Raw genomic sequence first — 70289 nt, forward strand, 5'->3', positions numbered from 1 at the left:
TCCTCTCAAAAGTGCATCTTGTCTTTACACAAAACAAAACGAGAGAAAAAAAATTACACACTTTGAAAAACAGAAAACGGCTACATAAGAAACATTTCATAATGATATGAACAAAATAGCAAAGATTGCAATGAAAACAAAAAATGGACATAAAAAAAAATTAAAAAAATTGAGTCCTGATTTAATGCAAAAACTGCACGTCGATCGAATTATAAATTTATGATTTTGGAAATCTATAAATCAACATATTAATAGGTTCGTATTTATTGTTAAAATGGTGTTCCTCAGACAAAAAATAAACACTCCATCCGTTCGCGAATAAGAGTTCCATTTTTTTCCAGCAAGGATTTTAAGAACTATTAAAAAAAGTTGATGGAAAAAAGTTAGGGGTATATGAGTTTCACTTGTATTTATTAGTATAGATGAACCGGGACTTCTATTTATAAACCGAGACTCCTATTTCGACCAGAACTGTCATGCTCTCAAAAATGGAACTAATATGAATTGTCGGGCAGATTAATGAAATTTTATGATGACATAAGTCCAAGGTCATCGGACCCTACCTCCATCCGTGACTGTTACAAACATATTACCAAATGACAAATTTAGTGGTTGAACTTGAAATGACGATGTGTTTGTGTTCATCGCTAGATAACCGGCAAGTTTGATTGCTAGTAATTTCAATAAATTTTTATTAAACACCAATTAACACACATAAATAAATAAAATGGCTGCGGCCAACACTAATTAATACTCTCCTTAAATTTTGTCACAGTTTAACCGTCATGGATTTTAAGAAATACTCCCTTCGTTCCACAGTAATAGAAGTATTTCATTTTGCGCACTCATTTTGAAAAAATAATTATAAATAGTTAAAGTGGAGAAAAAGTAAAGTAAGAGAGAGAATATTGTAGATAAAACTCTTCTCTACATTATTTCCTCTCATACTTTAACTATTTAATAGTATTATTTTTTCAAAACGAGTGCAAAAAATTAAATGTCTCTGATCTGTTACTGTGGAACGGAGGGAGTATAATAGAAAGTAAGTTGAAAAAGTTAGTGAAGAGTAGGTTCTACTTTTATATGTTAATTTTATAATAAAATAGGAGTTTTAATGAGTTAGTAGAATATGAGGTCCACTAAAAAATGGTAAAAAGTGAAATGTTACAAATGTTATGAAACGGATAAAAATAAAAAGAAAATGTTACAAAATTTAAGGGACCGAGCGGAGTACTAATATTGTAAATTGTACCAAAATCAATTTCAATTAACTTTTAAATGTAGGCTAAACATGTTGAATTGCTACATACATTTTCAGACTCACTAAATATAAAGATCCGGGAACACTTGTACATCTGATTCGAAGGTAGCGCATATTTTAAAACTAAATAAATAAAGTTCATCTTCTTTTTCTTGAAGACAATTCCCAATTCCATCAAACCCCATTTTTAGCCAGAGTCACAAGAATGTAAAAAACTTGAGGTACTGTATTTGATTTCATCATTTGCCAAATAAGGAAGAATAACAATCTTTAAACCATTATCACCATGGAAACCTTTTAATTTAATCACATCATCAACTCATTAATTTGTATTCTTAATATCTTTAATTTTTAAATAAAAATTAAGTACCAACAATTAATACCGACTGTCGTCGTATTCTTAATCTTAACCATTTCAAATTTAAATATACGTATTTTAAATAATAAATACACTATGTATTATAATGAGTAAATATCTGTCGATAAATATGTCTACAAGACTCCGTTTTCTTAGTGCAAAATTATTACGTTAATAAAATGGATTTGGAATTCTTGTTCAAAACAACCACCATAAAATTCAATAATTAATCAATACAGTATGATTGATATCATGTACTACAACTATGAAAAGACTCTTAAAGCCCAAACACAATGAATTCATATACCACACTACTTTGCTTTAAACTCATAAATGCTTAATTTTGTTCTTAAATCCGAAAATAGAAAAAGGTCAATTTCCCATCACTTGAAACTAAGGCAGCTTAGCCAAAAAGAACACAATTCTAGCAAATACGTAAACCATCAAGCTTTCCGAAAGGTCTTCCTCCATTCACCAATTTTGTTCATGCTTCATCGGCAGGCTAACCAACATTGCATTTTCACTTTAACATATTCTAATTTTCGCATTTATTTCGTCACATGTTATTAGCATTCCCTAATGAAATTTGTCGAATTTGGTGTATTTTTAAAATGGTTTAGGTGCAATCCAGCTTTCGAATACCCTAAATGAAAGGAGAAGATTTTGGGTAATTTGAAAGCGATTCCAACATTGAAGAACATGGTTTCTGTTGTACAAACCAGACACCATTTTCACACTAGTGGTTTGCATTCAAGTGAAATAATCCAAACAAGAATTACCAAGTGCATTCAATTTCATTTGTGCTTATATCTGTCACGCATACATATTTATACTGAAATAACACTAATAAAAATACGAAATTAAAAGGTGAAGATTCGATTTGGAGTAGGTGGTTTTTTACATTCTTGTGAGCAGTAATTTTATTTATTTTATTGAAAAATTAATTTCCACCAATATATATATATTGACCTAATTGACCTCAAATAAAGAAGCAGCATAAATATAAGGAAAGAAGAAGAGTGAGTGAGAGAGAGAGAGAGAGGGGATGATTTCGAACGAGAAAGAGCTGGGGCGGCAAGAAGCGACGGGGGCGTGCCCCCATTGCGGCGGAAAGGTGGCGGCGGTGGACGTGGAGCGGCGGTGGAAGCTCTGCTTTCTGCCTATAGGTTTTGTAGTGAAGAGGAAATATGTCTGCACAAAGTGCTCAAGGCGATTGGTCTTGTATTCATAGTCTAGACAAATTCATCTCTCTTTTTATTTTATTTTTGGTTTTGCACTTTTATTTTCCGGAGATTGCAGCTTTATATATATTTATATTTAATAATTACATCACTTGAACCAAAATCAGGCATAACTTATAAGTTTAATTAATCAACTGATTACTCAATATTTCTGTATTTCTTTCTGGATTTCCTTGGTTTTTGTGGTTTTTGGAGATTGATTATGACAAAAAGGATGAGTTAACTTTTCTGTAGATTTTGGTACAGTTTCTTGTTTTAATATTTGGGTTGCATGATCAGTCTGAAATTTGATTATACAGTATTTATTATGTAGATGAATACATATCACGTGAACTGAATTTTGGTTTATTTTATTATATTAATTCATTAATAGATCAAGGTACAATTGTCATCGTCTCATCGACATCAATCTCATTTAGGTATTTCATAACCACTGCATTTACTTATGAGAAAGTGGTAGTTGTGTATGCTCGCCACTTTATTTAATACTAGTATGTTGTTACTTTTTCGGCCATCTAAAGTTGAACACTAAAAAAAGGTATATGTGTGTCACTCTATTTGATCTAGCTAGAATTCAATTTAGATTGGAAGCATGAAATGTTCGGTTGATCAAATATATGTTGGTGATTGCTACATTGCATATCGTGTAGAACACCATCTTGGAGCTAATAATTTAGAACCAAATCGGATCACTTATTAACCATAAAAATATGAACATATATACTATATATAATTGCTTGCATGGTGAAATTGATCCTCTTTAAATAGGAAAAGTTAATAATATTGAGTACTACATAGATATTCTATAATAAGGTCATGAGTGTACTAGCTAATCTCCCTTCTCGTGTACCATATTAGTATATTTACTTGAATAAAAGTGTAATTAGATTAGCAAACTAAACTTTATAAACAATAACTGTATATAGCAAAGTGTATGCAAGTAAGTAAATATTACTCCATCGCGTTTGATTTGAGTGAGATCACAAAATAATCCAATTTAATAAAATATTTGGTTTGCATTCTAATAATCTAATTTATCACTTCAAAATTAGTAAAGATTTTATCATCCTTCAATTTTGTAAATTATGTCAATTTTATCTATAACAACAAAATCAAACACAACCCAACTTACAAGTGCATGCACACCATTTTGTAGGACTTTAGTAGGTACACGTGGTCATGGAAAAAAACACAAAATGCAGAAAAATGGACATGTTTTAGTGAGTTCAATAAATACGATTAAGATACTAGTATAATATATACAGATTTGACGTCAAAGAAACATAGAATTTGATGCAATATTTGAAATGGGCCACTAATTATCTTTGAAAGGTTAGGTGAGAAGTTATTAACGTTTCTCTAATTGAAGTTGTGCTTCTGCACCCTATTATCAGACTTGGTAATCTAAACTCTTGAAGGGGTCCCATGCATGATCAGAAGCTCAAAGTGGATTCCTTGATATCTCTTTGGACCATATTAATTACTCCGTATGTGTTAAGTAGATAAAAAAAAGAATTGAAAATATAATGAATCAAAAGATAGTTTATCTATTACAGTTGCAATATTCCATTTATTGCGAGATAAAATTCAAATGAATTACTCTCATATTGGAGTATCATTTAATGTACTCATATATATTTACACAGAAAAATGAATTTTTTTGCTCTAAAAATTGCACAGAAAGTGAGGTTGTCTAGGTACTTACTTGAGTTAATTATAATGTCCAAGTCAGTTTTTTTAGACTTGTCATAACTTGTAGTAGTATAAAATATGCAACTTTATCTCTAATATTTTCAAATATTACTTACTCCATTAATTAAATCTACCATAGATCACTTTGGTGCTATGTGGTTATATATATTACTCCCCTCTGTCCCATTAAAAATGAAACGTTTTCCTTTTTTATTTGTTCCATTAAAAATGAAACGTTTCCTAAAATGGAAACAACTCTATCTCTACTTTTTCATCTCTCTTACTTTACTCTCTTCTCATCAACTCACAAAACAACACTACATAAAATCACGTGCCGATTCCCAAATGTTTCATTTTAAGCGGGACGGAGGGAGTATATCGAAAGCTCTTAAGTAACAAAAATAACAAACTACATTTGGTAGGTAATGTGAATGAAGATGGAAAAGTAAGAAAATATTGTTCATATTCGGACCACATGCAGAATTATACATGCCAGCTGTAGTAGAGTACGAGGCATGGACCACATTTCTATTGTTACCTCAGTCAATACACAATGGATCAAAGTCTTCAATTCATTCAAAATGCACAAACAAACTCAATAGTTAAAATAAGAGTTAAAAAGTTATACTCATAGTTACTCCCTCCGGTAGGAAATAGGAATTCTCTTTTTATCATTTTAGTTCGTTTACGAATAAGAGTCTTATTATTACTAAAATAAATGGTAGTAGTAAATGATTCAGAGTCTCGGTATTACTACGATAAATGATAGTAATAAATGATAAAAAAATCTCATATTTTAGTCATGTATCATTTAAAACTAATATATAATTCAGTAATAAATGATAAAAAAGTCTCATATTTTCATTTTAGTCATGTATCATTTAAAACTAATATATAATTCAGTCCCGTATCATTTAAAACTAATATATACAAATAAGACTCATATTCCACTCATTTTCTTCCATTCACTTATTCTTAAAGTTTCTTAAAAATAATGAGACTCCTATTGGAGAAAGTATTAACTTACTATACTCAGCAATGGAGATGCTTATGCTTCTATTTTATTTTATGAATTAGAATTGTTCCGATGTGATGATCCACAATATCAAATGGTAAAGCTTATTTTAGCCACATAACATATGTAGTACGTATATGGTTGCTCTTGTGCTTTAATGAGACGTGGCAGTAATTCAATGCCGGCGTATTATGTTTCAATGAAACAGTGTATGTCATAAATCTGCTCTGCAGAATTTAGAAATACTAGTGCAACACAAACATATACTCCTTCATAATTAATGAGCAGTAGTTAATGATTACTGTATATGAAAAAGCGATATTACAAGGGGAAAAAGTAAAGATTTATTGGAGCGAAGAATCAGTTTGATGAACAGCTCTTGAATATGCTAAAACATCTTCGGCTTTCTGTGTATTCTTCTTCTTCTTATCATCGCAGTTTTTGTCTTTGCTGATTACAGCATCTCGAATCACCTCTCTAGCTTTACCCATCTCATCATTTTGCTGCTTCTTCTCCGACTCCTCTTTTCTAGCCTCCATCATTTTTGCAACTCTTCCAATCCATTATGAGATTGATTATCATTTATATAGATCAATATATGCATTATATATAATCTTATTTGGTGGGTCAAGTTATAGGATGATTCAGTGAAACGTGTCTTCACCACCACAAAACATGCATATCAACTCTGCTCTAACTTACACGTTGCGTTAAATTGATACAACAGGAAATAATAAAATTATTATTCAGTCTCTATTTCTAATGTACACTATCTCTATTTGCATAATTCCAATAGATTAATGTAGATAACTAATTTTAAATGATGGGCATTGTTTTCTTGGGGAGAAATGATGAATAATTCGTGTCACTGCGTTGGCGCGTATGCGGCACTATTCATGCTTCCACAGCAGACGACGTTCCTCTTGCGCATTTTGTCGAACACTTTGTGAGCACTCACGAAACTTTGAGTAAATATTGCTCACCCTGCTCCTCTCCTCAAATTCGATTCCGCCATTTTTGCATTTGCAGACAAAAACTAAAATGGAAGAGAAGGAGAAGAGGAGTATTTCCTTTCTCAATTTTTATGCTTCAATTTTTTCTGCAAGTGTGGGCTGCTAACCTTATTTTAATAGGATGTACCAGAGGTGAAGCGCGCCGTACAATAGTCAATGCATTGCTAAACCCTAACGTGCATTTAAATCATTATTTATATAATATAAATAGAAAGAGGAAGAAAAACCCTTCTCCGTCGACTGGGAAGTTTCCTCATTGCATTCAAACCAGCACCGGAACCTTTCCACTTCCACACCAATGGCCCAGTTGAACCCCGAAGACGACTCTATATTGATCTTCTCTGTCGCGCTCTGGCTCCAAAACAAGGGCTTTTCCAAAGTCCTCAAACGATTCTGCACCGCAGCTCAAATTGAGGTATGCATATGCTGCGTTGTCGATTAAAGAAAGAAAGATTAATTTGGTGTCTTTAAGTTAAATTCATTCTTGGTGGATAATTTGTTTGTTGATTTTGGAATTGTTTGCTTCACTGTGATACTCGAAAGTGTGCCTATAGTTGACCCTTGTTCATTTTTTTGGTGGAAGGGTGAGGATTGGAAGGCCAAGGCACTTAATTTGAATGAGATTTTCACTAAATATCAGGAGATTAGGTAAGAGAATTCATTATGTTAACATTCAGGGTCTTTTATATACTTCAATACAAACCAAAACTTCATCTTGATTGGCCTCCCACGTGGTTTCTTTTCCTCTCTGCTTGTAATGTTATGTTTGTTCCTTCTCTAAAGAATTTGTATTCATGCTGCTATCATTGTCTTTCTGTGCAGCACTAGTGCCTGCAATGACTTGAAATTTCAGGTGAAGCAAGGTATTCTTTATGGATGACTTCATGTTTGTTCCACATATTGTCATTCTGATTATTGGATGATTGAATTTTGAATGGCATAGCTAATAAAAGCTGTTCTCTCTTTATGTCCAGAAGAACCGGTGGCTGATGTGGCAGAAAAAACAGCAAATGGTTCAACTGCTGGGGAAATTAAAGGCAAGAAGAAGAACAAAAAGAGCAAGAGTGACACTAAAGTCAATGAAAGTGAAGAAACACTTGAAGATACAGCCGTGGCCGAAAAGTTAAATAAATCACATGAGAATGGCAACGAGGATGAAAGTGGTAAGGCATCAAACAAATCCAATGATGTTAAAATGCCTGAATTAGCAGAGGATCAATCAACTAAGAAACCAAAAGAAAAGAAGAAGAAAAGCAAGTTGGCATCACAGTCGCTGGATGCTGATGTGCCTGAAGTGAAACAAGAAGCTGTATCATCTGAAAATGCTGAGGCTACAGAAGATGGGACTGATGAATCTAAAAAGGCTTCCAAGAAAAGAAAAAGAATGCTTCCTGATGAAACCGAAAAGAAGTCTGGTGAGGAAGTAGCAATTGAAGAATCAAAATCTAAAAAATCAAAATGTCTTGAAGAAAGCAAAGATGTCCCTGAAGCCAATGGCCATGCTTTTGAACAAGCAAACACTGATGCTTTTGAAGGGGATTTGATGACTGTTTCTGCTAACAGTAATGAAATGGGTAAATCAAGTCAGAAAAAATCTGCAAGCAAACAACCCAAAAGTTCTGAGGTATGTCCATGTCTGTGTTTCTACGTAATGTAGTAGTAATAATTAGGACATTTATGTGTCATTGTGCAGTGAATGTAAATATGGATGTCACAAAATCATTTAAGCTAGTAGTATATATGTAAGCAAAGATTATATTTTGAACCATGAAGGTGCATCTCTTGTACTAATAGTAGTATAACTGTAAAGATATTGTATCTCCCTATGCCACACTTTTAATACCTTTCAAAATTCAAATTAAAGTAATTAGGAAGATGTGGTTGTTATTTATCCTAGAATTTCATTCATACAAGGTTTGTGTCAATTTACTTGTTCAGATGTTTGTGCTTGATGGCTCATGCACATTCAAAATGTGAGTTACAAACTTTCACGTTGTTCTCTTGTCTTCTAGATCTGGTGGTATCTTATGCATTTTCTTTTGTATTTTCTTGGATGCTCATGTACTGTTTGAGCAGCTCAAAATGTGTGTGTATGATTCAAGTTTTGCTTGTTGTCCATGTTGAGAAAGTTTGATGCTGTTCTTAAAGAACAAATGGGTTATATTCTCAAAATAAGTTTGATTTTCATTGCAGCCAACAACAGCGAAAGCATTCCAAAGAGTGAAGATTGATGAGGTAGAATTTGTTGATGACAGACTTCAAGACAATTCTTATTGGGCAAAGGTTTGTGCTTCCTTGCTTCATTGGCTGATTATATGTTGTGCATGTCTTTGTGTGCTTGTTTTTGCTAGAGTAACTATATCTTCTTGTGATATAAATGCCATGTGTTCATATTGTCATGTTTATCCAACAAAAATGTCTTCAAAAGGTTTGATTGATTGTGGTGATAAAATTACGGAATAGCATGAGGGTTTCATTCCTACTTATGGTTTTGGTATGTTGGGTCTAGAAATCCTCAATTGACTGCCCAATTAGTATTAACTATCTTCCCCTTCTTTAATCAGATTGACACATTTCAATTGTCCTCAATCAAGTACATTGTCATTGCCATTAGGAATTTTTACCAGGCACCTCCTTCATTTGTCCATTAATTAGCTCTTTGGATCTCAAAGTTGAAATATTGACATGAAGTCGTGGAAGCATTTCAGTCATAATTATACAATCAGCTACCTTATCATTATTGGAATTTTATACTATATAAATAGAAACCAACATATATATGTATTAAAATTTTATGGTTTGTCTGGATTCTTGCTTAATCCATTTCTCTGTGAGTTAATGGTGCACTACATGGTATTTTTTCCTTTTTCAAAACATACAAACTTTTTGCTGAAGCTCTGTTTTCATTTAGCTTTTGTTTGTAATTTTGAAAAAGTTAGGTGATTGCAGAAGAAAGTGGCACATAATTGTACAAATCTGTAGTTGAAGCTCTAGGTTCATTTACCTTTGTTTATAAATTTCAACCAAGCTAGATGATTGCAAAAGAAAGCGGCACAAAATTCTATTTTTGTTGACTTCTGTGGTAAGAATCAAATGTGATTATCTTTTGTCGTTGATATGTATTTCATATGTTATTCATTGCAGGATGGTGCAGAAACTGGTTATGGTGCTAAAGCACAAGAAGTCCTGGGACAAGTCAAGGGAAGGTGTGGTTTTGTTTCTATTGAACATTTATCAACTAGAGTTTCCTGAGATAACAGATGATGTAGTGTTTTCTTGGGGTTTTATTTTTTCTTTTCTTTAGCTGGGTTTGGGAGAGGTGAATAATGAATAATTTTTTTAATCTTTAGAAATTAACTAAATTGCAAAGCAAATGGAAACACATTTGGTGAATGAACATCATACAGAGCACTCAAAAAATATAATTTGGTAAATGAAATCAATGTAGTGCTCACGCTTCATCTCAGGTAGTCCTATGTTCCTGTGTCTAGATAGCAGTCAAGGTTAAAGATAAAAGCAGAATTTGGATATGTTTTGGTGTGGATTTGAGGATGTTTTCTATGAGAAAAGTATAGATTTGAGGATGTGTTCTATGAGAAAAGTATAGATTTGAGGATTTTTCAATGAGAGAAGTACAGATTTGGGGATGTGTTTAATGAGATAATTGGAATTTGGATGTGTAGATTTGAGGATGTGTTTGATGAGAAAAGTATAGATTTGGGGATGTGTTTGATTAGAAAAGTTAATGGGATTTATTGGAAGTATCCGGAAACAAAGCTGCTCCCCACGCATCAATTTTCATGTCTTTGGCTGCCCAAAATCTCACCATGGTTGTTGTTATCATTGAATAGTATTCTCTTTGGTTCTTTGTAGGAGTGCATACTTTTCCCTGCTTAATTTGAGTTCTGGAAATCTTGCTTTTGATTTGATTCTGATCCTACATAAGGTTCACGTACTGTATAATGGAGTATTGGAGTAAATGATATCATGTCCCTCTTGCTCTGTCGTGTGTAGGGGCTTTCGTCACGAGAAAACTAAGAAGAAGCGTGGTAGCTACAGAGGAGGACAAATCGACCTGCAATCACACTCCGTGAAGTTCAATTATTCTGATGAAGAATGAAACATGCATGTGAGGCTTTGAACTCATTGTCCATTTTTGATCCCATAATTGGGAAGTCAGTTTTGAGGGCTCCTTTTTTATCCCATAATTGGGAAGTCAGTTTTGGTGTTGTCCTATATTACGATTCAATGTGTAATGGCACCATTCTTAGCAGATATTTGGTTATGATTTTATTCTCCCCTTTATTTATTTTTTCTTATCTTCTGTGGTCAACTAAAACTATGGAAGGTATATATTCTAGTACACTATAAACAGTGTTTAAAGTTTATTCTTCCTCATTTGATTATGGAATGTGACCAACTCTAGGTAGGTTTCTCCACTCAAATGCTCAAATGTTAATTGTAGCGTGGTGTCTTCCATCCTTGTTCACCTTTTCTATTTTATTTTATTTTATTTTATTTTTAGAGGAAACTAAAATGATGTTGATTTTGGCTTTTGATCATGAAAAAAATGGCGTGGGTGGTGCATAGCTTTAAAGTAAATCGTACTCGATTGGAGGGGTCTGTTTCAACTTTCGCCAGAAAAAAGTTTGTAAGAACGCTATAACATTTTACTTGGATGCCCAAATTGGTACGAATTGGAGATGACACGAAATATGTAGTTGGTAAAGTATAAGAGAAAAAGGGAAATCATGTCTGTTTCTATGGGCTGGACATAATATACATAATTGTTATAATTTGCATGAAAAAATTTATTTGTTAAAGTTAAGAAAAAAAACAAACTAAGCTTGAATTGGTTCATATTTGTAAAAATTGATTATGTTAATAACAATAAAAAGTAGTAGTACTAGTACATAAGATTTTTAAAAATGATGTAAATTATTTTTAGAAAAAGGGTTAGGTTAACATGTACTAATGTTAATATTTTGCCTTTTAATGAAAGCGTCATCAAGTATAATTCTAAATTTGATGCCCGGATTATTAACTTTTTAATAATATTGTCCCTATTTATATAAAATTCATTCTTTACAAAGTTCAAACACATGTGACAAATTTAATATTTTTAAAAAAATACCAAAAAAAAAAAATGAAATTAACATACCGATATATTTTTATAAAGACGGATAAGAACATTGAGTGTGAACATTGGGTGTTAATTAATGTTCATGCTAGCCACTACGGAGTCTTAATAGTAGTTTCCAAATTTCATATAATGAGCTTTAGTTGAGTTGGCAACCGGCGTTTAGGCCTGCAATTATTATTTTGAAATTTGTTTTGATTTTACTAGTCAATGTGCATTACTTTGCAGGTCAATCTCATATGTAAAGTATCTCAAACACTTAGAGAGAAAATCGTACTATCAAATATTTATATAAGAATAAATCTGACATGTGAAAATATTTGTGAGATATAAAATCCTTATAATTTGGTTATAGTGTTTTTTCATTTGATTTGTCCAAATTTCCCAGTGACTCAGTGAGCATGTGACAATAATCATCCGAATATTCCGTATTATATTTCGGTACTACAATCACTAATGCCACAGCACAATATAGTCCACACGAAAATTATGCGGCAATGGATCCAGTTAATTAAGAAAAATTGTTTTCAGTAAATGCAATATTCACCAATTACACAACCGTAATTGGATTGAATTAGAAAATAATTTAAAAATTTTTGTTTTATAAAATGAAGTAACCAAGTCTTAATTCATTCCAATTCATTGCCTTCAATTTTATGTACCAAAGTGAATCTACCCTAAACCCTAAATTCTAAATCTTTTATTAAATTAACATGTATACTAGTATTAGGTCAATACAAATATGAAAAAAAAAAGAAAAAAGAAATAGACAAGATACAATAACATAAAATATTAAAAATACACGTATAAAAAAAAATATATGCAATGACAGGAGAAAAAAAAACAAGTAGCAATATGAGTACATTCCACAAGGCAGTAGCACAACAGAACTAAGTCACATAAAGTCAAAAACAAATACCTAATTAACTTGCATAAGCTCAAATGGTTAGAAATCGAATGAACCAGGGAACATGCTAGTATATATGGTGTCGTGGATAACTAAACGAGAGTTGTAAAGTGCGTGAATCGACAATTTTTAATAAATTAAATGCGTCATATGTTGCGCTAGATGACAACTATTAGAAGATGGTATAGCTAATTTAATAAAGCGGGTTATTATCATACCTGAGGATGCATTTTTGCGAGGCAACACAAGGTTTTGATATCATTATTGTGGTATCGCCTTGTCGTCAAGTGACCTTGATCTTTTGTCGAGCTCCTCTATGCACATTTTCACAACGAGGTAAATATATAGACTAAATACGAATAAGAAAGATAATGTCACAAAGGCAAAAAAACAAATAAGTAACTGGCGACCACAAAGCATGAAATAGAATCATGACTAAAGAAGGCCAATCGCACTTTATTTCCATTTTCGGTTCTGTATTATTATGTGCAATTTTCAAAAGAGATATTTGTGGCCAAACCAAAGTACTGCAATTTGAAATTAAATTTTCTAAGCCCCATAAATTTAACATCGGACATAAAGCAAAATCTAAATATATATTTGTAACTGCAAAATTATTGAATATAAGTCTGAATTTACATAAAGAAAATTTATTGTTACCCAAACATACTTATATGTAACTATTTTAAGAGGTTTACTCACCTATGCTGTCGACAAAAGCTCTGAAAAAGGCTAAAGGAAATAAAGATGAAATTTCATTGTATCAACCATTTTCTGTAAAATAAGTACCTAAATATTTGTGTCATACCCTTTTCGTTTAATAGAGGGGTAAAAAAAATAAAGGTGGTAAAACACAATAATTTGTTGGGAAAAATATTATCGACACTTTTGCTTCTTTCGAAAATAAGATGGGTTGTGAGTCGAAAATTGGGGAATGTGATTGGATTAATCATTTTTTCGCCATTTAAGTTGATGACTCTTTAGAGCATCTCCAAGGGAGGGGGTAAATGGAAAGATAAAGGAAAATAACTATCATATTTATCTTTTCTTTAAAAAAATTCATGCTCCAATGGAAAGAGTATATGGGGAGATATTATACCTTCTTTCATTTTGGGAATGTATCTTTACCTCTTCTTGGTAGAAGGGGTAAAATGTTAATAATTTTTAGTTGTCTTTTTAATTTACCTTGTTTCCTTGGAATACATTACTTTTTAAGAAGGTATAATTATCATTTTGAGAAGGTAAATGAGAAATATACCTTCTCAATTTACCTTTCTCCCTTGGAGATGCTCTTACTAAAGAATTTTTTCGTTTCACTACTAAAGAAACTTGAAATTTTTTGTATCATTGACAAATTGTGCATATTTCATATGAATGGGATATGAGTAAATCTTTCACCGTATCATTTTGCATCACCTCGCCTGGCTATCTATACCTTTCTTGTAAACCAAATATTTGATGAGTGAAAAGTTAAAAGAGGGTAAAAGCCATTGACCAATCAATAATTACTTTACAAAAATGGTAGAGTTGCTTTGTTTAAAGTTGGTGAAAGCGACCAAGAATATTTTCCTTTTTCATCTCTTAAATCATTATGCTTTTCCGTTTTTTTTTTTCCTTTTTTTTTTTTGTTGTATTTTTCATGAGAATTATTAAGTTGCTAATTAATGTGTTTGAACTTTTAATGTAAAGCTATGGAGACAATTATAAATTCGTGAGAGAAAATGGAATAGAGATGAAATCGTATGTATTGAAAATACAAATCGCACTAATGTAATTTTTGTAAGAAGAGATTATTGGTTATAAGATTATGAAAATTAATAAGAATCGTGGAACTTATATTTGGGGAGCTTACAAGTTGTAAGAGTTAATTTTTTCAATTTATTATAAGTTGTTTAAGAGCTTATTTTTCCAAACAATTTATAAGAGCTTGTATAAAAAGCTTCAAATAAAATAAATAAAATTCACATTAAGTATACCTCATCTTTACCTTTTTAATATAAAACGATGTTCTATCTAATCTAATGTGGAAATATATTCTTTTGAATAGACTAAACAACATCTTTCATAAAGAGGAGTGAAAGCATAACGTTGTGAAGAAATTTCGAAATATTCATACAAGTTTAACAAAAACTAGGAAGAATTAAGTTATTAGAAAATAAAATACTTTATAATTTACCATGAATAAATAAATATCGATAACACTATTACTTTATTGAAATAATAATTTAATGATATTAGTAGTATACTACTATTAGAGAAAATACAAAAAATTACTAAAATAAAATATTGTACTATAAAAACATTCTCCTATCAATATACAACTGTACAAGGCACCTAAAAAAATGTTTTGCCTAAATAGGTTAGTACATTTATTCCATTTTATTCCCTCTCTCACAGACACAGACACACACACACATACACTTAATGCAATTTCGCCATATGCTCACGACTTAAATCTCTCGTGTTAATTAGTCAATTAGTCCAACTCATGCGACAAATTACACCTGAGATTTATACATTAAAAAATCGCTGTCTAGATTCCTCAATTCAACGCAATTTGTGATTTCGTGTAAAATGAATTTGTCTAATTATTTAATCTGACGTTCTTAATATCCCAAGAAATGCGAACTTAATTATTTCTACATTGGCAGATTAGATATTAAAATGGTGGTACAATGTTTATTTACCATAAATTATTTGCGTCTACCTTAGAAAAGGGAAAAGGAACCACCGTCCACGACGATTGCTTGTTGGGTAATGCTTATTGGCAAACTTCATGCCATAAACCTAACCCTTTCAGAAAAAAAAATAGATAGTACTACTATAAAATATAGTAATTTCATAAATACTACACCATATTAATAGTATAACAATTTTGGAAACATCGTCAATAACACGTTGATTATCAACTACTCCTACGTTATAGCCAAAAGTAAAAGGCATGAGACCTAATTTTTTTTATCATTGAGTCTTGTAGTTACTAATATTGATAGGTTCTAAACGTCGTGTGTTAATTTGTTAGTCTCAAAATGTAATCGCTTGATGAAATACGAGCTGTCTAGGAGGACTACTACTATAATGATGCAAAAATTGCACAACATCTAATGTTATTGAAAAATTAAGCCAAAGTAAAAGGCCAGAATTTTAACACAAAAGTAAAAATGTCGGAATTTGGAATTGGGTCCCACCTTGGAACGTACAAAAATGACAAAATGACTCCACTATTGTGAAACGGAGGGAGTATTATCTATATTCCGTTTGCACGTGACAAATCATGGCGCATCGAATTACCAGAATAAAGAGAGAATAGAGTGAAAAAAAGTAAAGTATACTGTTGCTGCAACAGATGGAATTTATCCTTTTGCTTACCCAGAGAACCAATAGCATGCTTCCTTTCTTGGTTGGACGCTCCTTTCTGCAAGTTTGACAGAAAGTTGTGGATCTCCTTATTCTACGTGATATCATGGTCGATTTGGTTTATTTGGAATAAAATGATTTTCCAAGATTTTGAACCAAATTGGGATTTCGAGAAGAAAATGTTAATTATACGCCTTCACTCGTGGATTAGAAGTTGGTGCCCAAGGTTTGCACTATCACTCGATTCATCAACAGAAGATTTGAGAAATATCAGAGGTTGGTTTGGAGATGAAAGGTCGCAGGTATGTTGCTTGGTAAAGCTCGGGGTTGGACTTTTCTTTTTCTTCTCATGTGGTTGGCTGCGTCTAGGGAATGTGGATGCTTGGTTGCTCGGTGTTGGTCTGTGATTTGTAGGCTTTATTAGTTGTTTTTCTGCTATTTTTGCTAGCTTTTATTTCCCCCTTTTTTTGTTGGACCTTTGCTCACCTTCTATGGTTTGAGCCTTTCTTAAATAAATAAATAAAAAGTATGAGAAAATAAATGGAAATATCAAATTACCAGAATAAATGGATAAAATTGGGAAAGATTATACATTTAATATTAATTATTTCTAAACTACACCCCCGTCCCGTCTCAACATATATACATTGAATAACCACTATAGGGTATCGTATAAACTTCATTTTTCCGAAAAAAAATTATGCTCTGGAATATTTAAAGAAAATTACCAGAATAATTTTACAGAAAATACTACTCTGTTTAATCACTGATAAAAAAAAAGGTGCGATAAATCTTTATTTTCTTTCTGGTGGGAATCATTAACCACGTAACACTTATACAGTCTTATACTCTTATTGGATTGATATAGTTTAATTAATTATACACTTATACATTTCTTATAATTTAATTAAAATGTTTACCGACAAAAAGTAGCCACATATACAACAAATTCATGACATACTAAACGTATTTCTAACTTGGTTTGAAAGTTTAATAAATTTAGTTGAGTATAATAATCTCTACACAAAATGTTAGGTTTACTCAATTTTCAAACTTTACGTTTTCATTTTCTAAAAAAATTAAAATACTACTTTGTACAATTGTACTACATATTATAAAAGAAAAAAGGGAAAATATATACTAACTGATCTTATTTTTCTGAATCCTCACAAAATAATGTGCTGGGCAACGTGCTTATGACGCCTATTCATTTCCCTATTAAATGTGCATTTGTAATTCAAATTTCAATTTGAACAAAATTGTTTAGTAGCATTCGTTTATTAAAAATATTTGAAGGAGATTTGGTGAAGTTGGATTAGGTGAACATTTTAAGAAATTTAGACACATAAGAACGTAATACGATAAACAAATCATTTCAAACGGCAATATTTTTTTCAAAACCTTGTAGACTCGATTTCAAATGTCTCAAAATATATTCCAAGATTCAATGTCTCAAACCTAATTGGATTTGAAATGTCTCAAAATATATTCCAAAATTGAATGCCTACGCACGCTTATTGTTACCATTTAAGCATGAAATAAATATTCATAAGTTCCAAATTCGGAATCAAATTATATTTGCACAATAGTAAAAAGAAATACTAATTCACTTTCCACCGAGAAAGTAAATTAAAGTTATTCCCGATTCAAAAATAGGAACAAATACTTATTCCAAGCTTTTAATTTTTCTTCACGCAATCGAATATTTGATTCGTCCCCTCACGAGAAGCCCCGTGCACCTGCCCACACATGATTTGAATTTTGAATAATAGTAGTGCTGCTATTAATGAGAAATTTCCAGGTAATTTCACACACCTTTCAACACGGGATATCTGTGTGGATGCCCCACTCTCGTTAACGGCGGTGGTTTCGAATTTCCCGGCGCGGTTGTTCCGTCTTTCGTGCTGTATACACGATTTTTTTATATCATCTGCGCGACTAAAATCTCAGTTGTTTCAAGTGTTGGTGTAACTGTCGACATTGGCTGAATCTCAGCTCTCCGGCGGTGTGCTCGGGAAGATTCGAAGGTGTCATCTCTCCTGCGACTGAGGAACGGAATTAGGTATGACTGAAGAAATCAACTACAAAAAGAAAGGATTAGACCTCGAGGCGGGGAGTAGCCATCGTGATTATCCGGAGGATGAAGACGATGGCGCTGGACCGTTCGACATTGTTCGGACGAAGAGAGCACCAGTGCACCGGCTGCGTAGGTGGAGGGTAAGTCGGCCGCATTGGTTCATTTCTCATCTTATTTCGTTTGTTGGCGATCGCTTTATTATTAAGTTTTTTCGGCCATTTTCATTTCGTGTAATGTTTGCTTCAGTTGATTTATTTGTATTACCAGTTCATAGCTCATAATGGAGGATGTGGTTTTGTACCTTCAGTAGTCATTCTAGTTTTCGTTGATGGAGTGATTTGGTGAGATTCAGGCGTTCTTTTCACGCCTTATAAGGTATTTGAAATGCGTGTTGATAACTGAACTCGTGATAATAGGTTAGAAAGAAATCCGATAATGGCAGCTGTTTTTTGCAACGATGCCTTCATAAGTGGATATAGCATTCTCAATTCTTCTTGTACCTTTTACCGCTCTTGTTCACCTCCGAAATTATGAGATTGCGTTTGCCACGTAATGCTTTGCCACTGAGCATTGTGCATACCATGATATCATTGTAAACACATCATATTTCCTGAACCAGTGTAAGATTAGAGTGATACTTGTGGAATTCAACTAGACAAATTGATTAGAGTGATACTTGTGGAATTCAACTAGACAAATTTTCAAGTTTAATTTATTTTCCTTCCATATAGGCACTGCCGTTTGTAGTGCATCCGCGTTATATGTAGGCTGACATTAAGCTGGAGCAGTTATTACTCATGTAGTAAACAATTGTTTTCATTATTTCTGCTGTCTTAACGAGCAACGAGAACATCTCACACGCATTTGCTTCACTTATGGCCATTCTGGTCAAATAAGGACTAGCAGGGTATGTAACAAATTAACAATGCATATTGTTCTCTCTCTCTCTCTCTCTCTCTCTCTCCCTCTCCCTCTCTTCTGTTACTTATTTTTGTGTATTTGGTTTTTGGTGATTTTAATAAATGCATTGATATTCTTGCCTAATTATGTCTCTTGTGCTATTTGAATTTGATTTATCAGGCTTTTACAAGTCCACATATGAGTGGATATAATTTATCAATGCTAACTATTTGATCAAAATTCCAGTATATAAAACGCCAAAGAACAGGAGGAATATTATTAATGAGGATGTAATCCTCGTTGTAGATACCAAGTTTTGTTGTTCCACGTGGGTAGTTTTGCTTTCCTAGTTGTTCAAATGTGAGCTCATTACCTCCCGTTGGCATTTCATACTCAATAACCTAAGGGCGTGTTTGGTTTTGTAGTTATGATTTCTCAAGTAATGATAGTCATCCTGTTTTGGCATGTCTTTTCTTAAGTAATTGATTCTTACTTACCTGTTTGGCTTGGTAGATTGTTATATCAGGTTGCATTTTCATCTGTTTGGTTTAGGGTTTATTTATGGTAATACGAAGAATTTCCTCGTTGTAGATACCAAGTTTTGTTGTTCCACGTGGGTAGTTTTGCTTTCCTAGTTGTTCAAACGTGAGCTCATTACCTCCCGTTGGCATTTCATACTCAATAACCTAAGGGTGTGTTTGGTTTTGTAGTTATGATTTCTCAAGTAATGATATTTATCCTGTTTTGGCATGTCTTTTCTTAAGTAATTGATTCTTACTTACCTGTTTGGCTTGGTAGATTGTTATATCAGGTTGCATTTTCATCTGTTTGGTTTAGGGTTTATTTATGGTAATACGAAGAATTTCCACCCGTGCCCTCCATTTTTTACGTAGATTCCCCTCTTTTTCTAACTTAATACACATCCGCTGGTTTACTCCAATATCCACTGATTTACATCTTCTGATATCATAAGTCATAACCAAAAATTAAACCCACACAAGCCAACAATTTCAAAGTGTTCCATATGCCGCAGACTATGATTAAACAATTGAGAATTCAATGTCAGACATAGCTAATTACCAGACCGGTGAAGAAGACCTTGCAAGCAAATACGTGCATTTAGAGACTTTTGCTCATAGCTGATGCTATTGAGGAAACCCTAACATCGCACGAATTGGGAGAACATAATTCGACAAACTAGGAAGCTCTAATTTAAGGTAGATTACAGAGTAAACTGACTACACCTTGGAAACTTAGTAGTGGATCTTGGCCAGATTTTTGTGCTGGGTGTGTAGCACCATCGACGGTTGCAAGGGAAGAAACTTTATCCTTGTAGATATAACATTGCAACAAATCTGAAACAAAGTGGAAATTGACGGGTGGGAGACACAATGGTATTTAGGAAAATGCAATCCCATTACATGGTTTCAATGCCGAAACACGATAAGTATCATGATCATTTTACCCGACATGCTAACCATCAATTACTGCGTCAAATGCTCGGGCCGAAGCCCAGTACACGGTCCATGCAGAAAAGGGTTATGCCAACCAAACATTAGCAATGTGCATTTATTGATCTCTAACTTGCCACTATTACAAAACTAAACACGCCCTAATAGTAATAGAGATTCTTAATTCTATTTGGCTTAGCATGTGCAAATTGTGTTCCTAAATATCAAAAGAAGTTTTATCATTGGTTGGTCCACTTCCCAAAACTCAAATGCATGTGTGCAGATCAGCCTTGCTGTCATCCCTTTATGTTCACTACTGCACAAACCGAGCGGTTATAGACTTTTAGAGTTTCAGTATATAAAACATTTGCATTTATTTATTGATTATTAATGCAGTGAGTATTAAGTTGTAGCTAGATGTTATATCTTGCACATTTCGTCCAGTTGCTAGCTCTGATTACACATTCCCCATAAGAGTGGATATGGATTAGCAGGTTCTTCCCTTTTTTCTTCTGTAATGTCAAATTGTTGCTCTCTTTGGCAGGGTGAGTTCCCCTACTAGTTTTATGTGCACGTGAACTGTAGTTTGTTGAATTTGTTTGGCAAGGCTGTATTGGCTGGACTCAGTATTTTCATGGTATGATTGCCATTGACATAGACTGAGCAGCACTTTGGTGGTAGTGGCAATGGATTGCCATTTGTGGAGCTTCTACGATCGGTTTATTCTGGTGTCTCTAGTTCTTGTGCAACGGACAAACTGTTTTTGAACTTCTATAGCTACTATCTATAAACGCTTGCTTACATGGATTTGGGTGGACCTTGATTGTCTATTTTGTCATTGGTTTGTCCAACACTAAAGTGTTCTATTACCAGTCAATTCAAATATTTTTCTTATTATTTCAGCAAGCAGCGCTTGTCCTAAATGCTTCACGAAGATTTCGTTATACATTGGACTTGAAGAAAGAAGAAGAGAGAAGGCAGTTAGTTGCTAAGATTAGAACACATGCTCAAGTCATTAGGGTAAATTAACATGCTTATTTTAATCAGATAACTAATGTTCATTCATTTAATTACTAAACTGTGATTTCTTGAACAGGCTGCTGTCTTGTTCCAAGAGGCTGGAAAAGTACTGCCTGGTAATTCTTTTTCTGCTTTGTTGTACAGAATAAATTCCGTACTGATTAGACTTACGCGGGAACTGAAGTATACCATTTTAGTGCCGGCTCAAGTTTTTATTGTACTATCTTTTGCAATATCATCTTTTACTTATGAACCTTGTACTAGTTGTTGTGTTAATCTGGAAAAATACAAGCTCTTACCATCACACTATTGTCATCATTTTCTTGACATTTTCTTATCACGGACATATAAACTGTTTATAGTTGATCATCTGTTTTGGAAAAATTACGTTGTTGACAATTATCATAGTGACAATCTTATATTTGGCCATGCATAGTTCTATGCTCATTTGCTGTTTTGTGTAACATTTCAGGTGCAGTAACTTCAACTTTACCATCAAGTCCTACTCGAAGTGTTGATTTTGGCATCAGCTCAGAAGAACTAGTGGCAATATCTAAGGAGCACGATGTTTCTCTTTTGCAGCGAAATGGGGGGGTAAGTTCGTTGCATCTTTGTATTCACGTGTTGTTATAACAATATTGTTTTTATTTGTATTTAATGTCATCCTTATTTCATTACTTTGTCTGGTCAGGTTAAAGGATTGGCCGAAAAGTTAAAATCTAATCAGGACAATGGTGTATCTGGGGATGAGTCTGACCTCATAAAGAGGAAGAACGCATTTGGGTCGAACACATATCCTCGAAAGAAGGGGAGGAGTTTTTGGGTGAGTGATTAGTTTTGTTTTTGAGAATCCTCATACCTTTTATGTTAAAGAAGTGTTGGTAAATTGTTTTATTTGTATATTTATTTTTTCCTGTAGAGGTTTGTCTGGGATGCTTGTCGAGATACTACTCTAATAATTTTGATGGTTGCTGCAACTGCTTCCTTGGTACTGGGCATAAAGACTGAGGTAAGATTCAGTGCACTCTTATATGTAGGTTCCAAGGCATGATTATGGGATAGCTATCTTAGTTCTTGGAATATTTGGTAAATTCCTAAGATATCTCCAGTAAGAGTTATTTTAGTGAGTTCTTTGGTTTGCTCATTGAATCGATTATGTTGTTTAAGCAACTGGGTTTGAAAATCAAAAAAATTATTTATGGCCACGTGTTCTCATACCTATGGTTCTTCATCAAAGAGTTGCCCACTCTCATGGGAAATATAGGGAATAATGAGTCAGTGCTTGCATAATGGTGTTTCTTCAGTTTTATTAGTCCCTGTAATATTTTTTTTTTCATTTAGGGTATAAAAGAAGGCTGGTATGATGGAGGAAGCATTGCCTTGGCGGTTTTTATAGTCATTGTTTTTACAGGTAATATTAGTATGTGATTTACATTGTTTGTTATACTAGTTTTAGTTGAAGTTGTAGACCTCTATGCAGCTTGCTTGAATAGCCTTCAGTGAGAATCAAAAGATAATTTTATATCCTAAATTCTGAGCGAAACTTATTTTAGCATTAGCTATCAAAAACATTTTAAATAGCCTAAACTTTGATGCAAAGTTCAGTTTATAGCCTTGACTATTGAATTTTTTAATCAGCCTCAACTTTTCGGGTGTCGTTTTTGGTCGTGATGTTGACAATATCATACTACTACTATTAGTTTGTGTACAAACAATGTCATTTTGGGTTGTGATGTGGGAAAAAATCGACTTCAATAAGTTGAAGTCCTAGGTGCTAGAAAATAACTTCTGACCATAAATCCAACTAAAGAGCAAAGTTTGGGCTATTTAAATTTTTTACGACAGTTGAGTTTAGAGGATAAACTTTACTGAAAGTTGGGTTTATAAACTATAATTAAATAAAATGATGAAAAAACAATTTTTCCCTTAGCCAGAGTGTAGTGTTTGTTGATTCTTGTGGAACGAAAGGTCACGATTTGAATATGCTTTCTACTCCATAATATGTTCTGTATCTAGTTTTTTCATTTGTCTTGATTATGGTGTTTCAGGGACAAATTATTGAAAATACTAATATGGTTTCTTGAAAGAGTGGGAAACAAGTTTGTCTTTTTGTTTTTCATTTTTATTTTGCTTGGAGTGGCAGTGGCAGTAGATGTCTACCATAAGAAGTTTCTTGTGCTCATGTCTGCTGTTAATAAGAAATTCATATTATTTAAAATTTTGCAGCTGTAAGTGATTACAAACAATCCCTTCAATTTCAGAACTTGAATGAAGAGAAGGAAAATATACAAATGGAGGTAGGGTAATGTGAATAAAGTTTTCTGCATATACTGCCTCCTGAATTTGATTTCTTACTCGTTTGTTTCCTTGAAATATTCTCCAGGTGATAAGGGGTGGACGCAGGACTAAGATTTCAATATTTGAAATAGTTGTTGGTGATGTCCTGCCTCTTAAAATTGGTGATCAGGTTACTGAGAAGACCTTACTCTCTGTTGTGGATTTAATTTTAGAATATTCTTCATGTGTTGCAAGTGTTTTAGAGCAAGAGTTCTATTTTCTTTGGGCGGTGGTGTGGAGAGTTGATGTTTGCATTTGGTTGAGTTATGCCCTTCATATGCATAGGTGCCAGCAGATGGACTTGTAATATCCGGCCACTCCCTCTCAGTTGACGAATCAAGCATGACTGGAGAAAGTAAAATTGTATGCTTCACGAAACCTGTCGCTCTAAGTTGTGTTGGTCACAATGTGATACTCTTATTTACTCTTCAGTATGCCTGTTTTAGGTTCACAAAGATCCTGTACGATCACCTTTTCTTATGTCTGGATGCAAGATTGCTGATGGGTATGGGACAATGCTGGTAATTTTCTAACTATTCTTAGATCTCTTAAATAGTTTTTGGAATTGACATATCTTCAAGAAATAGAGAGAACAATGGCTTTGCTTGCTTAAGAATGTACAAATTAATCTAATTAGTGAATGTGCTATGATGTTTTGATAGGAAATATGGATAAATCATAAAAACACAAAAATGATAGGATTACTTTTAATTATATTTGCATCAACTGAAATTCTGTGTTACTTCACCTGTAGACTGTAGTAAGCATAGTAGAGCAGAATACTAGTTGACTCGAGCTTGGTTCGTATAAATATTCGGGTGTTCTAGCTCGACTCGCCACCTAATTACCGAAGTTGAGCTTGATTCAAGCTCAGCTAATGTGCTACTTGATAATAACGTATTCGAGGTTGAGCTCGAGCTAGATATCTGTATAAATGGTGTTTGAGTTGCTTACGAAAGGCTTGAAAAAATATTCAAACTATGCTCCTGATCAACATGTTACTCCAGCTCGATTGAAGATTCAACTGAAAGCTCATGTAGTGGCTCGATTGAATGTTCGCGAACAACCTTGATTAACCAGCTTGCGAACATGTTTATGAACTAAGGAATTTGACCATGTTTGTGAGCTCAACGGACAGATTACCATCTAGCTTGAGCTTGGCTTGATAAAGTTACTGTGCTCTGAATCAGACTCGAGATCATCTCTTTTACTATCGACCAAAGCTCTTAATGAGCTTTTTTCAACCCGAGCCTCGAATAGCTCACTAGTAGCTATATTCATTTATAACCGTAGGTTAGTTGGCAGTTTTCACTAGGTTTTATACTGTAGTTATATTATGACTAGTTGACATGCAAGTGTTTCTTACATGGATATGTCATGGAAATGAAATTAGAAAGGGTCATGGGAAACTATTTTGGCTAATGCAACATTTTTGCTTGCAGTTCAGGAGAAGGTGTAGTCATTTATCTTATTTGGACTGCATATTTGACAACATTTATCAACCATGATTTTTGGCTTTAAAATTAAGCTTTGTTTAGAAATTTAGATAGACATGTAGGAAGCCATTTATCTGAAGTAAATTAATATGTGAGAACCGCTTGTCATGAAAGTGGCACGTGTTCTTCTATCACTTCCATCCTGAGTGTGTAATATGAACTGCTACCTGAGTTTTCATTGGGATTTCACAGGTAACTAGTGTCGGAATAAATACTGAATGGGGATTACTTATGGCAAGCATATCAGAAGATAATGGCGAGGAAACACCATTACAGGTTACTTCTAAATGGATCGTCTGTAACATTTTCCTGATTCTTAAGTGTCTGCCTTATTGTGACATTTTAACACGGCGATGAGTTTAGGTACGATTGAATGGAGTTGCTACTTTTATTGGCATGGTTGGTCTGGGAGTAGCACTTCTTGTACTCATTGTCCTTGTGGCCAGGTAACTTGCTTATGGATACAGTATCTGATTCTTTACTCATCGTTTATTTTGGGAAGTTGAATCATCATATATTACTTTGATAACGAGCAGATTTTTTACTGGGCATACAAAAGATCCTGATGGCACAGTCCAATTCAAAGCTGGGAAGACTAAAATTGGTGATGCAATAGATGGATTCGTAAAGATATTCACTGTTGCAGTATGTATTGATTGACTAAATTTGATATTTCAATGTCTATTCATCTTGTATTGATGAATTGTCGAATTAAAATTTACAGGTGACAATCGTAGTTGTTGCAGTACCAGAAGGTCTTCCATTGGCTGTCACTCTCACGTAAGTTTATTGTTAAATATTATGCTTCATTATCACATGTGTTTGTCATTTTGGAAATAGTAGTTTTGGTATCTGGCCATTATGTGCTTGCTTGTTGGAGTAAATTGTATTAGAAATGATGATATTTTCATATTTTGACCTGCTTGATTCTACACTCTAAATTAATGGTCTGGTTATGCTTCTTATGCATTTAGTGCTACAGTTTATACTGCAAATAGTGTAAAACCACACATTTTTTCTCTGTAATTGTCTTCTTTAAAATGTTCAGGCTTGCATATTCAATGAGGAAAATGATGGCTGATAAAGCATTGGTATGCATTCGTGCTAGAAGGACTCTTCTCTAAGATATTTTCTCTATATCTTCTGTGAGTTTATTAACAACTAAACTGCAGGTGAGGAGGCTTTCAGCCTGTGAAACAATGGGCTCTGCAACTACCATTTGCAGCGATAAAACTGGGACCCTAACTCTGAATGAGGTGCTTATCAGTTTCTTCTGGTCCTGCATTTGGTGGCTTCTAAGGCAGTTGGATAATATAGAAATCTAGAGTATTTGATTTCTGTTTGCAAGCAATAATATTTTCTTGTACAGATGACTGTGGTGGAGGTATCTGCGTGTGGAAAGAAAATTGATCCACCGGACAATAAATCACTTCTCCCTTCTAAAGTTATCTCTCTACTGATTGAAGGCATTGCACAAAACACAACTGGAAGCGTATTTGTCCCTGAAGTATGTTTTAGGGGGTGTTCTGTTTGCTTATATTTATTTACATTTCATCTCTGAATAGGGATAAATCAATTGCTTGGTGGAATGTTGCTCGCAGATTGCATGTATGATCTGATGGCATAAAAAATCTTTTTTTCACTTTCTGACAATTTATTGTACTACTTGTCAAGTTTTGCTTTGGTACCAGTGATTTCCAATGTTATGTAAGTATTAAATTTGTGTTTGTCATGATGCATATAAAACCTCAACACATGAAATTACTATGTTTTATGCTAATTTTAGTTTTTGTTACATCCAATTAAATTTTTTTCCGTGTTGCACTCCTCTTATAAGTTATAAGTTGTGATAGTTTTAGTGTGTTTTATCTGTCTTTTCTCATTGCTATATTAGGGGACACTTACATAGCTGATTTTTATTAGGCTGGTGGAGCTCCGGAGCTTTCAGGATCACCAACTGAAAAGGCAATTTTGCAGTGGGGAGTAAATGTATTGCAACAAAAACCTTTTTTGGCTTTATAACAGTGTTGTGTTCTGTACGCCAACTTAATCTCCCTTGTTGTCTTCCTGCAGCTTGGAATGGATTTTCTTTCAGTTCGATCAGATTCAGTTATTATTCATGCCTTTCCATTTAACTCAGAGAAGAAGCGAGGTGGTGTCGCAATTAGAGCGGTAATTTCAAAATTGGCTTTGGTGATATATTTTTGGTCATGTTACCCTTGCCATCATGCAAAGAGTTCTGGATAAACTTTCTTCAGTCGTTTGGTTCTTCAGTTTTCTTTTTGGTAAATTAATGTTTGGTGTTCTGGCAGTCGGATTCTGAAGTTCGTGTACACTGGAAAGGGGCTGCAGAAATAGTACTTGCGTGCTGCACAAATTACATAGATACGGATGGCCATGTGGTGACGCTAGATGAGGATAAGGTGTGTTAGTAAAATTATTTATCTAGCTTTCTCTTTCTGGTACCACTAATTATTAGTAATTTTTTTGGTATTCAGGAAGAATTTGTGAATTTTATTAGTTTGGTTTTCTGTAAAGTGGCTTTTTGTTTTCTTTTGTAGCTATCATCTTATAAGAAAGCCATTGAAGATATGGCTGCAGGGAGCTTGCGTTGTGTGGCCATTGCTTACAGGCCATATGACGCAAAGAGTGTTCCATCCACTGCTGAAGAACTCGAAAATTGGCAATTACCTGAGTCAGACCTGATTTTGCTGGCCATTGTTGGTATCAAGGTGCTTGTTACTAGTGTTTTGCCTTAACTGCTGCCTATTACTTTTTCACGAGTTTCTCTGTAACTTATACCTGTATATCTTTTTATTAAGTTTATTCACCCTACACTTTTATTTGCATCACGAATGAAAAGCTTTCAACCAGTCAGAATATTGAATCAGTTTTTTGCAATTAGCAATCTATAAAGATGTGCTATCCCTCTTCATGGTTGTATGCTTCTTGACATCAGCCGTTGCATTTTCAGTTTTTCTGGTAGCCATCAATGTTGAGTGTCCTGACAATTAATGATTTCTTGGACTTTTTACTGGCATTGCATATGCCAAATTTCTCATTTGTATGCATTCTGGACCCAAATGAGCGTGATTGGTAATGAGCGTAAAACCATATTTGATGTAGGATCCTTGCCGACCAGGTGTAAAAGATGCTGTCCAATTGTGCACTGATGCTGGTGTAAAGGTATGTGCATTTATTACCCCACTAACATCTGGCACATAGGAGATATGGGTTTTCTGATATATGCTATGTTAATCTACATAAACAATGATATGAAAAGATGTAGAAAGATTTTAGCAAAAAATTAAATGTCTAAATTGGAATAATTTTCTCTCCCTTGTTTTCATAATTTGCTTCCAAACAAGTATGAATTCAAGATATAATGTGATTTTACAGTTATCTGAAAGAATCAAGTCTTCATTCTCTACACTGTCTGTATGTTAACACCTCTGATGAGGTCCTTGACTGATTAATGAAAATTGGATGTGCACTTTAGATTTTTAAAAGTAGGCTCTAAGGCAACAGGCAGATCATACTCTTTTTTCTTTTAACGGTTGTTTGGTTTTGTCATGATTTTAATAACCGACACTTTTTTTCTTGAAATGCTGCCACCATTTCATCTATAAACATGTATTCTTTGGTCACAATTCTCAATCCCAAGCCCGCCCAAATTCTATATGTCTGTAACCACTTTTGATAATACTAAGATGAAGACCATATAATCAGTCATCTCATATTTTTTTTTCTTATTTTATATTTCATTCTCTGCTTTTTCAATTCATGAAGGTCTTGTGAAGCCCTTATATACTGATAAGTAATTTTGGGGCTTTAGGCAATCTCCAAAGTAGTGGTTCACTTGGTTGATTTTGTAATTGAGCACTTGGCTACAAGCAAGTACAATTGCATCTTTTTTAAAGGAAGTTTAGATAACGAGTCTTTATCATTCTCTAATAGGATGATAGCATAAGGAGTAACTTCCAGCCAAATTCACCTGGGAACCCTGGTGTGTTATTCATGTATAGTGTACATAGTTGTACAATGCAAACAAAACTTAATGGCTTTGCTGTGGGCCAGCTGGAAGATAATTAGATTCATACATGCTGTTTTTTTAGCGTTACTTCCTGTTTATTTGTTTTTTCGTTCTTTTGTTTGACTGTGGAACTTCTTAGCTATGCAGCCATTTTTATTTTTCTTGGTCTATCGATTTTCTAGGTGCGCATGGTCACTGGTGACAATCTTCAAACAGCTAAAGCAATTGCCTTAGAGTGTGGTATATTAGGATCTAATGCAGATGCAACTGAGCCTAATATTATTGAAGGAAAGGCATTCCGTACCCTTACGGAAACACAGAGATTAGAAATTGCTGATAAGATTTCGGTATGATATGAGGATTGACATTGACTCTTAATCTATTAGTTAGTGTACAGCTCTGCTGGTTGTTGACGAGTGGTAATCATTTTGAGTTACCTTTTTGGCATAGGTGATGGGAAGGTCATCGCCAAATGACAAACTCCTGCTTGTTCAAGCATTAAGAAAGAGGGGACATGTGGTTGCTGTTACTGGAGATGGTACGAATGATGCTCCTGCACTACATGAGGTCTGATATTTCACTTGTTTGGGGTATATGGCTTTGTCATGTATAGTTGATGCTGAGGGCAACTTATGCATGCACATTTTTATTCATTTTCGCTCAGATACCAAAATCTGTTATGGTTAAACAATTTTGCTAGCCTATCTCTAGAATGTAGTCACTTGTGAATTAGTTGGCACAATTTGTTATAAAGATTGTGGAATAAAGTACGAATAATATCTCAGCTGGACTAGCTTTAATGTTTTTCAAGAATAAACAGTTGGGGATGTAGTGGGTTCATGGTTAGTTGTCATAATATTTTCTGCTTAAAAGGGTTGTTTCATAGATTTAAGGGAGTTGTTTATAGAAGCATTTGTCTGTGTGTTACCCTCTTGCATTCATCTTCTGGAGCTAAGTGATGAAATTTGCAACTTGATAATGTCGTAGGCTGATATTGGTCTTGCAATGGGCATCCAAGGCACAGAAGTTGCAAAAGAGAGTTCAGATATCATTATATTGGATGACAATTTTTCTTCTGTTGTGAAGGTTAGTTAATTTTATTTATTTATGTAGTTTCCCCTTGCTTGTCTCATGCACTAGTAACTCTATGGAGAGGTATGTGAATTTTGTACCTATATTGGAGCCATGCACTTTAATGTACGTGGTTGTGGACTTGTGGTCTTTGCCCACCTGATTTTCAGTTTATCGTGATACTTTTGTGTAATTTTGAATCTCGTATTCTTTTAGTGATGCAAGTTTCTTATATTTGGTGGTCTTCAAAGTTCAAATTCAACTGTATATTTTATACTGAATCAGTTTGCTAATATTTATTTCAAATCAGCATTGTCCAGAAACTTCCTTTACTTAATATAAATATAAATCGTAAAAAAACTGAATGAGCCTGTAGTTGGTTTTCTTCCGAAGTCTAAATAGCTAGGACTCATGAATTTTTGTTCTTATATTGAAGAGCTTACATGTTAATGAATATGGCTGTTATCTTTGATGTTATCTTGAAACCTGGGCCTTCATATTTAATTATCACCAGGTTACGTAGCTTCTGGTTCAAAGGGAAACTATTCAACTCTTTTCTTTTGAGCCTGTAGCTAAGGTGTTAAATGCTATGAAAACTGTAGGTTGTCCGATGGGGAAGATCTGTTTATGCCAATATTCAGAAATTCATACAGTTTCAACTTACGGTCAATGTTGCTGCTTTGATTATCAATGTTGTTGCTGCGGTTTCTGCTGGCAATGTTCCACTCAATGCTGTGCAGGTGTGTTTTCTCTCTTTCTTGTTAGGGGTATGCTTCAGTTTCTACAGTTATATAAATATTGGTTCCTTTTTTTTTGGATATCCAGCTTCTCTGGGTGAACCTTATCATGGACACATTAGGAGCACTTGCACTAGCCACAGAGCCTCCCACTGATCATCTTATGCGTAGAGCACCTGTTGGTAGAAGGTCAGAGTTTTGCAAGCCATTCACAGTTTTGATACTCGCATTTTCCACAATTTCTACTATTCTTCTCCTTGTTTTAAACTTAAATAATTTGGCTCTTTATCTCATCTGATATTAATTTCTGCTCTTTCTAGTAATAATTTTGTACCACATTGTTGGAGTCTGATGATTATATGTATTGTTAATCTGTGTATAAGATGCTAAGGAACCAAATTAAAATAATGTCGATTGGCTTCCTTTTCTTTCCTGTAATAGTTCTTCAATGCTAAGTAAGTAAAACTCGTCAAAAATTTCATTTTGTATCATCAAGAGTTTATCAGTTCTAAGTTTTGTGTTAGGCACTGGTTTTTCGTGTTCCTATGCACTCCTTATATAAGTGCTCATAATGAATTTTATTCAGATTAGGAGATACGTTTTCTGACTTATCGCGTTGGCAATCTGTTTTGCAAGGACATAGTTGTATGCTAGCTACCTGTACCATGCTTTATAATGCTGCATTGACATATATTCCTGAAAAATTTAGGGTTAGCTTGTCCTGGTTTTGCATTCTATGTTTGTTATGCTCTTATGTCTTTTGCATATGAAAAATGATTCTGGTTGTTTTGTTATCTAGAACAAGAGCTTGTGACTTACTTAAACGTGCCCATGTTCATGATACTAAGTATTAGTATTAATTTGTTTCATATTCTTATATCACGAACGGTGTAGCGCTGGTGATGCTTCCATTTTACTTATTTGCTTTCTAAACCTTATCTTCTGTCCTAGTGCAATGATTTTCCAATTGTTAACTTAATGATATATTTTGACAAAGAAATTATTGGTATTCTAGGGAACCTCTTATAACGAATATCATGTGGAGGAATTTGATAATACAGGTATGGCGCGCTCTATGATACCTTTGTGAAATTGCATTTAATAGCTGAGATAGAAATGGTCTCATCTTTTTTTCGATTACTTGTAGGCTTTATATCAAGTCACTGTGCTGTTAATCCTCAACTTTCGGGGAAGGGATATCCTGAATCTGCAGAATGATAACAAAGATCATGCTTTTCGAGTGAATAATACATTGATATTCAATGCATTTGTCTTCTGTCAGGTAAGAGCAGTACTAAAGATTATAGTTCTCTGAAGGGATATTAGCTTAAACATGAACTTTGGTGAATTCTGCCCATGATTTTTTTTTCTAATTATCCCCATGAATTCAAATTGCCTTCAAAGTGAAACTGGTTTGTAAAGTAGAAAATGACGCCACTTTTAACAAATCATTTGATTGACTTGAAGCTAATTTTGTTAGAAACTGCATCGTTGATTGCCACATCATTTTTTATTTTGTGAAATCAGCTTCCATTTTTAGTCAAATTTGATTTCATGGGAAAAATCAAGAAAAATGAAAGTTCATGTATTGTATTTCAAACTTTAAAGTTCACGTGACATTTCAGAACTTAACTAAAGTTCATGGTTTGAGAGAATAATATCCCGTTCTATAAATTATGCTTCGTGGGAGATGTGAAGGATGTACAGCTATATGGTGTTTACATCTTTGTCAATGTCTGCAATTATAGGTATTCAATGAATTTAACGCTCGGAAACCAGATGAGGTGAACGTGTTTTCAGGGGTCACAAAGAACCGTCTGTTCATGGGAATAGTTGGCCTTGAAGTGGTGCTTCAGGTATTTCTATTCCACGTGATGACTACTGTTTTTGTCTCGTTTCATCATCTCAATCTCTTATATGCTCTCATTCCCTGTCTAGGTTGTCATAATCTTTTTCCTGGGGAAGTTTGCCACTACTGTTCGTCTGAGCTGGAAATTGTGGCTCGTTTCCATTGCTATCGGTAGTATCAGGTTCGTAGTCAGGTTCTATCCTTATTGTAATTGTAATATGCACTTTGAATTCCTACCTGGAAATAGATTCTCTCTTTTGTATCGGTCAATGGTGCCTGGTTAGAAATTGGTCATTTTATTAGACAGCTATAATACTATTGGTTTGTGGTTATCAACAGCTGGCCTCTTGCTGCTATTGGGAAGCTGATTCCTGTCCCCGAGACGCCCATTGGTGAATCCTTTTCAAAGAAAATCCGAAGGAAGAGGGACGCTGATGATGGTAATTTTACTTGCAGAACTTGCTTTCATGTGGGGATATGATGTTGTGGGTTAATTGTCGTCATTTATTGTTTTTCAGGTTAAGAGACTGATAAGATAAGGTTTGGTTTTGGGTTTCTGCAGCATAGGCTAACATTTCCATAGAAAAGAAAAGTACTAACATTTCCAGTTTTGGTTTTTGTTTCCATACTCTTAACTGGAATATTCTTTTAATGCCTCGACCTTTTCTAAAGTCTCTTTTCCGGACTTCATTGTAAAGTTAGCCATTTCATTTCTAGGTCACATTGTGTTTATTATTTCAAAATCATATATACTAGTATTATATATATGTGGGCGTGTATTACATTTCAGTTATTTTCGCCATTTATGAACCTGCCAGCGATCTAATTTTGCACAAATTGTCGGAATATCTATCTTTTCAAAATGAGCTTTTTCACTAATTAATGATACTGTTTGTATTTAAGATTTGAGATTTTCATCAAAATGTACTGTATATCACAGTTTGATTTTGATCATTTTTTACTTGTTTATTTGGACTTATATTTTAAAACCTAGAAAACAATATACATTAGTGTGAGAGTGAGATAAGCATACGTAAGTGATCAGCAGAGGAAGGTAGGGGTGTTGAAACGGGTACCCATAGGTATTCACACCTGGCTCGTTGGGTACCCGCACCCAGTGGTGGATCCCCGGAGACTGCCCCTATCCGGCGACTCGCTACCATGGAACCGGACATAAATTTTCCAGAGTCGCCCCCTTCAATAGGTTCTATAGGTTCTGAAGTCACCTTTCCCCCTCCGTTAGTTTTCAATAACTTTTTCTGGATCCTAGATCTGTCACTGTCCGCACCCGATTTAGCCCATAAACCTAGTCCTGATACCCGAGTCGGGTATCCCGTGCCTGATGTTGCGCGTATCTGACTTGAACATGCATTTTTTTGTAATTTGTATATATTTTAATACTATTTAATATATTTAATAGTTAATATGTGTATACTACATACAGAGTATATAATATATTGATATGTGTGCTACGCTATACTAATATATACTGTGTACTTCTTCTGTATGTATATAGTAATAGTATGATATACTCATGACTTGCTTTAAATCCGTGAAAGAAATAGTAGAATGGATAAATAAAAAAATGAAATACACGATGTATGTGTTGGAAAAACAGAAAACAAAAGAAATAGAATGAAAAAACAAAAAAAACTACGGGTAGAATAGAAGAGAGAAGAGGAGATTTAGAAAATAAACCCTACCTAAATTAAAATGTTAACATTAATTAATTAAAATATAAATTAAAAAATTCTAATCCTATAACAATCGGGTGTATTGGATAATCTGAGTATACTTGCGCAGCATTACCCGTAACACCCAAAATTATAATACCGTACCCCGACCCATTCCCCGTTGTTGTCGGGTAGCGGGTACCCGATTCCATGGGGTTATCGGGTCGGGATGGGGATTACTACGTAATGGAGTTTGTGTAGGCTGTAGATGAAGTCTTTTTGGTTGAAATCATAATCTGTGTTTTTCATTTGTGGGGTCATCCCTCAACTCTACAAGTCTATTGTTCCATCTTTTCTGGCTCAAATATATACTCGTCTGTCTCTCAACACCCATGTCACTAAGAAATTCTCCGAAATCTCATGTGTTGTAGCAATGTTTGCTCGCGTGTTAGCAATGTTTACTGCAATATAGTGGCTGTATATTCTCTGGTTCAAGCATCAGAGTGTTGTGACCATGACCATGTCGTTAACTAGTTGCTGCAGATCAGGCTGCAGTTTGAGGCTTGTTAATATTTATAATATGCAGAATACTATGGCTTGTTAAGCTTATTCAATAATATTAGAGATACTCTGTATATTGAACTGTGCGTAGATACACACTGTCTAGTGTCTACTAGTACTATGTGACAGAAATCGACATACCCTTATGAATTGATTTTACAAGTTCGGAAATATTCAGATGAAAAGATAAACAAATATCAGATTATAGAAAACATAAAAGTGAATACTCCTATATAAGAAGCAATATTAAGCAATAGTATAAGTAACAAGTTTACCAGAAAGAAGGGATCAGAATGGTCTCATTTATCATGTATCCGAGCATCATAAACATGGAAAATGTAAGAAGAGCAGCCACAATCTGCCTCAAATCAACTACCAATTTCTGAAATGCATATATATACATATATATATATAACCTGAGAGTGAGGAGGTGAGGGCAGAAAAAACCAGAAAATTTTAGTTTTAAATTTGACAGCCAAAAGACAGCTGATGCACTAGCATCCATTGATTGCAACAACTATCATCTACGAGTATCCATATCTTGAAAACGTTTCAAGATTCTTTCATTAGAAACAGTGTCAAAGATGGATCTTTCATTGTATATCACCAAACAGTCATTCAGCCAATCATCTCCGGTCCTCTTCTGCGAGTCGGTCTTGACAAATTCCACCGCTGAAAATACTCTTTCATCATATGCAGACGCTACAGGCAAGAGCAATACCAACTCAATCAAACGATAAACTAATGGAAATTTTTTATCTTTCTTGGTTTCAACAATCTTGTGAGATAGGCTACCCAAATCTTCTATACCAATCAGCCGTGCATCACTTCTCACATTACCGACAAAAGTTTCTAGTTCTTTAGACAAGAACATACGTTCAGCCGATGAGAAGTCCTCGGGATAAAGACTAGCGAGATGAAGAAGTTTACCAACATTAAAAGCAGAGAAACCATTTTTTGGATCAAGACATGCCATACAACTAAGCAAGTCTGTAAATGACTCAGAAAAACGATTTTCCATCTCGTGTAAGAAAGTCAACAACCTAATTATTACACAAGAAAGATTAAGTACCAAGATAATGGAGTACTAATTTAGTAAATGAATAAGAAATTGAATTTTCAAATTACCTGACAAAATATTTCAACATGATAATGATGGTAGTTATTCATGTTTGCACCGTTCCTCATGCGAATCCGCCTTGGAGCAACATCATCCATGTTGGTGATCGAAATATCATTTGCCCCACAAAAATTATTCACTTCTTGCAAGAAAGTATCCCATCCAGATTCTCGATATGATCTCAAATTTTCTTTCATAATCTCTATCAAGTAAAATGCATTTAAAATACCTTGATCCCTTTGTTGCAAGGCCACAGACAATGGTACGATTGGCCCTAACAAATTTTTCATCAAGATCATAATAAATACAAAGTCATAAGTATCCATCTTTTGTAGTAAACCTACAGCTCTTCCCCTTGTTTCTAGATCAACTCCATCGATAAGTATATTTTCAAGTACTTCTGTTACCGAATGCCACATACATATAAGCCGAATTATAGTGGAATAATGAGATCCCCATCGAGTGTCACTTGGTGTGTTCATAATAATATCCTGATTTGGGACTCTACTTGTACAATTCTACATTATTTCAACTAGTTTATCATGCTCAGTTTGTTGAAGTTTATTTGCTCTTTTGCAAGAAGATCCACATATTGTAACAATCGAGTCAAGATAACTGAAAAAGTCACAAACATATTGATTTGTCTTGCACACAGCCACATATACCAATTGAAGTTGGTGGCCAAAACAATGGACATACCACGCTGATGGATTTTCCTTTAAAATTAGTGTTTTCAATCCATTGAATTGATCTCTCATGTTTGATGCTCCATTATATACCTGACCTCTCAATCTTGACAACGATAATTCAAACTTAGCAAATACAGAGTCAATTACCTCTCTCAAACAAATTGATGTAGTTTCTTTAACAAGAACCAAAGCTAAAAATCTTTCTGTTATCTGTCCATTCTTGTTCACAAATCTTATAACAACAATCATTTGCTCCATTGAGCAATCACGTGCCGCATCAACCATGACAGAAAAGAATCGATCTCCAAGTTCTCTCAATATTACATGTGTGGTTTCAGTTGCACAAGCATTAACCACATCTTTCAAGATTGATGGATATATCATCTGATTATTACCAAGAGAATTTTTCAAAATCACTTTACCAACTTCATCATTCCTTAAACCATACCATTCTAACCACTCAAGAAAACTACCTTTGTTTAAAGAAGTTGATGACTCGTCATCTTTCCTAAAAGGCAAACCTTGATTCAAAAGAAAACGAACCACATCAAGAGTTGCAGTCACAGTCTGCCTTTGTTCTGAACTAATATCGGCTATCACATTCTCTTCTGCATTGTGTGATTCTCGTCTAGTACTAGCACTAGAAGAACCAATTGAAACTCTTTTTCTTTTCACAACAAACTTATCCATTCACCTAATCAAACAAAATAATATAACAATTAAATAATAAAGAAGAAATTAACCTAAAAAATAACTGTCCAATGTTCATTCCATAAATTTATTAAAATCATGCGAAAACACAAAGTTCATTGAAACTCACAAATTAAGTGAGCAGTGACGGAACCAGGATTCCGAATAAGCCAGGATTCCGAATAAGCCGGGGCTAAAATAATAATAATGATAATAATAATATTATTATTATTATTATTATTATAAAATAATTTTATTTTATATTTAATATTTTTATAATTTTTATGAAATCTTAGATGATAATTGTAATAAATAACAGTTCAGTAAATCTATATAATGGATTTAAAATATTTTATTTTATACATTTAATATCTTTAAATAACAATACAAATGATTTTATACTAATTCTATTTTTTTACCAAACTACCAAACAAAATTAATGTCGAGAAATTCTAAATCTAAATCAGTAAGTTAGTAACCAAGTATATTGTAGGAGTAAACAAATTAGCAATTAAAATTAAAGGCATTCAGTAAACAAAATTTATGTAATAAAAATAAGAGACGAATTGCATCATTACAAGATTTGAGGCAAATAAAATACTAGAAATTGAGAAATCTCAAATCTTATTGCACTAAATCCAAGCTAATTACATATATATCCACCAATTCTTAAAGGCGGCGACAAGCTTGGTTGTCTCTCGCAAATCTTCAGCGGCGTGATTATGAAAGCTCAAGGATTTTAGGCTAATTGTGAAAGGGTGTAGGGCTGGGCGGGTTGGGCATTGTTAGTTGTTAATGTAAAAAATAAAAAGAGCCCAACAAACAATAAATTAAATGGCCCAAATCCAATCGTCTTTCTTCCCCAATTAGCGTTTACGCTACAGAACAGAAGTTACAGAGCAGCGGCGGCTAGATCTCTCTGGGGCGGAACCCGGTCGGAGCACGGCGGTATAAGGGGGGATCGGGGTCTGGTGGCAGCTAAGCCCCCGTGCCTGTGTAGTTCCGTCAGTGATATGGTCTTAACATTGGGCAAGTGAAAATTGGGTAAGTGAAAATTGTCTACCCAAATTTTGTTTATCAACTAAACTGGGATTTTATTGTAAATGTATTAGTAATATGGTCTTAACATTGGGTAAGTGAAAATTGTCTACCCAAATTTTGGATAAAACACCATCCACTTACCCAAATCGAGAAAGAGTTTTGGTAACCATATAAACCTATGGACTATTTGTGGGTCGGAATTTACTTAAATTGAGTTATTATTAGGTAGGAGTATATCAATTTCAATATTTAGGTGACCGTTGCCCAACTACCTTCAAAAGTGAAGAAAAACTTGTAATAAGTCTTGGACACGTGTATAAAATATGTAAATAAAATCCCAAGTAGTTCAGAATCGACTAAACAACAAGCAAATAGCAAGATGCAAACACAGCTCGCACAACAGAGGTGCACAGCTAACTAATCCTGTGATTATCCTAGACTTCGACAACGACACATGATGGCAGCCATGATAACTTTTTGCTGCTACGGATGAAATTGGAAAGGGCATAAATAAAGCATTCAGCTGAGGTTCATGCTCGAAAACTTAAGATTTTGTGAACAGCCTGTAGTACATTTTTTTTTCACAGCCATTCATTGGCAGTGAAAAGCATCAAAAGAATATGTTTAACCAGTGTGATGAAAGGCCAAGTTGCAAAACTGACCCAATTCGGTGCTCAATCATCTTGCCAGCCAACTCTCAATCATCGACCACCATAAAGGGAAATCCCCTGATAAGAACAAGCAAGTTATACAACTAATCAGCATGTATCAGCTGAAATCAAGTGGGGAGTTCTGCTAGTACTACAAGAAAGTGGATATGCACACCCTACTAGACTAAAACTGAACCTTCTTTACTAAAGAATGATATGAATGTCTAAAGGTATACGGAAAACCAGTATCTTACCAGCCTCCGTGTCTGGAGAAGTAGTCATTATCAAGTGAAACAGCCAGGGCAACAGCTACTGCTCTCTCTGACAGAGTCAAGGAACGAGCAACGTTTAGCTCTTGCACCTACAAATGCAGAAACATGATTAAGAAATTCACTATTTAAATAACATAATATGCTACTTATGCAGTGAGTTTACCTCTGCTGCAGGCGCAACACCTGAATCGGAGCTCCCAAACCGGATCACATACTGACCAGCATCTGTAAAAATCTGCACAACAGATGTGATTGTTCTTCTAATCAGCAGATCTATCATCAACATAGACAATGTGAGACCATATCCCTTATTATCCAGTCACACCATATTAACATAAAGGGTAAATCTAGCTTTCCATTTTGCGATAGGTGAAAAAAATCCAATCAATCCCCTGACTACATGAATCAAATCAGAATTCAATAACCTCAAATCCAAAACCCCTCCAGTCACGGTCTATCTCTGCCAACACATTTCCATCAATGTCCTTCAAAGTGAAAGTCCAATTCCACAACCCAGGGTTCTCAACAACTGCAAATTGCTTATCCCTGAGAGAGAGAAGAGAGAGAGGCAGCAGATCAACATCACATGTTTGGGAGATTCCGTCATTATATTGGGTTTGGAACTAAAATTACATACCCCAAGTACAAGTCATAAATTCTCCTCCACAGATGCCATCTTCTGTGAACAACACCAATTTCCTGACAAGAAAGAAGTAAAATAACAAATGACATTAAGTCCAAAAAAATCTCTGCTAGTTCTAAAAGCTTGGTATTATGATCAATCGTCAGATTAGAGACCCAAAACAAAACAAAACAAAACAAAGCAGAATCAAAGCAAAACATGATGAGAAGCGTACTTTTCCATTTATCTCTGCGTATATTGAACTGGTGATCCACCAAAAGGGCCTTCGAACCTACTTGGAAACAGTTATACAAAGGAAAACAATTAGTGCCATTGTACACCCAAAAGAGACATCCAAGTGCAGATGAAAGTAATGAGAACATTAAAAAGTTATTACCCTAAAGAGCTCGTTGCCCGATCCATCGGTAATGTATGCAATGAAAGGGCGTCTTAAGCGAAGCAACTGCAGGAAAAAGTGTTGCAATCATCAAACAGAAAGTGTAAAAGCAATAATCACAATTTAAACGGCATTTATCGAGTAAAAGTGTAAAACTGAAGAAATGATCAAAAGAAGGGGGAAAACATCTCCAGTAATAATATGCTGCGCCAATTTTATTCAGGTATCTAATATCAAATAAATCCATATTTTACTAAGTTTCTTAATAGAGGTTTGCAATCTTCATCATAACAGAAACAAAGTAAGAAACAAAGAAATTCAGTTTCGCACTAACCTCTAACAAATATTTATCTAGTTCCATATCCCATTTGATCATGCCATGGCAGATATTGGTTGGGGCAAGAAAATATTTGGAACAAACTGTTGTTCTAAGTGTTTAAATTGAGCTCATGATGGTATTCAACAATTTCAACCACTACAAATGAATATGCTGTTCAGAGGTAAGGAATTAACAGCAGCACAAGAAAAAACAACGTTCAGAAATATTGTATGAAACAAAGAAACTATGGATGTCAGAACACAAAGTAATACCTGTCTTGCAATCACATTGCTCTGCTCGCGTATGAAACCTACAGGCTACAATTAAAATGTTAAGTAATTACTATTACTGAATCCAATATCAGTAAGTTTCTTTAAACCAGCACCAATGAATGGTAAACCACAAGGGAGTAAAACCAAGAACAGACGTACTGCTTGAGGGTAGCAGACATCAACCATTGCATATCGGTTTTCCTGCACAAAGACACACCTCATTGGAAAAGAAAACTAGAGCAATGCATTTGTACACGAAAAAATATACTACATCAGAAAGGCATCGAAGGCTATGGAACTGAAGAAGCTCTAGATACTTCGGATAGCATTTTATTGTCCAATCTATTTATGTAACTATCTGGTAAAAACCAGCTTCCTCTAATTAAGTTTTGGGAAAAAAAAATAAAGCAAATGTAAGCTAATCATTAGAAATGGCATCCTATCAAAACAAAAAGTATAATAGAACAGCAAGTCATTCAGCTATCAAAACTAAAAAAATATCAAAATATCAACTTTCTCGGTAATTATCATAGTGAGATGAATAGAATCGCTTAGTTCTTCCAACTGAGATGTCATGTTGAGCCACCAATGCTAACAGCATATGCTGGTTGATAAGCAACTTTGTCCACTAGCATCCAAATTATGATAGTGTCACCATGAAAATGGTGGAAACACAAACTTAGCTTTCCCTTGATATCATATTATTAATATAGCATTAAAGCAAAAAGGACAAGATGTCAAGAATTTTGCTGATGTGTGAAGAGTTCTAAAATCTTACAGCTTACCTGCTCAAAACCAAGAACCAAGTTGGCCCATTCTATATCCCTGGTAATCAGTAGATTGGATCTTGCAAGAAGAGGTGCTACCTTAGACTGAAATGAAGTATTTGGTCAAGTCAATTTACACAGAAGCATTAAGCATCATAATGTTTTACCTAAATAAAGTACTAGTACCGGAATTGCAGTGATATAATAACTCAAAAAATGCAACTAATGTCAAACAGACATATATCATGTAAAACTCCAAAGAAAATAAGTGTGTGTTCTCCAAAGGGCACATGATAACATTACCTCTTCCAAAGACATTGGTTCTAATGTACCCGTGATTGATTGGCTGGTAGGTGGTTGCTTAAGACCTGACTTCACCTTGTCATAAGACTTCTTATCTAAAGCGCCAGAAAGCATTCTTTCAATAAGTCTAGGAAAAGTTTGGCCATCAGCTATCATTTCGCCACTGCTATTGGATTTAAGAACTTTATGCCTTCGTTTCCCAGTAGGCCCTGTCTTCTTTTTATCAGCAAGCCAGAGTCGTACAAAAAAGTCCCTACTCAAGTCCGGATCATTTTGCATGCTATGCACATATCGATGTGATGTAATTTTACTCCCAAACACTGTGTCCACTTGAACACACGGCAGATTGAACATCCATGATGTCTTTCTTTGCATGTGGTATCCTTCTTCCTGTGGAGAATAGAACCTCTTTCCAACAGACAGAATTCCATTTTGATCCCTCACTGTACGAAACAGTGGTCTGGTGCACCTAGAGTGGTCCTTAACACACCCCCACACCTTTGTCCGGTTCATCTAAACAAACTGGAAATATTAATTGTACCATAATATGATTCCATTTACACCATACACATTTGCATTAGATCAAACAATATTCCAGTTTCAATATCTTATCTTTATTGTAATGCATATCATTGTTCTCCAGCATCCAGTTCCAATGGTTACACATGTAAGGATAAATTTTACTGCCATGATTTAAAGTATTAGAGTATAAATTATATGCATAAGCACTTCTCACAGACACAGAGACTATATATGTTGGACACAATCGACATTCACTTCCATACACATAGTAGCCTGACAGTGGAAGCAGACTCTTGGGTAATTTCAGCTTGATTCAGGCTTTATTTTAGGTTGAACGATTGTCAGTAAGAAAATTATGAATTACATGTAAAAGTTTATGACAACATCATCCTCAATCATAAACGAGCCTATGGATGACGAATTGACGATAAAAGAATGCATGTTAAGGATATTGGATGGCAGCAGAATCATAAGTGAGTGAGTGAGTGAAGATGATAACACTATGATACAGTAGATTGAAGTAACTGATATCCAAATGCAAACATATGTTGAGGCTTCATATCTATGTGACCAGAAGAAGCCAAGTTTCTGATTACCCATAGGTTAGTTCTGCTTCGTCATTATATAGTCAGTTTCAAAATATTGTCGAAATGCCATGACTGTCCAACACAACAGATAATCGTTTCCCCATGAGTACATCTAGGAATGACAAGAAACTGTTTTGGCCTAAAAACATGCTAATACTGAGCGCGCAACTCTTTGAGAGCAAATTGTGACGTAGAAACAACTAAGCAAAAACTCAATGCAACGAGACAAACACGAATTTAGCCATTTTTTCGTGGTAAAAAAGTTTCTGAATGCATTTTATTGACATTAAAATAACATTAATCATATTAAAACATACTTTAGGTGATAAAGGGAAATCAGTAATGATCAGCATTCTGTATTTCTTAATGATAAGAAATTCGCCTCAAAATCTAACCTCACGTGGAAAAAAAGTACGCCGGAGGTCGGAGAAAGGATGATCGCGCCGGAAACAATGGTGAGTTAGGGTGAGCGAACAGCAGCAGGTCGTTCATACGCTGGTTAATTTAATGATAGGGGTGAAATTGGGGCAAAATTTCTTGTGGAGATAGAGGTCTAACAGCGATGTGGCAAATGGAATGAACAAATGGTTGTGATTTCGACCGGCGGCGGCGAGCGGTGGTGGAGTCTAGAAGCAGCTGCTACTCTGCGTCTTCACGTGTTCAACTTCAGGGGTTATTGACCCACATAACTTGCTTTATTACAGATTTGACCTGAAAAATATATTCAGTTTTCGCTTCAGTCCTTCAAAAATCAAATTACCCACGTAACTGTCTTTATTACACTTTGACCCACGTAATAATTAATTTGTCGATTTAGTCCTTTATATTTTATTTTATAAAGTGTAGAAGAGTGTCTTCCTTCCCACGAAATAAGTAGATTCAAATATTGGGGCATAGATCGGTCATGGGTGGTGTCTACAGCTGCCCGCACCCGAGTTTCATCATTCTAATCCCGACCCAAGCATGTCTGCGGGCTCCCGCACCTGACACTCATAAGTACTTACATTCCACCTCGAAAACAAACAATTGATTTATCGTGTAGCCATCAACATTACACAACATTATAGATCAAATTACAATAAAAAATTTTAAAAAAAATAAAATTGGTAAAACAAACAAAAATAATTGTACTCCTAGATAGCGCATAATAAAGATGAAAGCTTACACAGATCAAAGTCGTTGAGTTGGACAGTCGAGTGTGTGGACTGTGAGATGATTCCTTTTTTCTTAATTAGAACACACTTTTCCTATTCTATTTTTACAATTCTCGGTGCAGCTAAGCTAACTGAAACTCACACATTCAACAAAAATCCAACAAAAAAGTTTAAATACTTCTCCTAATCTATAAATTGTAGGCCAGCACACAGAGAAGAGCCAAAGAGATGAGTTTGAATTTGAGAACAAACCTTATTAAACCGGAATATAGCTGGACTTCTGGCGACGGAGAGTCCGAGGTGTAGGGCGGAGGTTTGCTCTGTCAGCAGCGCGGCGCCGACGGATTCGAGTTTGGAGGAGGCTCAAGTGGAGTTTAGGGAGTCGATTTACCGTGCTTTTCTTTTATTAAAAGTTCGGGCTTAGTTTTATTTAGGAGCCCTTAAGGGCTTGGGCTGACATATTTTTTTCTTTTTATTTTAGTAGGGTTTACAATTTTTATTCAATTGGGCTTTGGTTTGGTTGGATCCAAAATGGAAGCTATGACGACTAATTATGGAGTATAAAAAGTAACTAAACAAAATACTCCATCCATCCCCAAAGAATATGTACTTTGAGTTCAGCACGGATTTTAATATAAAATTAGTAAAATAAAAAAAATGTAGAGAAAAAAGATAGTTAAAATATTGTTAATGCAGAATAGGTCTAACCTCATTAAATAAAAAAGACTTTCCAAAATTAAAAAAATGTATAATTGTGGGACACAGTGTATTAAAAAGGAAATAGTGCATATTATTGTGGGATGGATGAAGTAGTTGAGAAATCTAACAAAAAAGAAACCGATTAAATAGAGCAGAAGAAGTTAGTTTAAAAAGTAATCAAAATATTTATTCACAAAGAGCATACGTGTATGACATATATAACTAATTTTAAATGCATAAGCTGGAGAATTTCACCGTAAAAACGATTTAGTTCACTAAGGATGTTTCATATCAATTTAAAAAGAACCAAAATGTCATTATAGTGAAGGATTTAGTTTACTATATCGGCATTTTGGTTCACTCCATGTTTTCTCTACAATGGTGTTTTCATGTTGTGAACTAAATCGCTCTTATAGTGAACTTTGTTTTTGTACTCTAGTTATGCATTTAAGTAATTATTACCCTATACTAGAGCATCTCCAAGAGGAGAGATAAATGGAGAGGTAAATTCATATAACTATCACATTTACCTTTTATCTAAGAAAAATCATTCTTGCAAAGGTATTTGAGAATGTATTATACTCCCTCCGTCCCAAAAAAGTTGAGTAGTATTCCTTTTTAGTCCATCCCAACAAAGTTGAGTCATTTCTTTTTTTAACAAAAGACAAAACATCTAATCACTCTTTTTTTATTCCATCATTTACTTTACTCTCTCTTATCTTTCCTACTTTTTTCATCTCTCTTATTATTTAATATAAATTCTTAACCTCCGTGTCCAAAAGTTTTATCTCAACTTTTATGGGACGGAGGGAGTACATTTATATGAGTACTTTTTTTCATTTTGAAGATGATGGAGAGGTAAAATCTTATAACTACCATATTTGTTTTCTTTTCATGGAAAAACATTCTCCAAAAGAAAAGGTATTTGAGAAGGTATTATACTTAATATTTTTCAATGTATATTGTACTATTATTTTTAAAAAAAAAATGATTTACATTTCAATATGCATTTTTCCTTTGGAATGTGTTACTCCCTCCGTCCCAACTAAGTTGAGGCATATTCCTTTTTGGGATATCCCAACCAAGTTGAGTCATTTTCATTTTGATAAAAAAAACAAAACATTCAATCACTCTTACTTTATTCCATCATCTATTTTACTCTCTCTCTCTTTATTTTTTCTACTTTATTCATCTCTCCTACTTTTCTTTGCAATTTCTTAATCTCCATACCCAAAAGTTTTGACTCAACTTAGTTGGGATAGAGGAATACTACTTTTTAGAAGGGTATATTTGACTTTTTAAGAAGGTAAATAGATGATATACTTTTTTTATTTAACTTTCCTTGTTAGAGAATTAATGTGTTAGTGGTTGTGGAATCTATTTCCTAAAATGAAGAGTCCTACTTTTAGAAAACGAACTAAAGAGGAAATAATTTCTATTTTTAGGAACAAACACTTCGATATGTTTCATTTACATGATTACATCCTATTTTAGAACTAGTAAACTATGTGGTTTTAAAAACAATATTTGTATAAAAACTAGTACTCCCTCCATCCTAAGATAAGCAAATCATATTTTTTTTGGAATATTCCACTATAATTGAGTCATTTCCATTTTTTGTGAAAATCTTTTCTCATACTCCCTCCGTTTCTTCATAGTTGAGGCAGAACTTTTCGGCACGGAATTTTAGAAATGAATATTAGGTGTGTTAAATAAATAGATAAAAAAGTAAGAGAGAAGAAAAGGTAGAGAGAATAAAGTATAAAGTAAATAAAGTAAGAGAATAAAGTAAGAGAGAGTAAAGTAAGAGAGAGGAAAAAATTACCATATAAGGAAACGACTCAACTATGAAGAAACTTCCCGAAATGGTAAAATGACTCAACTATGAAGAAACGGAGGGAGTACTTTATTCTTCACCTACTTTATTCTCTCTCCATGTACTCAAAAGAAGTGATTCGCTTATCTTAGAACGGAGGGAATACATTCTTTCACATATCACATACTATTTCACATCTTACTTTCATCGTACTAAGCTTTTCATTGGCTTCTTTTCTGAATCTAACTATGCATTTTTGAAGTCGTAAATGTGATTTAAACATCTATTGGAGCTAATATTCGAAAGAACAAAAGATATTGGTTTCTTGAAAAAGCTGTTTCCCGAGTCCCATAAAACTGAATAACTTTCTTGAGATTTTCTGTATTCTACATGCGAATGAGAGCTAAAACACTTATAGTAGAGGGGAAAGAAATCTGATAGAGATTACAAATCTAAATTCTCGTCTGTACAATGCTTTCATTTATAAATTCCTTCAACATTCTTTTCTATTCATCATTGTGAGCCAAACATATCTACGAGATTTAACCTTTTTACCAACCTCAGATAAAATCAACCACACCAGAAGATCATTTGGATATATGTCAGGCAGTCGTACTAACTTGTTGCGAGAGAGACAACATTCCAGTCATCTTGTCCACCTCCAGAACATGACGACCACGATGATAGTTACAGTCATGCCAGCATACTTAATCCATCTGTCGAAACGGTTCCGCCTCTCAATGAGCCTCAATAGGGAGTTTGATAGCCCCAAAGTGTTGAGAACATCCAAAGCTTTCCTTTGAGCTCTCTGTATCAATGGAAAAACCATAAAACGTTTGCTTGGATTCAGTAGAAGAAGATCAATAAATCACTGCCTTCTATGACTTGGTTACTCAAGATAGTGCCCAAGTCAGAGCTTGTGAGCCAACTTGTTGTGAGCGCGGATATATATCGAGAAGAAAATATAGTACTACTGTATAGTTTTTTGTTCAAAATTTATAGTTTAATATTCTTATTTACTTAACACTTAAGAAAAATCAAATAATACATCCTATTTATGCTATCAAAGTTGTAATTTTTCAACCATGCCATATATTCTACTAGTACTACTACATAACTATTGCACATCGAGTAAAATTACTGAATAGTACTAATCAAATCTAAATGTCAAACTACTATGGGATATTAATAACTTCATTCATCCTACTCTAAGTGGAGCACTTCTTATTCGCATGATTTTATGTAGTATTGTTTTCTGAATTAAGTGAAGAGAAAATAAAGGAAGAGAGAAAAAAATAGAGAAAGTGATACTTCATTTTTAAGAAATGTGTCATTTAGAGTGGGATATCCCAAAAAGAAAAATGTATCTGGGGCGGAGGGAGTAAATTATTTTGTCTTTATTAAGTTTGTTTGGAATCGTGAGTCAATTTGAGCTTTTTGGCTCAAGCTCAGGTTAATTGTAAACAAGTCAATCTTAAGAAAACTATACTACTAGAATGCCAAATTGCAACAGGTTGAAATATGATATGTAACTGCTATAACAGCAATAGCTTGACCACATGAAGTCGAAATATACAGCAAACAACTGGAGTATAAAATAAAGAAACCTAAAACCCTTCATGCAAAATAACATTGTTTGACTTAAATTGAAGCAGGAGGGCAGCTCTCTTAAAATGAATTCAAAATAACAATTTTTGACTTCAATAGTATTCCTACAACTTCCTTTCATTCCAGTACCAGTAAGTCACATAAACATCGAAATTTATGTTGGAATATGTGCAGGTAGTCGCATATTGACAGACATGTTTATTTTAACGAGTCTCGTCTTGCACACAAAAATTGTATCATTAAATTTTACTTACCTCCCATAACTCCAAGTAACTTAATGCAAGTTATTTAGCCATATAGAGTGTTTTATAGTACTAACTACATTCAGCAAAGCACCACAGAATTTTTAAAAGACAGATGCATAATTTTGCATCAAGCAGGGGCTTCGAAATGGTTACCTTTAAATGGTCCCTTTGCTCACTATACTTGGAAAGAATAGCAACTCCTGTTGCAAAGCTTTCCTCTAGTAATCTTGATGATCTACGGACTGACTCCACTGCTTGAGCCTCCTCATCAAAGATTCTCAAAACATGAGCATCTCCACTCTGAACAAATGGAACATTCAAAATGATAAGTTGCCATAACTCAAACAAGCATATAAAAGATAAGTGGTTATTAATCTGAGACGGAGGCAATACAGCTCTTCCAAGTAATTCAGCTCTCTCTTGGGCTTCTTGTACTCGCTTCTGATGCCTTGATGTGTACTTATCCAAACTAGCTCTAAATGACTCAGCCTCCTCACTGACTTGTTCTACCTTTCTGCACAACAGACCAAAGTAAACAATTTCTTCATACCAAAGACAAGGTCTAACAGAAACTATAAATCAAATCTTACATTACATCTGCAAAGGCATAAGAAAAACCAAGTTTATCATTTTATGGAATGATTCAATAACCTAATTCCCAACACAAAAAGAAAGAAGCAGGTCATGATATCAGGAAGATGTAAGAATACCATCAGCATCTTCTATATATTCAACATCTAGCTCCCATAATCCATTTGAAAAGTACCTTACATGACCAGCAAGAAAAGTTCCAATACGGTATTCTAAGATTCTAACAGATTGGTTCTACCCTAGTTGTAACTAAAAAGTTTCTCCGGCCAGGATAGATCCTATCTTAGTTCCATTTTTGCCAGTGGGTAGTGCTTAGATGATCATTTTCACGAAATGCTATCATAGACAATAAATAACATTATATACAGGTTTTCATCATCATGAATGAAATTCACTAACATAACAAGAATATCTATTATAAATCCAGAATTTCAATTAGGAAAACTGGGCCATAAACAAATTATTCACTACGAAAACCAGGGACAAGATGCTACTATAACCAAACATAAAAAATAAAGAAAGAAAGACGTTCAACAATTATAATCCAGATCTTAGTATCGATATTCACAGATGAATATAATCATCGCCCAAAAACCAATGGTGCTACACTTTATTTTTATTTGTTCATTTGGTTACTATCTTGCTTACACCTTAATTTAACTGATAATCTAGCCTAAAACGGCATTGACACTTAGTTTAATAAAGTACAGCAGATGCCTAGCAGCACAGGAAAAGGTATAGAGATGCCCATCCCTTTCGCACTGCATGTACAATTTAATAAGCCTCTTCGAAATGCCTACTTTGTTGACGTAATTCGATAAGATTACAACAGCATGAACATCATTCCAATAGCATACACCTAGAGACGTCCGTTTATGTTACCACAAAAGATTTTCCCATTAGCAAGGCAATTAAAGCCACTCCAGCAGTAATCGAATCGACACACCGGAATCACATCAACACTAAATCTCAATCTCTACAATTCATAAACTTATAGAAGGACTAAACACGAAAATATCAATTGAACCAGCACTTTTACAGATTCAGCTTCTTCTAATCTCCTTCCTAGAGCACTCTAATTATAATCGGGATTAGGAAACCATTGAAACAACATAGTTCCGAGAATTCGTCAAATTCAGGGCTGAATTGGTGTACCAGAACAGAATGCATATCCGAATCCTACGTAGATTGAATAAGAAGAATTAGATTTTCGGAAATAGAGAAAGACCTTTTCCATAGATCGCGCTGAGGCTTGGAAGGTATGGAGCGCCAGAGGCGATCCATATCAGCGCAGAGCGACTGGATCTGGCTGATATCTCTTCGAATCAAAGTAGGTTGATCATCAGAAGAGGCCGCGACAACGGCGCTGGACGATGAAAGCGAAGAGGAGGATGTTGAGGTGAACTCGAGACGCTCGAGCCGCTCCAAAGCATCTCTGATCTTCAATGAGAGGCGCTTGGAGCTTGAGTAGAGCTCCGACAGATTTCCGCCACCACCTTCCATTGCCGTCGGCGTCTTCTTCTGCCTTTCGTTGATCAGTGTCAGAACTCAAAACCGATATCGTGTTTGTGTGTGAGACAATTGGGTTTCAAATTGAAGGCCACCCAACACAAATTATAGATTGGGTATTATTTTCGATGCATTATATAATAGCACCATTTTTTTTTTAGTTAAACAGATACAGTAAATGTACATTTTGTTATTTACTCAAAGTCCATTAAAAATTTCATGACCCTCCATACGATGTTGACTTAGTGACGTGGTGTATTATATCAATAACTTTTTGACAAATAAAATAAATAGAGCCCACAATCCACATTAATTGGACACATATTTGATAAACTAATGTGCAATAAGAAATGGGAAGAGGATCCTCTGCTGTGTTAAAAATATAGAATAGCCTGTTGTAGCTAAAACGCGGACTCAACCAAATGAAACGCATCCCAATTTGAGAGACAATTACTAAGATGGAAATAATATTAAAACCACTAACTTCTTATTCTCTTTTGTTTCCTTTATCCCATTTCCTTTAGTATTAGTATCAGGTGGGCCAAGTTACTTTTACATAAATTAACACGGCCAGACATTAATTAATAACTAGTATCACGTTTGTGCTATTCACAGATTAATACTTCTTTCGTCCTAAGTTACTCCATTTTTCACTTTGAGAGCGTAAATTTAAACATGAGTAATTAGTGTAATAAATTTGAAACAAATCACAATAATATAATGTTTGAACATTAAATCATGGAGTACAAAGATAATTTGTCATCTTTAAAGCCACCCGTCTCACCTAAAACTACAATAAAATAAGGAACAAAATAGATTTGCAATGCACAAAATCAATAATCAATAGTATGTATTAAAACGATCATCCATACAGCAAAACATAAGATGAGACTCATGAAAGTACATTTGGGTACTTTTTTTTTTTTTTTTTTTATGTATTGTGTTGATTATTTTCAGTTTTATTTGAATTGCACTATTTACTCTAGCTAAAACCATAAATGTAATAATTTGAATGATTTAAATATATAGAAAACATAATCCACGTAAATATCCATCACAGATCCGCATAAGTGGGAAATAGTGGGAAATGGTGGGAAAAGTGGCAAGCAGCCAATATTCAGGAATAACCTCCCACCATACCACTCTCCGATTTAATATTTACTACTACGTCAAAAAAAAAATAGTTATATTTAAATAATAGTAATATCTATTTTAAAAAGGCATTTCCCTAAATATCCCCAAAAGTCTCCTTATTTTCCTAAATACTCCCAAAACTCCCCTTTTATATATACCCCAAAACTCCCCTTTTATATATTGTATAGATTACACATTAATTAACCATTAACTTCATTTATGTAATTATTGATTAATTTTTTTTGTGGATTATACTCATTTTTTTCAAATATAAAAATAAAAACTCTAAGTCCAGTTAAATTTTTGAGAATAAAAATTAAGAGATTGTGTTAAAAATTAGGAGAAGTGAATAAAGTAGGAAAGATAAAAATAGAATAAAGTAGGTGATGGAATAAAGTAAGAGTGCTTGAATTTTTTTTATTTTTTATATTTGTAAAAAAATAAAATTATTCAATTTAGTTGGGACATTTCAAAAAAGAATACAACTTAATTTAGTTGGAACGAAGGGAGTAATACACAATTTTCTTATTATGAAACATTTTAAATAAAATATAACTCCTATTAAACCTAAAAATTAACACATTGAATAATAAATTATTTCTCTAAATTTATAAATTGTACTCCATCATTCATTCTATTTATATTTTATGTTTCAAACAATTTTTTATTTACAAAGTCCATCATTTACTATTGAAAAAAATATAAATAATTTATTATATCTAGTAAAATATCTAGATGTACAAATAATGAATTAAATAATCGCTAGATCAATTAATTAATTAAATTAATTGAACGCTTGTGTTTGTATGTCGATGCGTCAAAAACAAAAATTACAACTTGTTTTTCTGTGTTGGATTAATGGATTTAACAAATAATTTCTTATATCATGATTGTAAACTTAAGGTTGCTATCGGTAGAGATGCGGGGCTTTTATTAAGTTATCAGATTATGACTTTTCCCAGTATTTTAATTAACTAATTTCGGTTATAATGGTGTTTGGTAGAATTATTTTATGGCTTATTCCATTGTTTGGTAGCCCTTAGACATTATGTTAAATAATTATATTAAACATTGTGAAGACATCTATGTCCTTACTTTTTGAAGAGAAATGTTTCCCTTAGCCTCCTTCGTCCTTGCTCCGCTGCAGATTGGAGCGAAGTATTTGCGTGATTCGCGCCATCTTCTCAACCTTTCCTCACCTGCTGCAGGCTGTGGTGGAGCTCCCGCACCTGCTGTGCAGCCGCTGATATACGGCGTGATAGTGTACGCGATGATTGATTTTGAGTGGACTTCTGGTACCTTTTCTTCATGTACTTCACCTTGCTCTACTTCACTCTCTACGAGATGATGGCAATGGCCGTCACGCACTCACGCCCAACCACAACATCGCTGCCATCGTCTCCTCCGACTTCTACGGCATTTGGAACATATTCTCCGGATTCATCATCCCTAAGACGATGAGGGAATCAATACACAGAATAGCTAGCACCGGAAATGTGAACTTTGCCTAACGTCATTTTTTTTCTCTTACAGAGGATGCCGGTATGGTGGAGATGGTACTACTATGTCTGCCCGATCTCGTGGTCACTCTACGGATTGATTGCTTCGCAGTTCAGAGATGTCGAAGCTGTGCTCAACACTGATGAAACGGTCAGAGATTTTGTGATGACTTACTTTGGATTCAAGCATAATTTTGTGGGATATGTGGCTGTTATCATTGTCGGAATAGGCGTGTTGTTTGGCTTCATTTTTGCCTTCTCTATTAGGGCGTTTAATTTCCAAAAGAGGTGAAAAACAGAGGAACAAGTTTGTTAGGCTTCATTTTTGTATTCTAAAAGAGGTGATAAAAGTTAGTAAGAAGATTGTTTGGCTTCATTTTTGTCTACACTAAATTAAGAAAATAAATAAGGAAAGGAATGATTAATAAATGTTGGTCCTAGTTTAATTTAGTAGTTCAAAATGAGAAAGAAACCAAGGAAAAGGAAAGTGGAAAAAGTGAAAGCTAATGTCAGTAGCCGCACATGTTACAGTTGGAAACTACATCCTCTCTCAACTACAAAAGATGCTCCGATGCACTCTTCCGCGAGGGACCACCAAATTGGGTGATGGCTCCCGCTGGAAGCAAACCACGACCACCGATAAATTTCCACTCTTTCACTTTAAAGCTTCGTCCACGAGATCTTTGTTGCACATCAATGGATCGTTGTGCTCCGGGAGTCTTCTACGAGCAAAATCCACATCGTTTTGGCTCAGAAACACGTCCCACATGCCATCACACCCGATGATGAGAAACTCATCTTCTTCAGTGAGCCTCGTGGTCATGAGTTCAGGCTCTGCTGTAAGTGGTCCGCCATCATCACCTTTCAATCCTTCCATGTGCCAATCACCCAATGCACGAGCAACATTTAGCTGCCCGTGGAGATAGGCGTCGTATACATAACCTCCCGAAGCTTCTATACGATGCCTCTCCCTCAAACAAATAGGTTTATGATCTATCGACATCTCTATCGCTTTACCCCTTCGACAGAGTACTTCTATGCAGTCTCCAACATTCGCCACCACCAGTGACCTACATTGAGACAAGGAGAAGACATTCCATTAATAGCATTTCTCATTTGTTCACAACATTGAATCATCCACAACTAAGATACCAACCTCCCAATTACCAGAGCTGCCAAAGCAGTGGTGCCTAAAGCAAGATCTGCATCCGTGGAGCAAGCTTCTGCAAAAGCAGCATCCGTCTGTAAAAATGCCGATGACAGTACCCTCTCAATGTCCTGCGGAAAATCTCCATCCTCAACAATGAACCTTGGCAAATTATAGCACGCAAAGTCAACATCATGTTTCCCTCCATGTCCATAAAAAACCTGACCAATACAGAAAATATTTCATTACATACTAGCCATACAAACCTCCCCAAACAAGATTCTTTACCACATCCAAGAATAGCTACGATTCCACATGCCGAAACTAAGATATAAAAATATTAAGTTAGTATATAGATAAAAAGAGTTACAAACCCCATATAAGGCACTGAGACTCTCACTAGAGCCGCTAAAACCATAGTCATTCATCATGTTGTCTGCACAAACATATACATCTTCCATGTTCGAGCGAGAGCCAACATCCACCCATACTCCCGACCGGAGAAGATGCACATATTCAACATCACTATCATCTAGGTTAAGTCTGGGCTCAAACGAAATTTCTAATGCCTTGCTTCTCACCTGCTACCATTCCAGTCAAAATCTAATTGAGAAAGCAAATGTAATGAAAGCTGAGCCAATTACTCAAGAATTGCAGTAAACAAACAAATTCTGTTGCTGCGTACGGACAATGTCGTCCACCGTAAGGACAACAACCTTCGTCTCCTTTCTTTTTCGCTGCCTGTCGTTAACCATCCTACAATAACATAGTATGTAGTCTGAAGCAAAAATAACGATGTGAGTAAATCTACAACACACACACATGATTATCGATGGGCCAATATATCCTCACAAATTTTCACAATCAACACCAGCAACCAAATAGCCTTTTCAAATTCAACATCATACACCCATACATCGAACATCAGCGCTAAGTGTACAGGACATGATCACCTAAAATGTACAAAACAACAATAACAAATGCGAACATCACAACCATTTTTGCTTATGGGTATGAAAAAACACTGGGGGTAGTGACTTTGATGGTGAGATTCTACAATTCTCACTTCACAAAAGCACAGCGGAATAAGTCTTTACTAAACGACTTCGTGTATGAAGACACAAATCGTTGGAAGATCAACTTGATTATTTAATAACATCGACTCCGACCATCACTCCATCCTCTTGACGTTCAACCTTACTCGGTGAATCCTAACGGTTCTCGACCTCCCTCCTTGCTCCTCTCCCTTCCTCTTGCTGCACTCTTACTATGTGAAATTTTGGGTGCTCCAAAGTGGGGAGGAAGGAGGGGACGATGAGCTGTTTAAATAGGTCTTCACCTGGGGACGATGGGCTGTTTAAATAGGCCTTCCCCTTTGGGATATTGCCTGAAATCTTGGGGACAAAGCCTTACTATTTTCGGCTGCCAGCTTGCTCCCTTTTGAGCTTTATGAAATGTTCATCATACCTTTTTGGTGTAACTTATGGGCTGCCCTCTATGGCTGATCTCATGGATCCTACTTACTAATCCTTTTGGTGCTTCCAAAAGGGCTCTCATTCACATACTAATTGTATCCATTCCCTCTTTGGGAGATCCAATGATGTCATGTTGCTTTGTGTTACTTTGCAGGGATCATGGCCGTCAAAACTTGGAGTGTGGCGGCTGAAGTTTTCGAGAAGGGAAGAGGGGGATTTTTTGGCATACCATCTTTATTGTTTGTTCCTCAATGTGGCTATAAGCCAAGTCCTAAGCTTGTACTTGTAGAATGTAGCTTTGTAATTTTCTTTGTCTAAGTGTGGCCTCTTTTAAGGGTAGACTATAGTGTATGTTTGTAGGAAATCTTCTTATGTAAGCATTCACTACTTGTACTTAATTCCCCCGAGTATTTATCTAATAAAAGTATATCCTCTACTTTTATCCTTGAAACTTAAATTTCCTTGGACTTTATTTCTTCAAACAACACCAATAATTAGATTACCCAAGGTCGAAATACAACGAGGATTCTACGATTAATTATACATTTCATTTTTTGAGGTATTTTAATTTAAGTAGAATAAAAGTTATCGGACTATAATAAATATAAAAAAATGCAAAATTTCATAAAAAAAATAAATAAAACCAAATCTTCGTTGTATTATAGAAATGGATAAAATTATACAATGAAAATTATCGACATCACATAAACTACATCGCGAACGCATATCACGCTCTGTCCCCTCCCCTACGATTCCAGACCTCTTCAACCAAATCAGCATGCAGTGTCGTATGTGATGTTTCCATCCGCATATTAGTGAACCGTTGGATCAAGTATACATTAATACGCGGTACACCTATCTGCAGTGGGGCGGTGGCAATACCGTGACTCGTACTAGCACCCTCTTTCGGTGCCCAGCGCTCTGCAGCAAATCCTTCGTAATCTATTATCATATTGTGCAATTTGATAAATGCATACATGATGGTGGCGACATCATTTTCATGCCAAACTCGTACCGGGTACCGTAGAATGACCCATCGCGATTGGAGGACACCAAAAGCTTGCTCAACAGCCTTCCTAGCACCCTCTTGTTCTGCCGCGAAATAGGATTGTTTTGGCCCAACCGGTTGCTGGATCGTCTTGACAAACACGGGCCAACGAGGGCATATCCCATCGGCCAAATAGTATGTCCTGTTGTATTGCGTGTCGTTGGCCATGAATCTGACCGTTGGACCCTCACCCCAACACTGTTCATTGAAGAGATGAGACGACTGTAGAACGTTGATATCGTTGTTCGATTGCGACACCAAAATACGCATGCCAGATTCGCAAACGGTAGTCATCAACGACTTCCAGGATCATCGTGGGGTGTTTCACTTTGGATCTAGAAGTGAACTACCCCTTCCAAGCCATCGGGCAGTTCCTCCACTCCCAGTGCATGCAATCGATGCTGCACATCATCCCTGGAAAATGGTGCACCGTCTCGTGCATATCTATCAATCTCTGGTATTCATCGACATTTGGCTTCCGTAGATACTCTAGACCGAAGATAGCCTGGATGCCATTACAAAACTGTATCAGCGCCTGTAGGGAAGTTGATTCACCCTTCTGTAGGTATTCCTCGAACATGTCAGCGGGACTGGCATATGCAAGCTGCTAATTGTGGCGGTACACTTCTGATATGTCGACAATCTGATTCTGTCGATAGCATCACGTCGCAGTATGAAGTACCTGAACCGCAACGCCAATGACGTTGCTATATGGATGAAGAGACATTGCGATATTTTGAATCTGCGACGGAAAATCTCTGGCGGATAACGAGGGTTATCGCCAAAGTAGTCTTCCATCAGCCGTTGGTCGGCCCCGACATGGTCACGGCGGATTGTCCGCCGATGATGGATCGGCCGAGGGACCGCCACCGCTTCCTCGTTAGAGCTTCACGTTGCACCTCTTCAATCAGTTCATTGAACTCTCTATCGATCAATTGTTAAAACTCATCGTTGGAACTCATTTTTCGAAAGTAGAATTGAGATAAATTGAAAAGAGTGGAGTGGAGATTGAAATGGGGTAAAAAATGAAAAAATGGGTATATTTATAGAAATGAGAAAAAAAAATTCAAAAATGGGTTGAGCCGCGGCTCTCACCCACGCTCTCCTATGCCCCCTCCCCCGCGGCCCTACGTGGTTCTCGTAATAGGGTGCCACGGCCGAGCCACGAGCCGCGGCTCCCCTATCGGAGACACTCTAAAGCACGCCAATATGAATACTGTTTTCTAAGTACTATTTAGATAAAGACATATTATTAGATTGTACTATTTTATTTTTGAAGCATTTTATATTATTACAATAATAACACTAATTTTTAATATTTTCTTTTGTGATAATTTAAGGTCTAGCTTCTATAATTGTTACACCTAACATGTATCATGTATACAAGATTCAAAGGGGAGGATTCTGTTAAGGACCTAAATCCCTAACGATCCGATAAAACGAGAAATAACAAGATAAGAGAATTTGGCGCATGTGAGGGTCATCGGAGATAAGGATCTGGGCAGCTGTGCGCGGGTTCCAACCCGTCGGGCAACAACTACAGATCAGATATACGTTCCAGTTGTGCGCTGAGACATTCCGTCGGGCAGCAGGTAGCGTAAGGAATTAAGGATTCAAGCTTTACGCAAAGAACTTGGCCAAAATAATATATTCATTGATTGATTAAAATGATAACAAGCTCTCGTATTTATAATACTAGAATACTATTAGCCTAACTTATTATCTTCCCATCATGATCGACTAAAGAAAAGGAAAGTCGCACAGAAATATTGGTTCGAATCCAATTCATGATCCTGGTTAGGAATGAATATTCTATTTGTTGAAAATATTTCCCTGACTTGATTGATGCAACTTGGATATGAGACCACAAAATGGAATGTTTTTCTTTCTATTTCATCACTGACAACTGGAACAAAAGAATAAGAGCTGGTTTAGGGGCTAACTGCTATAACTATGACGGAACCACTAGAGTAATTCGTTTTATTGGCCAACTGCACCTAAGATGACTGAGAACAAGGCAAGGTACCAAATGAGAAGGAGCACTTCCACTGCAAGGACTCTTCACACAAGACGGTCGGGCTGACCCAAGGGATCAATCAACTGGGACTTCTCCCTCTCGCTCTCTTCTCATTCCACTTTGAAATAGGAACAACAACAAGAAGATGGCGCACGCGGGTGCTAGTATAAATGCTGCACCTCTCCTCCGACGAACTTTCTTTTTGATGCCGAAGCTGTCTATCTTGTTTCTTTGGTGACCTTTCCCCGTTCCACAGTGGGCTAGCCTCAATAGAGATTCTCTTGCCACTTTCTGTAGTGAGAAAAGCGCCTTTCGTGATGAAAGTTGTAAGCTCGGATTCTGGATTGAGAAAGAAATCTGGAAAGCGCAGCTTTAGCTGAATCTATTATAGGAGGCGTAGGGTAGGCTCTTTGGATAGAAAAGAATTCGTACTATGCCTAGTCCATTCAGGCTCGTCTTGACCAACCATTAGTCAAGCCAAAGAGGCAGCATAGTCAACAACCTTCGATCCGGAAAGCTCAAACGCGGATACAGCTAAAGGGGCATCATCCCCTGCTACCTTAGAATGAGCTATCGGAGTAGACTCTTATAGTCGGCTTTTTTCTCAACCGGCACCCGTAGCCCTCCTTGCTAAGAAAGGAGTCTCCCCTTTTGGTCGTAGGTCCGTAGGCAACCACTCCGGAAGCAGCTCTAGTTATATTTCTTAATAAATAAGGAATAGTCTTTTACATAGTCTTTGGCTAAGCTTCCTAACAAATATCTTCAGAGATAAAATGGTACTTAAGTACATCTTGCCCCTCTTCGTCGATTAGAGAAAGCTCGGACAGATGCAGCTAAAGAGACATCCCCCTTTGAGAAGATTGCATGTGCTAAAAACCTTCGTCCTGACACCACCTTACGCTCCTATACATGAGTATCTGCTCCTGCCTTTTCTTCAATCGAAGATTAGCCAATGTAGTTCAATCCTGGGCACGAAATCTCTATAGGAGATAGCAAGGACATTCTCTCATCGATACAACCTATGGTACCTCTTCCGAGAAACCCCAGACGCGAGATATCCATAAGAAAGGGGAGTGGTAGGTTAAGAAGAACCAACTGCGGAGTGAATACCGTACCTCTGCCCTCCGTATCTCTAGTGGGCTGGATCACACACATACCAGGTCGAGAGTCGATCCCCTACCGTTTATTTATATAGGCGAAAAGAGGCAAACCCTTCCAACAAACCGGGCACTACGGTGAGACGTGAAAACACCCGATCCCATTCCGACCTCGATATGTGGAATCGTCTTGCGCCATATGTACTGAGATTGTTCGGGAGACATGGTCAAAGCCCGGTGAAGAAATTCAAATTTCAAGACGTTCACCGAGTCCTTCTATCAAGGGAAGAACTCGGCTTACTTATCAGGAATTCATTGGATTGAGTCTTTGGTATCAGCTTCTGACCGAACCACTCTTTCTTTCACTCACAGTTCCCCCCTTTTTTCAAGGAAGCACGATTGTTTTAGTGTTCCGGGAAGATCAAATGCTCTCTAAGATTCGTTTTGATTTCTAATCTACGCGGCGTTCAGAACCAGTCTAGAAGAAGAATAAGAAAACGACAAGCTTACATGGAATTTTGCAAGATTTGGCGAAACGGTTTGGAAAGAATGGCTTGCACGAACGGAATAAAGGTCTGGATTCAAATCTCTCATGATTTTGGTCAGCAGTATCTTTGGACTCAATTTCGTTCTCTCCCCCTAGTAAGGGGGCTCTCATTTCAAAAGCAGATTATAATGTATTGTTTTTTTTACCCTATTTGAAATTCTTATTTACAAAATCCTATTGTCGACCGGATTACTCCTTATGGACGAACTTAGTAAGGCGCTCTATCAGTTCTATCCTGCGTCGGGAGGAATGAATCTTGGATCAAGTGGGCAACCACCGCTTCCTTCGGACCCCTTTATTCCACTTTCACAAGATCCGGAAGAGAACCCGCCAGGGGGATCACAACCCCTTGTCCATCAACAGCAGGACCAGACGTCCGCCCCCCAGGTCACGGCTGTTGGTCAACAAAAGCTGGAATCTGTCCTGCTGAAACACCTAAACTAATTCTATTTTTTTACCAAACTACCAAACAAAATTAATGTCGAGAAATTCTAAATCTAAATCAGTAACTTAGTAACCAAGTATATTGTAGGAGTATACAAATTAGCAATTAAAATTAAAGGCATTCAGTAAACAAAATTTATGTAATAAAAATAAGAGACGAATTGCATCATTACAAGATTTGAGGCAAATAAAATACTAGAAATTGAGAAATCTCAAATCTTATTGCACTAAATCTAAGTTAATTACATATCTATCCACCAATTCTTAAAGGCGGCGACAAGCTTGGTTGTCTCTCGCAAATCTTCAGCGGCGTGATTATGAAAGCTCAAGGATTTTAGGCTAATTGTGAAAGGGTGTAGGGCTGGGTGGGTTGGGCATTGTTAGTTGTTAATGCAAAAAAATAAAAAGAGCCCAACAAACAATAAATTAAATGGCCCAAAATAAGCCCAAATCCAATCGTCTTTCTTCCCCAATTAGCATTTACGCTACAGAACAGAAGTTACAGAGCAGCGGCGGCTAGATCTCTCTGGGGCGGAATCCGGTCGGAGCACGGCGGTATAAGGGGGGATCGGGGTCTGGTGGCGGCTAAGCCCCCGCGCCAGCGGGGGCTTGGCCCTGTGTAGTTCCGTCAGTGCCCATAGATAAAGGAAATCTCCTTTAATTGTATTGAAAAGGACCGCACAACTTTATTTCCAACTAATGCACATAGAAAAACACCACCTTTCACCTTAACAATTCTCTACAATATCTTGAGATGTCATTTGACCAACTTCGAGAGATGCGACAACCTTCTTCACTTCCTCAATGGAATCAACCTCTTCGTCGTCATCTAAAAATGCATCTTCCTCTCCACTGATATAGGGATTGCACGGCGGAGAGATCACGGCAGGTGTGCTGATGTGGTATTTTGAGTCGAGAAGGTGGTTCTCGGAGATGTGGTGGTTGTGGTGGATCATAGTGTTGGAAATCCGGGAGTCTTCGGTTACGGGGAAGATCCCAATAGGTGGGGCGGCAGGACTGGACCGACTCCATTCAGTGAGGTGTTCGGGATAGCTGCTGCCGATCCGGAAGGTATTGTGCACTGCGTCCAACTCCGGCGTAGCTGCGTGACACATTGTTGTGGTTGAATTGGCGATGATAGTTGTAGGACATGAGAACAGAACTCGGGGGATGTGATCACTTCGACCCGGCGCGCGGGAATCCTTCACGTCAGGCATTGGCGAAGTAAGGTTGTCCGGCGGCCAGAGCTCGGCGGACAGGCAGGACTCGACAACCAAAGCAGTTGTTGTGCGCGGAATGTTTTCCATCGGACAACGACGTAGCTTTGATTCGAGATGGTGGGAGGGTGAGCTCTAAATAAAAGCACCAGTTGTTAAGGACCTAAATCGCTAACGATCCGGTAAAACGGAAAATAACAAGATAAGAGAATTCAGCGCCTGTGAGGGTCGTCGGAGATAAGGATCTGGGTGGCTGTGTGCGGGTTCCAACCCGTCGGGCAACGGCTACAGATCAGATATACATTTCGGTTATGCGCAGAGATATTCCGCCGAGCAGCAAGTAGCGTAAGGAATTAAGGATTCAAGCTTTACGCAAGGAACTTGGCCAAACTAATATATTCATTGATTGATTAAAATGATAACAAACTCTCCTAGATGAAATAAAAGAGAGCTATGGGATCGTATCAGATTCTCACAAGTTAATTCTGATTTTTAAAATTTTTGATGGTATGATGCTCCAAAGTTAATTAATCATTGAAACTTCAAATATTAATGAAGTTATAAGTTAAATAGTGGAAAGCAAAACATATTTTTTTTAAAAATTTTATTAAATAAAAACTTATTATATAAGAACGTAATTATATTTTAGCTTCGATTTACTGATATTTGTAATTTTGTGTACATGAAGAAAAAGCATGTAAAAATCGTGTTATATAAAGTTTGCTTTATTTTTAGTGTATGATAACTTCATTAAACTCACCCAATTAATTTTGTAGAGCAAACTTCTGCAAGTCCAGTATCTCCCTCTTTCTGACTGCAGTTGAATTTGAAACTCATTCAATTCCTTGTTTGAAACAAGAAATCCACCTCTATTACTTCTGTGACTATGAGGTAATCCTAACAATTGTGCCAATGAATACACACACTCTCTCTATGTATCTCTAATTCGGTTGTTTTACTATTTGTGATTGGGAGGGCAGTCGGCAGCCGGAGGTTCTGTGGGCACAGCGGTCGGACAAGGTGTACCTGACCGTATCAGTTCCCGACGCCAAAGACATCTCCGTCAAATGCGAAGCCGACGGCCTCTTCACTTTCTCCGCCGTCGGGGTCAATGGCGACCCCTTCAACTTCACTCTTCAACTCTATGGCAACATTTCCCCTCAGGTATCGCTACTTTGCCCCTCCCAATTATCCAATTAAATTTGTACACACCATTTATCTAGGGCTAATTAATTCCCGGAACCCTAGGAAATTATAAGAAGAGCCCCTCGATTTTGATTATTTCGAAATTACATGTTCATGAAATCAAGAAACATGAAAATGAGACATGATTGATTGATGAATTGAGAAAAATTGCTATTGTTTACCGAATTGTGTGTTTTTCCTTGCTTATGATGCCTCTTTGGTAAAGAATGTTCTGTTTGGAAGTGCATCAGTAGAGCTTCATAGACAGTAATCCCATGGACTCAAAAAGGTTGTTATTGGTTAGTCGAGATGAGATTCGCATGGATATTGAGTTAGGTCAGATGGGTTGCACATTTAAATTTTATACTGCTGGTTGTGGTCCCACATTTGGTTTGGGACTTAAAAAAAGAGTATTTGATGCCATGAAAAACATATTGCCTGTATGTTTTTCACAAGGTTTTGTAGTTTATACTGAAATGCCGGTGCATAAGAAAAAGAAATGTTTGTTAATAATTAAGGAGAAGACCCTTATATTAAGTTCATAAATATGAACCTGGAAAAGGCGAATTTTATCCAGAGGCCAACCACTTCGGAGGTGGTCATCACAGTTAAATGATCTGATGCCATAGTCGGAGGAGAACAACACTTCTACATATTAGCTATATTTCTCCTCAGTGTAGCTTGTTATTTATTTTTGCTTTTGCTTGTGTGTACTGTATTCTCAGCCTCTTGGTGTTAAGATTTTTGGAGAAAGTACATATTCTCCGGTTGTGTTCCATCCATTATTCCATTTTTGCGTGTGCGTGCGTGTGTGTTTTATTGCAGGGATGCAAGACAAAAACTGGTTTGAGGAATATACTATGCTCTATTCTGAAAGAACCGAAGGGTTGGTGGAAAAGGCTACTGAAATCTGAAGGAAAACCTGCTCCATACATTAAGGTTGATTGGAATAAATGGTGCGATGAGGATGATGAAGAATCTGACTGTGAGTTCATGCTACATAACATTGATGTTTTAGGTTAATAGGTTTCAAATTTTCATTTAAATTTGAGCTTGATGCATCCCACTTTTCTTTCTGAGTCATGGATTGACAAGTTAACATTCTATAGATATTTTTAACATTTTCTCACTTCTACGCATGCTGCATTATGTCACACATGAAGTAGATGAACTAGTGAAAGCGTTAATATTTGTATTGATAGGGAGACCAAATATGATACTTATCCACATCCTACATTCCGTTTAAGTCTCTTGACTGGGGAAGATTGTATGTGTTTAGTTTTTCCCCTAAAATTCTTCTTGACTATCTTCGAAAAATTTCTGATACATGAGGTATATTTATGATCGCCAACTAGTATATATAATATACAACTAGATGATGGTCTCGATTATTGTTTTCGCTTCCGTTGTCTTTTCCTTCACTACATTTTCCAATATGCTTTGCTCATGTTATAGAATATTATAATGCATGGATTCATTGCAAAGACCGTTCAAGTTGTTTTATGGGTTGGTATTCTTCGCAATTGACTCTCACTTTTTTAATACTTGCAGCAAATCTGGCTTCTGATGATGACACTGTGGTAGTAAACTGAAGCCCCCTTTCATGGTCAATTATTTTAAAGCTGATAATGGCATAGATCATTTGTGTCTCTAACATGGGTTCTTGTTTTCCAGTATACTGGTGAAAACGAAGAGAGCAGCGATGATGAAGGAATGCTTTGTGAGTTAAATCTCCTTTACTCGCTCATCTACATACATCACTATTTTGGCACTTCTCTTTTAGTGTGATTATTTCTCATCCCATAAATGAAAAATGAAGTGCTACTTAGTTGTTCTATGGTGCTTCTTGCATTTATGTATGTCCAGACCAAAATTTGTAGTGTTGAACGAAGATTAAAACTCAAGCAATTTTGACATATACAGGGCTTTGTACGCTTATTTTGTTTTTGATGGTGCAGATCTTCCTGACTTGGAGAAAGCTAGGGGTAGCATCTCCTGAAATCCACATATCATCTTTTGGCACCAAGAAATCTTCTAGAGTTATCGCCATTAGAAATATGCAGTCATTTCGATATCGAGATGGCATTGTTGTGTAGACTTTGATCTCAATCACAATGTAGTGAGAAATTTTATGTCATCGAACATTTGGTACTGAAAAGATGATCACTGAATTTCTGCTTGAATTTTTTTGAGGCAGTACTTGTTCGTGCCATTCTCATTTGGTGCTTTCTTGAACTAATCTTATCATATAATTTGGCAGTGCTGCAGCCAAATCTGAAGCCATAGTCCCAGAAAGATCAACAAGAAATTGGCAGTGATGAACTTATGAATTTGACTTATACTCTCGGCTATCAAATGGATTAGTAGTAGTAATAGTATAATTTTTAACATTATATTTTCTACCTTAAATACCTTTTTGTTTTCCTAACTTAAAAAATCCTTGTTATATCATGACAATCTTTCTGAATATTGTTTCTTTTTTTACTGAATATTGTTTTTTATGATTACAAGTTTTTTACTGAAAGTCTGCAACTGGATACATCAGACATTTCGTCACAAACATATACAGTATTATAATGTATACATGCATTAACATGAACCGTAGAGAAAGGGACAGATAAAAACAGAATATACAGATAGTAGCCATTAAAGAAAATATGTGTTTGACACATTCTGAGCAGTTCCACTATTAAAATGGAGATGAATGGGCCAAGCTTAGGTAGGATTCCAGGAGACCACCACTTAAACTAACAACATCATTTGATCAGGTAAGAAGAATTCTATACTTATGTTATGCTGATGTGATGCCAGGTCATGCATCCTTTGTTTCTTTTCTGGATCTCAATATCTATGACATACTATCAATATTTCAACCTACATGAAATAATAAAGAGCCAATTAAGCTAAAAGAACTCAGGCAAATTGTAAAAAAAAATAAAGCTTTGGTCAATGGTCAATCTCACAATTTTTAAAAATGACCAATTAACTTTAACAATTTTCTTTTTTGTTATATGGTGAAAAAATTATGTCTGAATTTATTGACGTAACATGTGCAGGTACCAAATGAAATGATCGTAGTAGTATAGTTTACAAAGTCGGACTTTTTATCCACATACTAGCATTTTTTTGTTTGTCATATCATACATAATTTCTCTCAAATATGATAATTGAAAATATCAAAATTATACACGAATAAGAGTCCCGTTTTTCCATTTTGGTCCGTCCACGAATAAGAGTCCCGGTTCATAATTACCATAAATGGTAAAGAGACCCCACATTCCACTAACTCATTCCACTCACATATCATTTAAAACTAATATATACAAGTGGGACCCCTATTCCACTAACTTTCTTCCACCCACTATTTTTAACATTTCTTAAAATCCGTGCCATTTAGAAATGAGACTCTTAATTGTGGATGGAGGGATTATAATCGATCATTTTTTAAAATTGTGAGACTGACCACCAAATTTATTGGTTTTTCTAGCCGTTTGCCCAAGAACTAACTACTACTAGTAGTACTTGTAAAAGATAGAAAAAGTCGTACTACTATTCTTATTAGCTCATCTCTTTATTTCATTACCAATAGTATGTTTAGTTGCGAATTGGCTTAACCATGAACTGCAACCAAAGTTATTCTTGGATTAAAATACACTTTTAACTCAATAAGAACGCCATACGTATTGAGGTGAGTTTTCAATCAATAAAATTGGAATTTCTTAAAATGTGTCGATATATGAATAGTTCGTTATCGATGGTACAATTTTTGTTGTTATTCCTTGAGATCGTAAACACTATAAGCACAATGAAAAAGTCTTCATTTGTGTGTTGTGATGCCAATTAACTAGTTCCAGCTGCTTAATGGATATACGGATCGTTTGTTTTAAACAACACAATCAATAACATCAGCAAACAAATCCTATTTTCGGTTTTTGTTCTAATTTTAGCTTTAGCTTTTTTGTCCACAATCTCGCATATCTTGCATACTTTGCTGCAATCATAAGAATTGTATCTTGTGTTAACAAAGCAACAACATATAATAAAAAATAGAATCACCAATAAAATACTATACTCTCCCAAGAAAAGAGATGAGCGAAACGAAAACGACATCAACTCAATAATAATAGAAAATAGGTTGGTGGATGGAATTTAGCCAAGTCGGACACGAGATAGAACAAGTCCTCCTTGATTTAAACTCCACCAAGTGTCACCACCTTGTTTTGGCCGGCCTCCACCCCCCATATATATCACTCTCCTCCAAAATCCACCACCTGAACACTCAAAAATATGGATAGGCTAATCAGCTTGGAGCCGTCGAATGTGGTGACGGTCCGCATAGAGCCCGGTAGCAAGTGCTCCGGCTCCATCACCCTCCGCAACGTCATGTACACCATGCCCGTCGCCTTCCGCCTCCACCCCACCAACAAATCCCGCTACACCGTCTCCCCTCAGTCCGGGATCATCCTCCCCCTCACCACCCTCACCCTCGACATCACCTACCTCCCTCCCCCCTCCCTCCCCCACCGCTTCCCCCACTGCGACGACACCTTCGTCCTCCAAAGTGTCGTCGCCCCTGGGGCCGGCGTTAAGAACCCCTCCTCCACATACGACGCCGTTCCCAACGACTGGTTTACTAATAAGAAGAAGCAGGTGTATTCCGATAGCGGGATTCGCATCATGTTTGTGGGGTCCACTGTGCTGACTCACCTCGTTGCTAAGGGTTGTATGGATGAGATCAGAGAGGTGCTTGAGAAGAGCGATCCGACGTGGAAGTCTGCGGACGCCGTTGATGGCGAGGGGCAGCCCCTGCTGCACCTCGCCATCGCGCAGTGCCGCGCTGACTTGGTGCAGCTTCTGCTGGAGTTCGACCCTGACGTGGAGGCGCGGGGCCGGTCAGGGTCGAGTCCGCTGGAAGCTGCCGCGGCAGCAGGGGAGGCTCTCATTGTGGAGCTTCTACTCGCGCGTGGGGCGAATACGGAGAGATCTGAGTTGTCGAATTGGGGGCCGATCCATCTCGCGGCAGCGAATGGCCACGCGGATGTGATGCGGCATCTCCTTCTCAAGGGGGCGGATCCGAATTCGGTGACCAAGGACGGGCGCGTGGCGCTCCATTTGGCGGTGGAGGAGAGGCGGAGGGACTGCGTCCGCCTGCTGCTGGCGAGCGCGTCCGTCCGCCCTGACGCGCGCAGCGCCCGCGACGGGGAGACCCCGCTGCACGTGGCAGCAGGGCTGGGGGACGAGCAGATGGTGAAGCTGCTGCTCCACAAGGGGGCGAACAAGGACGTCCGGAGCAGGGCGGGGAAGACGGCGTACGACCTGGCGGCGGAGGGCGGGCACGCCAGGCTGTACGACGCGCTGCGGCTGGGGGACAGCCTGTGCGCGGCGGCGAGGAAGGGCGACGCGCGGATGGTGGCGCGTCTGATCGAGAACGGGGCGGCGGTGAACGGGCGGGACCAGAACGGGTGGACGGCGCTGCACCGGGCGGCGTTCAAGGGGCGGGTGGACGTGGCGAGGGCGGTGGTGGAGAAGGGCGTTGATGTGGACGCCAAGGACGGGGAAGGGTACACCGCGCTCCACTGCGCGGTGGAGTCGGGGCACGTGGAGGTGATCGAGATGCTGGTGAAGAAAGGGGCGGACGTCGAGGCCAAGACGGGCAAGGGCGTCACGGCGCTGCAGATTGCGCAGTCGCTCAATTACTCCGGGATTGTGAGGCTGCTGGCGCGTGGGGCGCCGTCGGATCGGAGTGTGGATGCGTTTGCCAAGGTTAGAGAGATGGACGTAGGAGCCGCGAAGAAGAAGGCCGCGGGTGCTTATGGCGGGAGAGTGAGGCGGAGTAGCTTCGATCGCGCTGCTCCGGTGGCGGTGGTGTAGGACATGGATGGAATTCTTTTTGCCTCATTCTATACGGAGAGAGATGTTGAGAGTTCAAGGTTGATTGTAACATTGTATTGATTCGAGTTGTAAAGTTTGGATATGTGAGTAGACTTGTGATTCTAGGCATATTGTATAATTACTATACCTCTTTGCAATTGGTGCAATGATATAGAAAAAATGGAGATCATTGATGTAATTTTTACGTTGTACTTGTGCTTCTTTCCCTATGAAATTAATTGAACTATACCGATGCTTCAAAGTTGTGGGAAAAATAAACAAGATCTTTGGTCGATCCCCATTCTTTTGTAGGAATGCATGAAATTAATTTCTACGTGAACACACAAAATTATTAATATTGCGCTAAGAGACAAATTCTATGAAAAAAGGACAAATTCATAGATTATGGATTACTCTACTAAGCAAAATGATGCATCATTGTCACTCTTCGATCACTAAAATATTATCCATGTTGTCGTTACAATAAACTTTTTGTTAGGAATATTCGCAATTTTTGTTTTCCTAGTAAGATTGTAAAGACGCTGA

At 36.1% G+C, this 70289-nt stretch overlaps 8 protein-coding genes and 1 pseudogene across 13 annotated transcripts; 4 read left to right on the top strand and 5 right to left on the bottom strand.

Moving 5' to 3' along the window:
* The first annotated feature begins 6400 nt into the window (after nucleotides 1-6400).
* On the top strand, nucleotides 6401-10873 carry LOC125200882 (nucleolar and coiled-body phosphoprotein 1-like). Of its 3 annotated transcripts, XR_007172799.1 has the most exons (8): nucleotides 6402-6995; nucleotides 7164-7228; nucleotides 7403-7443; nucleotides 7555-8204; nucleotides 8774-8863; nucleotides 9725-9786; nucleotides 10595-10760; nucleotides 10801-10873. XR_007172799.1 is itself a non-coding variant. In XM_048098696.1 (7 exons), exons 1-7 carry the CDS (start codon nucleotides 6879-6881, stop codon nucleotides 10698-10700), a joined length of 1128 nt encoding a protein of 375 aa, XP_047954653.1. In that variant the 5' UTR covers nucleotides 6401-6878; the 3' UTR covers nucleotides 10701-10873. The 3 variants fall into 3 exon arrangements, 2 of the variants coding, with proteins under 2 accessions (XP_047954653.1, XP_047954651.1); XM_048098696.1 differs by having other exon boundaries at nucleotides 6401-6995; nucleotides 7558-8204; nucleotides 10595-10873; XM_048098694.1 differs by having other exon boundaries at nucleotides 6403-6995; nucleotides 10595-10873.
* Nucleotides 10874-17789: 6916 nt separating this feature from the next.
* Nucleotides 17790-33722, top strand: LOC125200888 (calcium-transporting ATPase 10, plasma membrane-type-like). 2 transcript variants are annotated; one of them, XM_048098709.1, is made up of 35 exons: nucleotides 17856-17870; nucleotides 17980-18201; nucleotides 21316-21432; nucleotides 21509-21548; nucleotides 21905-22026; nucleotides 22124-22255; nucleotides 22352-22441; nucleotides 22774-22843; nucleotides 23659-23729; nucleotides 23816-23899; nucleotides 24055-24132; nucleotides 24216-24290; nucleotides 25458-25541; nucleotides 25629-25711; nucleotides 25802-25910; nucleotides 25990-26045; nucleotides 26314-26356; nucleotides 26438-26521; nucleotides 26635-26772; nucleotides 27189-27254; nucleotides 27339-27437; nucleotides 27578-27688; nucleotides 27827-27997; nucleotides 28392-28451; nucleotides 29481-29645; nucleotides 29749-29865; nucleotides 30286-30384; nucleotides 30972-31109; nucleotides 31195-31295; nucleotides 32122-32167; nucleotides 32254-32388; nucleotides 32855-32962; nucleotides 33045-33136; nucleotides 33295-33395; nucleotides 33474-33722. In XM_048098709.1, exons 2-35 carry the CDS (start codon nucleotides 18049-18051, stop codon nucleotides 33476-33478), a joined length of 3243 nt encoding a protein of 1080 aa, XP_047954666.1. In that variant the 5' UTR covers nucleotides 17856-17870; nucleotides 17980-18048; the 3' UTR covers nucleotides 33479-33722. The 2 variants fall into 2 exon arrangements, with proteins under 2 accessions (XP_047954664.1, XP_047954666.1); XM_048098707.1 differs by having other exon boundaries at nucleotides 17790-18201.
* Nucleotides 33723-35709: 1987 nt separating this feature from the next.
* On the bottom strand, nucleotides 35710-36165 carry LOC125194079. Its single transcript, XM_048092087.1, has one exon. It carries the CDS (start codon nucleotides 36163-36165, stop codon nucleotides 35710-35712), a length of 456 nt encoding a protein of 151 aa, XP_047948044.1.
* A 2877-nt stretch (nucleotides 36166-39042) lies between these two features.
* On the bottom strand, nucleotides 39043-44996 carry LOC125200889 (altered inheritance rate of mitochondria protein 25-like). Of its 2 annotated transcripts, none has more exons than XM_048098711.1 (13): nucleotides 44847-44996; nucleotides 43836-44151; nucleotides 42332-42853; nucleotides 42047-42133; nucleotides 41421-41462; nucleotides 41262-41306; nucleotides 40671-40736; nucleotides 40509-40565; nucleotides 40289-40350; nucleotides 40077-40197; nucleotides 39815-39886; nucleotides 39634-39740; nucleotides 39043-39457 (listed from the first exon to the last, which is right to left on the bottom strand). In XM_048098711.1, the coding sequence occupies exons 3-13, from the start codon at nucleotides 42842-42844 to the stop codon at nucleotides 39427-39429; spliced, it is 1203 nt and encodes a 400-aa protein (XP_047954668.1). In that variant the 5' UTR covers nucleotides 42845-42853; nucleotides 43836-44151; nucleotides 44847-44996; the 3' UTR covers nucleotides 39043-39426. The 2 variants fall into 2 exon arrangements, with proteins under 2 accessions (XP_047954668.1, XP_047954667.1); XM_048098710.1 differs by having other exon boundaries at nucleotides 42332-42844; nucleotides 44847-44995.
* A 2464-nt stretch (nucleotides 44997-47460) lies between these two features.
* On the bottom strand, nucleotides 47461-51151 carry LOC125206201 (membrin-11-like). The gene is made up of 4 exons (XM_048105490.1): nucleotides 50782-51151; nucleotides 49356-49476; nucleotides 49116-49262; nucleotides 47461-47917 (listed from the first exon to the last, which is right to left on the bottom strand). The coding sequence occupies exons 1-4, from the start codon at nucleotides 51054-51056 to the stop codon at nucleotides 47756-47758; spliced, it is 705 nt and encodes a 234-aa protein (XP_047961447.1). The 5' UTR covers nucleotides 51057-51151; the 3' UTR covers nucleotides 47461-47755.
* Nucleotides 51152-54245: 3094 nt separating this feature from the next.
* Nucleotides 54246-55841, bottom strand: LOC125194081 (annotated as a pseudogene).
* A 1203-nt stretch (nucleotides 55842-57044) lies between these two features.
* On the bottom strand, nucleotides 57045-57659 carry LOC125194086. Its single transcript, XM_048092112.1, has one exon. The coding sequence runs from the start codon at nucleotides 57657-57659 to the stop codon at nucleotides 57045-57047; it is 615 nt and encodes a 204-aa protein (XP_047948069.1).
* A 5778-nt stretch (nucleotides 57660-63437) lies between these two features.
* Nucleotides 63438-66055, top strand: LOC125206533 (co-chaperone protein p23-2). 2 transcript variants are annotated; one of them, XM_048105781.1, is made up of 6 exons: nucleotides 63438-63578; nucleotides 63668-63851; nucleotides 64698-64857; nucleotides 65424-65452; nucleotides 65547-65592; nucleotides 65831-66055. In XM_048105781.1, the coding sequence occupies exons 1-6, from the start codon at nucleotides 63574-63576 to the stop codon at nucleotides 65869-65871; spliced, it is 465 nt and encodes a 154-aa protein (XP_047961738.1). In that variant the 5' UTR covers nucleotides 63438-63573; the 3' UTR covers nucleotides 65872-66055. The 2 variants fall into 2 exon arrangements, with proteins under 2 accessions (XP_047961738.1, XP_047961744.1); XM_048105787.1 differs by having other exon boundaries at nucleotides 65424-65449.
* Nucleotides 66056-68107: 2052 nt separating this feature from the next.
* On the top strand, nucleotides 68108-69934 carry LOC125202633 (protein VAPYRIN-like). Its single transcript, XM_048101079.1, has one exon. The coding sequence runs from the start codon at nucleotides 68160-68162 to the stop codon at nucleotides 69741-69743; it is 1584 nt and encodes a 527-aa protein (XP_047957036.1). The 5' UTR covers nucleotides 68108-68159; the 3' UTR covers nucleotides 69744-69934.
* The last annotated feature ends 355 nt before the right edge of the window (nucleotides 69935-70289 follow it).

The sequence above is a fragment of the Salvia hispanica genome, chromosome 1 (genome assembly GCF_023119035.1).
Source record: "Salvia hispanica cultivar TCC Black 2014 chromosome 1, UniMelb_Shisp_WGS_1.0, whole genome shotgun sequence".
NCBI classification, from domain to species: domain Eukaryota; kingdom Viridiplantae; phylum Streptophyta; class Magnoliopsida; order Lamiales; family Lamiaceae; genus Salvia; species Salvia hispanica.

Coding starts and splice junctions, on each gene's coding strand:
- LOC125200882 (XM_048098694.1), top strand. CDS start 6,879: ATGGCCCAGTTGAACCCCGAAGACGACTCTATATTGATCTTCTCTGTC. Junction 8,205..8,773: donor AACAACCCAAAAGTTCTGAG/GTATGTCCATGT, acceptor TTTTCATTGCAG/CCAACAACAGCGAAAGCATT. Junction 8,864..9,724: donor ACAATTCTTATTGGGCAAAG/GTTTGTGCTTCC, acceptor TATTCATTGCAG/GATGGTGCAGAAACTGGTTA.
- LOC125200888 (XM_048098707.1), top strand. CDS start 18,049: ATGACTGAAGAAATCAACTACAAAAAGAAAGGATTAGACCTCGAGGCG. Junction 22,027..22,123: donor TTTTGCAGCGAAATGGGGGG/GTAAGTTCGTTG, acceptor TTGTCTGGTCAG/GTTAAAGGATTGGCCGAAAA. Junction 31,110..31,194: donor TTCCACTCAATGCTGTGCAG/GTGTGTTTTCTC, acceptor TTGGATATCCAG/CTTCTCTGGGTGAACCTTAT.
- LOC125194079 (XM_048092087.1), bottom strand. CDS start 36,165: ATGGCATGTCTTGATCCAAAAAATGGTTTCTCTGCTTTTAATGTTGGT.
- LOC125200889 (XM_048098711.1), bottom strand. CDS start 42,844: ATGAACCGGACAAAGGTGTGGGGGTGTGTTAAGGACCACTCTAGGTGC. Junction 40,198..40,288: donor ATTTATGACTTGTACTTGGG/GTATGTAATTTT, acceptor TCTCTCTCTCAG/GGATAAGCAATTTGCAGTTG. Junction 39,458..39,633: donor TTCTCCAGACACGGAGGCTG/GTAAGATACTGG, acceptor TGTTCTTATCAG/GGGATTTCCCTTTATGGTGG.
- LOC125206201 (XM_048105490.1), bottom strand. CDS start 51,056: ATGGAAGGTGGTGGCGGAAATCTGTCGGAGCTCTACTCAAGCTCCAAG. Junction 49,263..49,355: donor CTGAATTACTTGGAAGAGCT/GTATTGCCTCCG, acceptor CCATTTGTTCAG/AGTGGAGATGCTCATGTTTT. Junction 47,918..49,115: donor AGCAAAGGGACCATTTAAAG/GTAACCATTTCG, acceptor CCATTGATACAG/AGAGCTCAAAGGAAAGCTTT.
- LOC125194086 (XM_048092112.1), bottom strand. CDS start 57,659: ATGACTACCGTTTGCGAATCTGGCATGCGTATTTTGGTGTCGCAATCG.
- LOC125206533 (XM_048105781.1), top strand. Junction 63,852..64,697: donor ATGGCAACATTTCCCCTCAG/GTATCGCTACTT, acceptor GTTTTATTGCAG/GGATGCAAGACAAAAACTGG. Junction 65,593..65,830: donor CGATGATGAAGGAATGCTTT/GTGAGTTAAATC, acceptor TTGATGGTGCAG/ATCTTCCTGACTTGGAGAAA.
- LOC125202633 (XM_048101079.1), top strand. CDS start 68,160: ATGGATAGGCTAATCAGCTTGGAGCCGTCGAATGTGGTGACGGTCCGC.